General features: G+C 36.4%; 4 protein-coding genes and 1 long non-coding RNA gene across 6 annotated transcripts; 2 read left to right on the forward strand and 3 right to left on the reverse strand.

Moving 5' to 3' along the window:
- Nucleotides 1-11,435: 11,435 nt before the first annotated feature.
- Nucleotides 11,436-20,887, reverse strand: LOC145217592 (uncharacterized). 2 transcript variants are annotated; one of them, XM_080084877.1, is made up of 11 exons: nt 20,777-20,887; nt 20,278-20,341; nt 19,587-19,755; nt 18,269-18,383; nt 16,546-16,730; nt 15,890-16,045; nt 14,637-14,714; nt 14,032-14,169; nt 12,942-13,046; nt 12,260-12,427; nt 11,436-11,758 (listed from the first exon to the last, which is right to left on the reverse strand). In XM_080084877.1, the coding sequence occupies exons 1-11, from the start codon at nt 20,781-20,783 to the stop codon at nt 11,594-11,596; spliced, it is 1,350 nt and encodes a 449-aa protein (XP_079941003.1). In that variant the 5' UTR covers nt 20,784-20,887; the 3' UTR covers nt 11,436-11,593. The 2 variants fall into 2 exon arrangements, with proteins under 2 accessions (XP_079941003.1, XP_079941002.1); XM_080084876.1 differs by lacking the exon at nt 20,777-20,887 and adding an exon at nt 20,409-20,628.
- Nucleotides 20,888-21,378: 491 nt separating this feature from the next.
- Nucleotides 21,379-23,544, forward strand: LOC145217594 (large ribosomal subunit protein uL4m-like). The gene has a single exon (XM_080084878.1). It carries the CDS (start codon nt 22,234-22,236, stop codon nt 23,248-23,250), a length of 1,017 nt encoding a protein of 338 aa, XP_079941004.1. The 5' UTR covers nt 21,379-22,233; the 3' UTR covers nt 23,251-23,544.
- Nucleotides 23,545-24,642: 1,098 nt separating this feature from the next.
- LOC145217595 (ras-like GTP-binding protein RHO) lies at nt 24,643-30,015 on the reverse strand. The gene is made up of 4 exons (XM_080084879.1): nt 29,774-30,015; nt 27,982-28,131; nt 27,466-27,623; nt 24,643-25,768 (listed from the first exon to the last, which is right to left on the reverse strand). Exons 1-4 carry the CDS (start codon nt 29,927-29,929, stop codon nt 25,651-25,653), a joined length of 582 nt encoding a protein of 193 aa, XP_079941005.1. The 5' UTR covers nt 29,930-30,015; the 3' UTR covers nt 24,643-25,650.
- A 15,641-nt stretch (nt 30,016-45,656) lies between these two features.
- LOC145220144 (G-protein coupled receptor GRL101-like) lies at nt 45,657-47,328 on the forward strand. Its single transcript, XM_080087430.1, has one exon. The coding sequence runs from the start codon at nt 46,000-46,002 to the stop codon at nt 47,167-47,169; it is 1,170 nt and encodes a 389-aa protein (XP_079943556.1). The 5' UTR covers nt 45,657-45,999; the 3' UTR covers nt 47,170-47,328.
- A 512-nt stretch (nt 47,329-47,840) lies between these two features.
- Nucleotides 47,841-49,674, reverse strand: LOC145220145 (uncharacterized). Its single transcript, XR_013858007.1, has 4 exons — nt 49,383-49,674; nt 49,155-49,222; nt 48,929-48,986; nt 47,841-48,435 (listed from the first exon to the last, which is right to left on the reverse strand). It is a non-coding gene; the product is annotated as an uncharacterized LOC145220145 (long non-coding RNA).
- Nucleotides 49,675-51,756: the final 2,082 nt, after the last annotated feature.

Here is a 51,756-nt window from a genome sequence, read left to right on the forward strand (position 1 = left end):
AAGAGATAGACCGTATTGGCTAGTGTAGCCATTCAACGGCACTCCAGTTTGTTGGGAGTAACAGGGTAAAACGCCATGCTTCACCAAATCTGTATAATGCCACAAGTGGCGAATTTAAACTGACTAATTTTAGATTTACGTTGCACAAGCCCGTTTAGTCATTATCCACCAACTGTGCCCATCACTATATGCTCTTCATAACGTTTTAACATCGCACAGCTATTTCCGGCTTGGTGATTGTTTTAGTGCAAATGTGTTGCTATGTTTTTTTCACCAAGCGAAATAACTTAATTGAAACTTTATATTTTTAGGGAGTGCCATACCGATTTGCGTGTGAACGTTTCTCAGCAAATCCACTGCAAGCTTGGTGGGAAACAGAAAAGTATTTCAATCGACGCACAAAATGGCGTTTCGTCCAACTTCCGGAAGGTCACCAACACCGTTTTGAACCTGACCACGACCTCCACTTAAGGTCACTACAGGTCAACTCTGCCCGAGGTTACTCCAGTTCAAATGTCCCCCTTGAGCTGATGTGCAACATTTTTTGTTAGGTCGATATTTTGAGACCTAGATTTTTGTATGTTCTGTGAGGTAACTTCGGGTCATATTGGGCGAGGTTACTCGGGGTCAAGTTTCCTGTTTGAGCTGATGTGCAAAGCGGTGATTTTTTATTGGGTCTACATTTTTTTGATGTCCTCTGAGGTAACTTCGGGTCATATATGGCAGGGTTACTCTAGGTCAAATGTTCTCCCTATTTAGGCTGATGTGCAAAGCGGTGAATTTGTATTGGGTCGATATTTTTTGACCTGGGATTTTCCGATGTGTTCTTAGGTAACTTTGTGTCATGTTTACAGGGGTAACCTTTGGTCACATGTTCCCCATTCTAGCTCTTTTATGGCGGCCATACTGTTAAACTTGAAAAGTCATTTGGTAATGTAACTTTATGTCAAATATGTTGGGGTTACTTCAGGCCAACTCTGGTGGGGTCACTTTGTGTCAAATAATCCAAGCTTAAGATAATGTTTCATTTTACTGGGGCGAAACTGAAGGTCGCTGGGGTTACTGTGGGACATTTTTAGCAAGGTCAAAATGTCAATTGAGCCCGTTTTAACCAGTGTTCAATATTTTTAACCAGCTTTTATTTTTTATTTTTTTTAAAACACTTTCAAGTGAACCGACCAAACTGTTGACAAAAACAGACAATTCCGGTTAAATGCATACTGAATCCCAATTACAACATTCCACTTAATTGCATAAAAAGCTCGGTTACGTTCATCATAATCGTTTGTATTACTTTAATTGTTTTTTTTATTATTATTACTAAATGTAAACTAAGTGAACAACGCTTTCTTGCATACATTAGTGATTGAATTTTTTAGTACATTACTGCTAGTCTTGTGAAAAGCTTATGCAAAATGAACAACATTTTATGCATTTAGACATAAATTGTGAAAATCATTCCATTTTTGCATGTAGCCGCACTTCCTAAGTTTTACAAAAGAGGCCTTAAGTCAGAATAACAGCACTTTTGGATTTTTACATACTCACTGTATGAGTTGAATTATGCTTGTAGACATTCAATTAAATTGTTTTGGCACTGTATTTTAATTTTTTTTTTAATTGTTTACAGCAAGACCATAATGTTTCAAGTGTCATTTTTAAACTTCGTTAAACAAAACTGACGGAAAAGTGATTATGCCATTTTTGAACAAATTAAAAATGGGATTTTATTGTCCAAATTTGAAGTTAGAATTCGTTTTTATTGTGAAATATTTTTTCTGCTTGCTTAAATTGTGCTTTAAAATCATTGATGTCAGTTTCTGAAACTCACAACATTGTTTTGTATATTTTGCATCTTTATTTCAAAATGAGTAACTACGGTTGACAATATAATAGGCCTTTTCAGTTGTTTCTTTTCAAAACCTTGTTTTTTCGTTTTATATCAAAAAAACTAGTTACAGTAAAATGTTCCTTCAGTTTAATTCCAATGTATTTGTTGCTACAAACCTGTATTTTGTTCAGCCAACTTTGACCCTAAAATAACATTTTGCATGTTTTTAACAACACTCTTATTTACATATATGCCTTTGCCAAGTGATGTATTAAAAATACTTAAACCCATTTAATGTAAAACCTACTGCTCAAATTTCTGCACTTAATTTTCACAATGAGTGTATTTGATAATTTCGCAATTATGTGATATTTTTGTTCTTTTGCGTAGAAATGTCAATCAGCACTAATATAGAGTGGATTGCCCATTTTGAAATGGTAATTAATAAACAGAGAAGCGTTAGAACTTTGTGTGATGTTTGTATTTCCATTACTAAAGAGAATTGTCAGCTTGATTCAGTGCCAAGGTTGGATGACCCAGTGGTTGGTGCAACCTCCTTGCAATCGTAAGGCTGGTGGTTCTAATCCCAGCTCGGCCTCTAAGATGACCCAGTGGTTATTGTAACTGCCTTGCAATCGTAAGGCTGGTGGTTCTAATCCCAGCTCGGCCTCTAAGATGACCCAGTGGTTATTGTAACTGCCTTGCAATCGTAAGGCTGGTGGTTCTAATCCCAGCTCGGCCTCTAAGATGACCCAGTGGTTATTGTAACTGCCTTGCAATCGTAAGGGTGGTGGTTCTAATCCCAGCTCGGCCTCTAAGATGAACCAGTGGTTATTGTAACCGTCTTGCAATCGTAAGGTTGGTGGTTCTAATCCCAGCTCGGCCTCTAAGATGAACCAGTGGTTATTGTAACCGTCTTGCAATCGTAAGGGTGGTGGTTCTAATCCCAGCTCGGCCTCTAAGATGAACCAGTGGTTATTGTAACCGTCTTGCAATCGTAAGGTTGGTGGTTCTAATCCCAGCTCGGCCTCTAAGATGAACCAGTGGTTATTGTAACCGTCTTGCAATCGTAAGGTTGGTGGTTCTAATCCCAGCTCGGCCTCTAAGATGAACCAGTGGTTATTGTAACCGTCTTGCAATCGTAAGGTTGGTGGTTCTAATCCCAGCTCGGCCTCTAAGATGAACCAGTGGTTATTGTAACCGTCTTGCAATCGTAAGGTTGGTGGTTCTAATCCCAGCTCGGCCTCTAAGATGAACCAGTGGTTATTGTAACCGTCTTGCAATCGTAAGGTTGGTGGTTCTAATCCCTGCTCGGCCTCTAAGATGAAAATTTTGACCCGATTTTTTTAAAAAACCCTATGGCTATAGCCTTTCCGTTTTGTCGATATTTTGGGGTGAAAAAATCGAAGAAAAATCCGGTTTTGGGTGGGTTTTCGTGGGAATATTCCAGTTTCAAACCGGTTTTGACTGGTTTCTGCCTCCTACCGAACCTCCAAACCGGTTCCAAAAATCGACAATTTTGACTCGATTTTTGAAAAAACCCTAAGGCTATAGCCTTTCCGTTTTGTCGATATTTTGGGGTCAAAAAATCGAGGAAAAATCCGGTTTTGGGTGGGTTTTCGTGGGAATATTCCAGTTTCAAACCGGTTTTGACTTGTTTCTGCCTCCTACCGAACCTCCAAACCGGTTTGAACCGGTTTCTAAAATCGACAATTTTGACCCGATTTTTGAAAAAACCCTAAGGCTATAGCCTTTCCGTTTTGTCGATATTTTGGGGTCAAAAAATCGAAGAAAAATCCGGTTTTGGGTGGGTTTTCGTGGGAATATTCCAGTTTCAAACCGGTTTTGACTGGTTTCTGCCTCCTACCGAACCTCCAAACCGGTTTAAACCGGTTCCAAAAATCGACAATTTTGACCCGATTTTTGAAAAAAACCTAAGGCTATAGCCTTTCCGTTTTGTCGATATTTTGGGGTCAAAAAATCGAAGAAAAATCCGGTTTCGGGTGGGTTTTAATGGGAATATTCCAGTTTCAAACCGGTTTTGACTTGTTTCTGCCCCCTACCGAACCTCCAAACCGGTTTAAACCGGTTTCTGAAATCGAAAATTTTGACCCGATTTTTGAAAAAACCCTAAGGCTATAGCCTTTCCGTTTTGTCGATATTTTGGGGTGAAAAAATCGAGGAAAAATCCGGTTTCGGGTGGGTTTTCGTGGGAATATTCTAGCTGCAAACCGGTTTTGACTGGTTTCTGCCTCCTACCGAACGTCGAAACCGGTTTGAACCGGTTTCTGAAATCGAAAATTTTGGCCCGATTTTTGAAAAAAACGTAAGGCTATAGCCTTTCCGTTTTGTCGATATTTTGGGGTCAAAAAATCGAAGAAAAATCCGGTTTTGGGTGGGTTTTCGTGGGAATATTCCAGTTTCAAACCGGTTTTGACTGGTTTCTGCCTCCTACCGAACCTCCAAACCGGTTTAAACCGGTTCCAAAAATCGACAATTTTGACCCGATTTTTGAAAAAAACCTAAGGCTATAGCCTTTCCGTTTTGTCGATATTTTGGGGTGAAAAAATCGAAGAAAAATCCGGTTTCGGGTGGGTTTTCGTGGGAATATTCCAGTTTCAAACCGGTTTTGACTTGTTTCTGTCTCCTACCGAACCTCCAAACCGGTTTAAACCGGTTTCTAAAATCGAAAATTTTGACCCGATTTTTGAAAAAAACCTAAGGCTATAGCCTTTCCGTTTTGTCGATATTTTGGGGTCAAAAAATCGAAGAAAAATCCGGTTTCGGGTGGGTTTTAATGGGAATATTCCAGTTTCAAACCGGTTTTGACTTGTTTCTGTCTCCTACCGAACCTCCAAACCGGTTTAAACCGGTTTCTAAAATCGAAAATTTTGACCCGATTTTTGAAAAAACCCTAAGGCTATAGCCCAGTGGTTCTTAACCTTTTTTCCTTGCTGCACCCCTTTCAAATCACCAACCAATTTTCGCACCCCCTTTCAAACCAATAACCAATTTTCGCTCCCCCTTCTGTAAATGCTTGAATAGAATAGACCTAACCAACCTTAATGATTCAGCATCCCCGCACCCCCTAGGAACAGTTCTCGCACCCCTTGGGGGTGCGTGCACCCCAGGTTAAGAACCCCTGCTATAGCCTTTCCGTTTTGTCGATATTTTGGGGTCAAAAAATCGAAAAAAAATCCGGTTTTGGGTGGGTTTTCGTGGGAATATTCCAGTTTCAAACCGGTTTTGACTTGTTTCTGCCCCCTACCGAACCTCCAAACCGGTTTGAACCGGTTTCTAAAATCGAAAATTTTGACCCGATTTTTGAAAAAACCCTAAGGCTCTAGCCTTTCCGTTTTGTCGATATTTTGGGGTCAAAAAATCGAAGAAAAATCCGGTTTCGGGTGGGTTTTAATGGGAATATTCCAGTTTCAAACCGGTTTTGACTTGTTTCTGCCTCCTACCGAACCTCCAAACCGGTTTAAACCGGTTTCTGAAATCGAAAATTTTGACCCGATTTTTGAAAAAACCCTAAGGCTCTAGCCTTTCCGTTTTTTCGATATTTTGGGGTGAAAAAATCGAAGAAAAATCCGGTTTTGGGTGGGTTTTCGTGGGAATATTCCAGTTTCAAACCGGTTTTGACTGGTTTCTGCCTCCTACCGAACCTCCAAACCGGTTTCAACCGGTTTCTAAAATCGAAAATTTTGACCCGATTTTTGAAAAAACCCTAAGGCTATAGCCTTTCCGTTTTGTCGATATTTTGGGGTCAAAAAATCGAAGAAAAATCCGGTTTTGGGTGGGTTTTCGTGGGAATATTCCAGTTTCAAACCGGTTTTGACTTGTTTCTGCTTCCTACCGAACCTCCAAATCGGTTTAAACCGGTTTCTAAAATCGAAAATTTTGACCCGATTTTTGAAAAAACCCTAAGGCTATATCCTTTCCGTTTTGTCGATATTTTGGGGTCAAAAAATCGAAGAAAAATCCGGTTTTGGGTGGGTTTTCGTGGGAATATTCCAGTTTCAAACCGGTTTTGACTTGTTTCTGCCTCCTACCGAACCTCCAAACCGGTTTCAACCGGTTTCTAAAATCGAAAATTTTGACCCGATTTTTGAAAAAACCCTAAGGCTATAGCCTTTCCGTTTTGTCGATATTTTGGGGTCAAAAAATCGAAGAAAAATCCGGTTTTGGGTGGGTTTTCGTGGGAATATTCCAGTTTCAAACCGGTTTTGACTTGTTTCTGCCTCCTACCGAACCTCCAAACCGGTTTAAACCGGTTTCTGAAATCGAAAATTTTGACCCGATTTTTGAAAAAAACGTAAGGCCATAGCCTTTCCGTTTTTTTCGATATTTTGGGGTGAAAAAATCGAGGAATAATCCGGTTTTGGGTGGGTTTTCGTGGGAATATTCTAGTTGCAAACCGGTTTTGACTGGTTTCTGCCCCCTACCGAACCTCCAAATCGGTTTAAACCGGTTTCTGAAATCGAAAATTTTGACCCGATTTTTGAAAAAAACGTAAGGCCATAGCCTTTCCGTTTTTTCGATATTTTGGGGTGAAAAAATCGAGGAATAATCCGGTTTTGGGTGGGTTTTAATGGGAATATTCTAGCTGCAAACCGGTTTTGACTGGTTTCTGCCTCCTACCGAACGTCGAAACCGGTTTGAACCGGTTTCTGAAATCGAAAATTTTGACCCGATTTTTGAAAAAAACGTAAGGCCATAGCCTTTCCGTTTTTTTCGATATTTTGGGGTGAAAAAATCGAGGAATAATCCGGTTTTGGGTGGGTTTTCGTGGGAATATTCTAGTTGCAAACCGGTTTTGACTGGTTTCTGCCCCCTACCGAACGTCGAAACCGGTTTGAACCGGTTTCTGAAATCGACAATTTTGACCCGATTTTTGAAAAAAACGTAAGGCCATAGCCTTTCCGTTTTTTCGATATTTTGGGGTGAAAAAATCGAGGAATAATCCGGTTTTGGGTGGGTTTTAATGGGAATATTCCAGTTTCAAACCGGTTTTGACTTGTTTCTGCCTCCTACCGAACCTCCAAACCGGTTTGAACCGGTTTCTAAAATCGAAAATTTTGACCCGATTTTTGAAAAAACCCTAAAGGTGCGTTTACACTACACGCGACGCGACGCAACGCGGCACGCCGCGCAAGCGATCAACTGTTTACACTATCGGTAACAATTTCGCGTGACTTGCATATTTTTTGCTTATTAATTGTTTATTGTGGTGTCGCACAAGCGCGTTGTCATTAGAAACCAGTTATAACTCTTTTTACTGACACAAAAAGAGACAAACACAGATTTTTATCATGGTTGGTACAAAAAAAAGTAGAAACGTAGCCTTGTTATTGATAGCCAGGAGAATGGCTCTAAAGAAACGACGGGCGCGACGTTGGTGGGTCCATCCGATTTTGCAGCGAAGGTCCGAACTTGGTAAGTTAAGAAACTATTTATACAGTGAAAACAGGTTTGATTTTTAGCTAAAAATACTTTCTTTAGGTGAATTTCATCGTTTAATTTTGGAGTTGCGCCTCGAAAGACTTTCCGAGTTTCGGACTTATTTTCGAATGACGCCAGAAGCGTTTGATTTTTTAGCGCATAAAATTGGACCGAAAATAAAGAAGCAAAGAACTCATTTGAGAACAAGCATTTCCGTTGAAGAACGCCTTGCACTGACGCTTCGGTAGGCTTTAAAAAATTACATAGCCTATAGCGTACGATTATTAAGCCGTTCTGCTGTTTTGCAGGTTTTTAGCCACTGGCGATTCTTATTCGACAATTGCCGCATCCTTCCGAACATCAAAATCAACAATATGCCATGCTGTACCGGAAACATGTGCTGCTATATGGGAGACATTGCGAAATGAGGTCATGCCTATTCCATCGAGGCAAGATTGGGTAAAAATTGCAGAAGATTTTGACCAGTTTTGGCAATTTCCAAACTGTGTGGGAAGTGTTGATGGCAAACACATTGTTATGCAGGCACCAAATAATTCAGGGTCGATGTTTTATAATTACAAACATTCACACAGCATTGTTTTGCTCGCTGTAGCTGACTCGCAATGCCGATTTATATGTGTGGATGTGGGGGCTTTCGGTAAGCAGTCAGATGGCAGTGTATTTGCCAATTCCGCTTTCGGAAAAAAATTAGAAGCGAACGAATTGGACCTTCCTGGGTGTTCGACACTGCGTGGCAGCAATGAAGTTGCTCCCTATGTCTTCGTTGGTGATGAAGCATTCGGTTTAAAAACCAATTTCATGAGGCCGTTTCCAGGAAGAAACCTTGGAGAAGGAAAACGAATCTTCAACTACCGTTTGTCTAGAGCAAGACGGACTGTCGAAAATACCTTCGGCATACTATCTGCAAAATGGCGGGTTTTCCGAAGGCCCATACCACTTTCTCCGTGTAGAGCTGATGCTGTCGTAAAAGCATGCTGTGTTCTACACAATTATTTACGGTACTGCTACTGTGATGACCGTGATTTTGACCGGGAAGACCGACAGGGTCACATTACTGACGGCAGTTGGCGAGAAGAGGGACAAGGGTTTCAAAATATACAAAGACAAGGACGAAGAAATTCTGATGCTGCCATTAAAGTGAGGGAAATCTTCAAAAATTATTTTAGTACTGAGGGTCAGGTTTCATGGCAGCTGGACAGGATAAACAGGTGTTAATGAATCCAACAACAACAACAACCACAACTTTGCTAGAAGAGTTTTGTTTTGTATTTATTGCATTTTGTTTCGTTTGTTATTCGAATTCAGCTTGGTGAAATAAATTTAGAATTTTAATTTTGATTTCAGATGCCTTTTTCTTGTCCAAGTCTTTTAGTTTAGGCACCAATGATAGCATGAACATTCGGTCAGGGTCTTCTTCTTTAGCTTCAAACATAATGCAATGATAGTATAAACTTTGGCAAAAAATGGTAAAAGTTGGCTTTGATTTTTGACTTTTGGCAAAAAATTACATGTACAATTGTTAAATTATAAGTACAACAAAGTATTTAAGACATGCCTGTCAACAACAAACTTACTATCATTTTCCAGTAGCTCGAAAATCTTTTTTTCAAAGCTATCCATTTCCTTTCTTTTTTTGGTTGGTCTTTTGATGGCACTATCCGGAGATTTAGTTGTGAAAAACTCATCTTCACTGCAGCACGGTTCCAGGGTTAGTGTGACAGTGTCTTCATCTAAGTTGCTTGTGGTGCTACAAAATATCAAATTGTTAACAACAAAAAATGTAACAACAAAAAAGTGTGTTTTGACTGTTACCTCCTGGGTTTTACATAAGGATCAATGTAAGAAATTGCATCATACAGACTCCAACTATAACTGCTGGATGCTGCTGAGCCTGACCTCACATTCATTTCTTTTCTTTTGATTTTCACGTATTTATCCCTCAATGCCTTCCACTTTTCTTTTATGTCTTTAACTGAAAACATTTTTAAAATGTCTCATCTGACTTTCTGTGATGCCTTACTAACATAACAACCACTTGCTTACTGTATTCTAGCACTAAAAAATGTTTTGCAAACTGTAAAAGTAAAAATCATGCCTTATACTAACACAATGACTACTTGCTTACTATATCCAAGCTCTAAGAAAGTGTTTTGCAAACTGTAAAAGTAAAAATCATGCCTTATACTAACATAATGACTACTTGCTTACTATACTCTAGCCCTAAAAGTTGTTTTGCATACTGTAAAAGTAAAAAAAAAACACCAATACTAACCTGGTGTGTTCATCTCAGAAGCTATTTTAAGCCAGCAATTGTCTTTGATGTTGCGATTGTGGTAATCGCTGATGCTGGTATTAAACAAAGCAGGAAAATCCCGCACTTTGTTAATTAAAATTTCTTCCATTGTTTGCTAAAACTAAAACCTTAAAAAAAGTTTATTATTTTCGTGTAAATCAATAACCAAACCAGGACTAGCATCCTGTCCAAGGGTCTAAAACAAATGTCAGTGACACAAAGGCTATAATTCATAATTGAGGCAATTAGTTCTATCATCCTTGATTACGTTTTCAGTTTCAAATACCTTTAGTAGCAAAACAAACCACGCATATAGCTATCAAAATTTGAAAAAGTTAAAAAAAGCACAGGCTGCTAGTTCACAACAGTACACGCGCAAAGCGATTTTTCGCTTCAGAAGCGATTCAAAGCGACGCGACGCGACATTCGCGTCGCGTCGCGTGTAGTGTAAACGCTTCAACACAAACAAGGCAAAAAGATAACGGGTCGCTTCGCGTCGCGTGTAGTGTAAACGCACCTTAAGGCTATAGCCTTTCCGTTTTGTCGATATTTTGGGGTCAAAAAATCGAAGAAAAATCCGGTTTTGGCTGGGTTTTCGTGGGAATATTCTAGCTGCAAACCGGTTTTGACTTGTTTCTGCCTCCTACCGAACGTCGAAACCGGTTTGAACCGGTTTCTGAAATCGAAAATTTTGACCCGATTTTTAATCCGGTTTTGGGTGGGTTTTCGTGTGAATATTCCAGTTTCAAACCGGTTTTGGTTCCTACCGAACCCCTAAACTGGATTTGAAAACATAAAATGTTCAAACAGGTTTTCATGTGAAATATGTAATTTTATTTTTTCACTCAGTGCAAACAACTTACATAAAGGCACTTGGTATATGTAGGTGTTCTTGTGTGATAATTGAATGAGCAAAAAACACACAATTTTCACACAAACTGGTTACAAATACATTACAATCGTTTAGCAAACATTAAGTTCTGGCAAGATCATGAAACCAATAAACATTTTGAAATGACTAAAATTTGAGGCTTTGTTTCAAACAACTTCAAAAATTCATTCAATAAAATAAAAATGACATTAGTTGACATAAGAATGCTGACAACTATTGAAAATTTTTTTCAGTTAGATGGTACATTATCCATATTTAAAAAAGAACCCTAAACTAATTGGTTAATAATGCAACTATATGTTTATGGAAAATGACAAACAGAAAGTTAGTGTGTTGTTTCTAAAAAAAAGTATCTATGCAAATCCAGAGCTATATTTTCATTGCCAGTCAGGGTTATTAATATATCATTTCCAATTAAAAATGGTTACACAGTGAGCAAGGCATACTACAACAGTGAAAATGTGACATAAAAAATAAAAACAAGTTACTAAATGTTCTAAACAAACACTACAGTTTTAATCAAACATGATCATAAAGTTTAAAAGCTTAATGTGAGATTTCCAGAAAACTTCATTCTGTCTTGCAGAAACCAAATTATCACTTCAATAAAGAATGAAAAAAAAATCAGACGCTTTATTTGTTTTTTTTATGGACAGTTTAAAGTCTAATAACCCTTTGTATCCCACTATTGTGTAGCATAAGTGGGTTTCTACAATAAGTTTATGCAGTGGTGGGATTGAAATTTTTTGTCAGCCGGTTTGATCACAAAAATCATATTTTTCAGCCGGTTTTGTTACAAAAAGTCCATTGACAGTAACCAGTAAAGCTAACCAGTTCGCTGATCTCATAAAATTTCATGGGACGGTTCTGTAGAACCGGTGCGAACCTGCTAAATCCCACCACTGAGTTTATGCAATCTACCAACCTTTACATTTAAAAACAATTGAAATAAACGAAATAAGAGGCCAATTACCAAATTAGTACAATTATGTGATTGAGTTTCAAAATAGAATTCCCTTATGTATATCCAGCATCTGAAAGAGTATGATGTTGCCTACAAGCTAGTTATTACCACCCAAACATTTTCCCTAAAATTGTTCAGTTCCGAATGAAATTAGCTGCTAATTCGAAGACTCTCTGCAGCCCGGGATACTTTGTCCCAGTGTTGTGACTGTAGTGTCTTGGATTTGTCGATTTCTTTCCTCAAACCAGAAACATCTTGTTGCAATGTGTACATGTGAGATTCTAACCGTTGGATTTCAGCCTCTTTAAGATCCAACTAAGGAAAAGAATGTGGTGGATTTTTACACAAAACCATCTACTAAACGAATCCTATATCACCAATATTGTCGAATGTGTTCACAAGGTTGTGAGTTCTAATCCCATCTCAGTCAAGTAGTATTACCTTATGGGTTAATCTAAATTTAAGTAACCAACTAACCAAGTCAAAACATCAAATCATTTTTTTAACAGACTTAGAAACTGATTAAATTTTAAATAATTTTTAACTGAATAATAGTTAAGAAGCAATAATTCTTAGCTGATTAAATTTTTGGAAGAATTTTTTTACCTCATTAAATTAAGAGAAATTTTGATTTTTAACTAAATACATTTTAGAGAGTTAACGATTTTAAACTGATTAAATTTTGAACAGAAATGATCGATACTGATTAAATTTTGGTAAGTAATGACAAACTAAATTTTGGTAAAGTAATAAAAGTTAAAAACCATTTCCTACGTCCAATTTTAAACAAATAAAACTTGAAAAAATGTGGGCTACCTTTTTCTGTAACTGTGAGACGTGCTCCACGAGAATTTGTTTGTCTTTCCTCAACTGAGCGTTGTCGTCGTTACACCTGACAAACCTCATGTCGAGTTCCTCGTATTTGCTCTGAAGTGTCCTGTTGTGAAACTTCGAGCTCGACATGCCATCTTGGGCCTTCAACATCTACAAAGAACATTGTTTTTTGTCAAAATTTTCCCATACTTAAAGTGACTGTCATCTAGTTTGTAAAGAAAAAATTTAATAAACGTTTTAGTGCGTAAGTCTTGTAAATTTTTGAGCCTTTAACATCTATAAAGAACATTGTATCGGTCAAGTTAGCCCGATACATAAAGTGGCTACAATCTGGTTTGCAAAGCGAAAATGTAAGAAACGTATAACTTTTATAGTCTTGCAAAATTTTAAACTTTTATCATCTACAAAGAACATTGTTTATGGCTTTGATTTTTTCCATGTTTAAAAGTGGGCAGCAATCTGATTTATAGAGCCAAAATAGAGTGTAAAAATGTAATAAATAACAAATTGTAAAGTAAAAAATTGGGTTTTTAAAATTTTTTGAGTCTTAGTTGTTTCTTGAAGATAAAAAATGAATTGCAATTATAAGTAAAAAGAAACAAGACATGTTACAAATCATACTAGAATTCCTATTTTAACCAACGTTAGTGTTTTTAAAATTTACCAACGACTCAAGTTCATGAAACTTCCTTCTTTCACTTTCCAGCATTTCCCTCATCTTCTTTACTTCAAGTTGCAGAACTTGTTCCGTCCCTTTCAGTTCAGTTATCTGTTGAAAACAATAAATATTATAATTTATGTTAAGGTAATGTAAAAGCTAGAGTCAATAAGCCAATAATCTGGCCATTGTGAACCAGTTTCCTCTATGGTGTATGCCCAGTTGTGGTACAGATTAGGTGAGGCATGGGTTTTTACCCTGTTACTCCCAACAAACTGGAGTGGTGTTGGATGGCTACACTAGCCAATACGGCCTATCTCTTGTCATCAGCTGCACTGATGAGACCTTATAGGTCAAAACAGTGTGTACTGTCTGCAGCGTATGTTAAGTTGTTCATTGATTTAAGCTGTGACCGCTGTGTCCAGCTTGTAAATACTGCTTGCCTGATGTGACCAATTTTTTTAACACAGACGTTGACAGTTGGAGCTATTTGGGTTGGAGTGAGAGTTTGTTATGGAAATAACACTTCAATCGGGTCTCATTTACCTATACAGGTTGGTCACAGCAGTCATGCATTATATGCAGGTTGGATTAAAACTCTTTTGGTAAATATTTGCCTTTTAAAACAGGTATGGAAAGAGGTTTTTAGTTTTTTTCTGTTTATTTTGTTAAACATTCATCAGACCTTCATAGGCTCATTGTGTGGGAAAAACAAAGTATAATAACAACACATATCATCAGTGCAGTTGGTGACGAGAGATAGACCGTATTGGCTAGTGTAGCAATCTAACAGCACTCCAGTTTGTTGGGAGTAACAGACTAAAAAACCCATACATCACCAATTCTGTTCGATGCCACAACTGGGCATACACCACAGAGGAAACTGGCTCACAAAGGCCAAGCAACTGCTTGGGAACCAAAGAGAAGTTGGCTCACAAATCATGATGTCTCAAACAGCTATGAGTGCAAATTATACAGTTCAATCACCGGTTAGGATACATACACAGGAGAGAGAGGGCTATGTTGTTGGAACCAGTAAAGGTGGTAGCTAAACTATGTTTTAATCCTGAAATAGACTCAAATTAAACCCAAGTACCTTAGATGAGTGAGTCATGGCCCTTGAGTCTTTCTCATCACGAATCAGCCACTCTCTGTCGAGTTGTTTAGTGAGATCAAGAACACGGGTTTGAAGTGACGCGTTTTCAAGGCTCAGTTTCGAGACATCACCAGACAACTGGAATTAACAAGAATAAATATGGTTTATATATGCAGTGGTTCTTAACTGGGCCAAATGTGACATGCTTCAGGCAAAACAAAAATAAGTAAACACACATGATCAGGTATGGCTAAATGATTTTAGATCAAAGAATTGAAAAAGGATATCACAGCATTTTAAAAAATGCCTATGCCAGAGTCCTTGAAAGACTGGCGATCCCCTAATACGAAGCTGATATGTGCAGCATACGAGGCAGGCAACAGTGCTTGTGATTCGACTTTCGGCGGGTTCACCACTGAGCCTGCTTATCTCAATTTTAAAAGCACAAGCCCTGGAAGACTCCTGTTGTGGGTTCGAATCCCACCGCAGGCTAGATTTTTGACCAATGCTTGCCATGTAGGAATGCTCAGTGACTGGCTGATTCAGTTTGACATCCATAATACGCAAACCGAGAAATACAAAATGCGGTTAGGTTTTATTTGTACCTTGTCTTTCAAAATTCTTTCCTGGTTTGCAGTTAGTTCTGTAGACCGCAGTTGTTGCCGTAGCGATCGAATTTCATCCTAAAACAAAACAAACCAATTTGAAATTATGTCCATTGCAAAGCTTCAAAAATTCGTCCCAAATTTCCAAGAACTATGTTATAGAATAAAAAGATTAAACTAATGATTTGCTACACTTTTTAATTAGGTATTTAATCGAACCGAATTTGCTTTTAACCGGAATATTTCATAACTTATATATATTAAGTTGCAATTCAGGTTTTATCAAACAATTAATTGTAATAAATTTCAACATATTACAGTATATGCTACAGTTTAGGATTTAATATGCAGAAGGAAAAGAATTTGTGATTTGCCAAAAAAAAATGTTTAACAAGTAGACTGCAAAACTATCACATGCATAAAGTGAGCTAGCTTTATTGTTTAATTTTTTTTAACCGAAAACCAAACTGTCAGAGAGCTTTTATAAACTAAAAATCATATTACAGATGTTTCACTAATGGCCGTTTTTAAGTAATATTTTTCTCACTTAAACTTCTAGTAAATAATTCAAGCTGCTTTTCACTTCTGTTTGAAAAAGTTTGACAAACAATTTTTCAATCCAGGTAATAAATTGTTTTAGTTTGTTTCACTTACAAAGAAGTCTTGTGGAATTTTTGCAATACAGACGAACACAAATGCAAGGTAGAATTTTTACTGGGTTTGCAAGTACACTGGGTATTAGAATATTTGAAAAATCCAAATCCACATCAAAATCTAACTGATTGTGAACATCTGGGCAATGACCCCCCCACCCCCACCAAAAAAATGCCATAAAAACAAATTAAATTTATCACACAAAGTATAGATGGGAAATGATTAAACTTTTATGAAACTACAATGGACCAACCAACAAAGTATAAAATCACTGGCTTCTGTAATTTAGTAAATCAAGCCATTTTTAAAATTTCACATTTCTGGGGCTTGTGGGTGACTTGCAGAGTCATTTGCAATCAAACTTCAGGAGGATCCAACTTAAATAAATTCCTAACATATGTGTAAATTTTAATTGGTTTAAAGTACTGTCTCTTGACCAAATGCATGGGATGGAACAAACCAGCGTTCGACTAAAGAAATAAAAATACAGATAAAAACAACAATTTGGAACCACACAGTGTGCACCAAAATAATAGAAAAGCAAATAGGAAATAGAGTTTATATTTTGAAGCAGAAATAAAATGTTACTTTTTACTCACGGTAAGTTCGCGTGTTATTTTATCATGAATAGCCATCGTGCTAGTGTTAAATTTTTCCTCCAATAAATGCATTTCAGATTGTTTCCTTAAACATTCAGCCCGTTTTTCTTCGAGGAGAGAATGTGTTTGCTCATGTTGTCCGACTCTTTGATTGAACTGCATCAAATCAAATTGTGAATATAACAAAGATTATACACAAGTGTCGCGTACATGCTAGCTCAGTGGTCCCCAAACATTTACAGACAAATTCCTCACTTAACAATTCAAAGCAAATTTATCCCTCCCAAATACTTTTGTGTGTATTTTACAGTTTACCTTGCATACAATTTTAGCGCCGTTTGTTTTTAAATACTGATGATGCCTATTACTTAGGTGAAATATCTAAACATAAAAATTGGTGGATGACTACAGACTTAAAGTTTTCGGCCTGTTTCACCCAAATATACTACATAGTGGATGCTAAACCATACAAAGATCATTTCAGATTGGATCTTTTATCAATTTCACAGGTTATACTCCCAGAGCTAAAGTGTCGAGTTACAAACCACATGTAAAAATTAAAGCAAATTCGTCCCCTCAAGTTTAAAATTCCTCCCCTGTTGAGAACCTTTGCTCTAGCCAAGTATATTTCACCCTGTAATATAGATTTTCTTCACCTGTGCATTGAGAAGATTGTGAGCATGTTTTTCGTGTCTCAGCTCGGCTGCTGTGCGTTCCAGTTCTTGACGAAGCGAAACAATTTCCGAGTCCTTTAGAGAAATGTCACGGTCTGCTACCTCGCGCATTTTCTTCAGCTGGATCACTTCTTCAGTTAAAAGCTGTTTCTCTCTTCGATAATTGTCTTCAAAAAAAGTAAAAACTTAGTTTTTTTGATTTGTATATGAGTGTCGTAATTGCAGGTTGCATCGACACTTCAGAGCTGATACCGGTTATTTATTTATGTCTTAACTGATTACTGGTCGAAGTGGCGAACCCCTACTACGAAGCTGACATGTGCAGCATACAAGGCAGGCAACGGTGCTTGTGATTCAACTTTCAGCAGATTCTCCACTGAGCCTGTGTACTCAGTTGGTAGAGCGCGACTCCTAAAGACTCCTGCCGTGGGTTCGAATCCCACCGCAGGCTATATTTTTCAACCCTAGGCCATGCCTTGTCATATGGTGGTGAAACGCTTGGTGACTGGCTGATTCGGTATGACGCCTTTAATAGGCTTGGCATAAGTTTCTGTGATTTGTGTATTGGGTGGTTTGCAAACAAAAAAATTCTCTTGTTAAAATGCTTTTTTATCCAATTGTTAGGATTAGGCAGTTGGACCATTCATTTTATTCTTTCTTACGAAAAACATATTATGGTTTTAATTAGGGATGACCTGAAACTGCAAATGTTCTGTTTCTAAACAAAATCAACAAAACAAAAAATCTATTTAAATTTTCTTTGATTTTTGCATGGGTGTCTGTTTGTTGTATGTTATGGTTTTAAAAGTATATTAAGGAAATATTCTTTGCTTTTCTTCATTAAATTTGATAAACTTGGGAATGTTTAACGCTACATGAATGACTGAACCAATTTTAGGCTGCGCTGAAAAAATAGACGACCACTGATTTTCTATTAAACAGAACGTGTGATTAATTAGTATGCAATTAACCACATTTATCTGCACACATATTTGCTACCACACATACATGTTTGCATTATTTGAAATCGCATTTAAGATAATGCATGTTATTAAAACATTATAAAAAGAGATTTTGCAATGGACTCAGATAGCACCGACAAATGTGATGCACTGGGCCAGCCTAAAAAGCTTTTGGGCAAAACCGGCAATGTTGGTGGAACCAGTCAAGTTGGAATCTAATCTAACCACCCGTGTTAGGAAAAGAGGTTGGGGTTCAATATATTGTTTATCTAGGACAGAGATGGCGAACCACTGACCCGCCACGTGAATTTTAGTGACCCACTTGTAGTTTCAAAAATTTATACTGATTACTATAAGTAGGGTTTCCAGATTTCCAACATTAAAAACCAACGCAACAGTTAACTTTAAGTCCTTTGCCAGATTGTCTATTGTCTTAAAATACAGATTGTTGAGTCAATTGTGAGGCAACAGATATGTTTATTTAAATGTACAGCTTGAAACGATTTGTTGTAACTTTGTTGACGCTGTTCAGTTCCACATATTCAGCGAATCCTTGTTTTAAGCTGATAACTACCTAGGATTGCAAAACTTGCAGAGAAGATGCAGCAACAAGCTTCTCATTGACATGTAATAAAATCTGTGACCCACTTTGTTTTCTTTCCCAGTTATGATCTCATGTTTGACCCATTCAACTAAAAAGGTTCGCCATCCCTGATATAGCAACTAAATTCAACCACAGCCACCTTCAGTTGCGTTCAGTTCACCAGAAAGTCTCAGCTTTTCATTGCCAAGCATCGAAATATTCGCATCTTTTCGGGATATTTCTAATTTCATTCCATCCATGTCACTCTGCATGTCCTAAAGCACAAAATTTATGTTCACATAATTTAGAATTGGCAAAAAAAATCCAGGTGCTCTTATGGGAGAATGGAAAACCCACATGGTGAAATTTTATTGCAGACATACTAAGAACTTAGCATGATTTAAAATGGGGTAAAACAAAATAATCAACACCTTTAAATGACAAACTAAATGAGCTGTCAAATTTTATTCAATTCTGACATAGTTTAATGAATGTTTAGGGACCAATTGGGTAAATCTGTAGCTACAGGATGAAACACAACAATCAACGAGTTTAAAAATTCACCCACTTAAGAGAGGCTAGTGGATTAAATATTGGAGTTATTGAGTCAAACAAAACAAATGGCACATCTACATGACTATATTTGGCCAGCAGAACCTGCGGGTTCAACCACCGTCTTATGCAACCGGACGTACCCCGCCAGGTTCGTGCGGTCAGTTGCGATCCTACGGCAGAACACACCCACAATACTTCAAGCATCATTCAAATAACAGGATACTTGACTCGATAACTAATGGTTTTTTTCGGTGTCCTTGCTGTTTTTATTAAACTGTTCATCAATGACAATTGGATATAGTGACAATGCAAATATAATTTGACTTGACTTGGCTTTATCTAACATCTGTGATAGTTTCTTTAGGAAATAAATTATATTATATCTGCAATGAAATTGGTAAAACTGTTTTTGTAAACAAATAAAATCCAAATATACTGTCATGTAAGCCTATGTATCATGGCTCAGCACTAAAACATGAATGACTTTGCAAAATAAAACTTTTGCACTAGGCCGGAAACATAAATATGTTCCTAAAGTAAAATAAATGCAACTTGTATATGTTGAATAACAAAGTTTTTGGTAAAGCAACTAGCAATTCATTTATTTCATAGAAAATGAAACTTATTGTTAATCTTGAATCCACTATACATACCTTTTTTGCTGAGATAATTAATTAACGACTGCAGAATGTTGTTAAAATCACTACAACAGTTACTGGGTTTTATTGTTTACAACAGGGGTGTGCAACCTTTGTCACCGTGGGGTAGAGTACAAATACGGCAGGTCGCACACCCCTGGTTTACATGACAAATCTCTGAATTATTGGTCCTAAATCATAGCAGGCCCTTGCTTTACTTGCAAGCAGATTTCAATATTAAAAAAAAACACTACTAGCTAATTCATATAAAACACAACATCTTACTTTCAGTTTATACATCATCCTGTCGGCTTCTTTTGTAATCTTGGGCTGTATATCAGTCGCTTTTTTAGCTTGTTCTCGCAAATATTCTGCTTCCAGTTCAAGGAAGTAAATCTGCTGCTGAAGATTCTTGATATATTCTGATTCAACATCCTTAAGAGTGCTGCTTTTTCTAGAATGTTAAATTGCAAAAAAATATAAGTTTGTTATAAGATACAGACAGTGCACAGTGTTGCGACCTATAATAATCAGTGCAACTGGTTATGAGAGATAGACCGTATTGGCTGTAAACATCCAACAACACTCCAGTTTGTTGGGAGTAAAGGGCTGAAAAACACATGTCTCACCTATTTTGTTTGATGATACAACTGAGCATTAACCACAGAGGAAACTGACTCACAATGGCCAAGCAACTGCTCGGGAACCAAATTGAAGTTGGCTTAGTGTCACAGTATCAACATAAAAGCATCAAGCCAAAACTAAAATGCACCAATGAGACCTTATAGGTCCCGGCAAAGGTCATGTACTCATGAAATTCTTAAACCGACTCAATTCAGTCAGAATATTACAGGTTTGAGAAGCATTGAACTAATGCACAATTTAACTGTGGGTTTAAAATTTGGGCCGTGTAATTTTTTGAATGTATATGTATGCAATAAAATAAAGAGCAGCAATATTATAGCACTGTACTTACCCTTGTGAAAAGGCTGGAGAAAGTGTAACCGTTTTGTCTTTTTTAGTTTGGAGAATTTTCGCACCTAAAAATGAAAACTTATTTTAGTGTGTGTGTTTGTGTATATACAATATATATATATTCATATTTACTCAAATATAAGTAGCATGTTAATGTGTCAAAAAATAATGCCATCCTTGATTGTAAGCCGCATTTTGTGATGTTTGGTACTATTGTTTTGTAACTCTTTTTTCTGTTACCACATAGTACAGCTATTTGACAAGAATTGCTTGTGATGTAAATAATTTTCCTTTACACAGCGCATGTGGACGTGCAAAGCCAACATGCAAAATACTTTTGAATCCAAAATAAAACAAAAAAACACGGGTGTGGATAGTATCGGTATGATATTAAAATGCAAGCCGCCCTCGATTGAAACTACAAGGTAAAAAACTTTAAAAACCACGGTTTACAATCGAATAAAAATGGTAATACATTATTAAAACGTTGATGAGCTTACCACTCATTGTATTTCGTAGATTGCTTCTTTATAAGTATTAAAATTTAACTCGTAAAAAACACGACTAATCTTATTAAAAGCAATTAATGTCGTTGTGTTTATTTTTATCACGGTTCATTGATTTTTGTTGCCATACCAATCAAACCGTATGAGATATCTGTGAAAAATGTAAAACAAAACCTAATGAATTTATTTTTGATAATGTTAAAAAAAATACTGTTTATAATTTTCACTTAACAATTAGTTCTAGATAACAGTCCAAAATATTTTTTTTACAATATTGTCAAAATTCTTTCTCAATTTATACACTTTGCAAAAATTTAGTTTTGTAAAGATTTCATAAATCTAAGAGTTATTTCAAGAGGATTTAAAAGATTTGGTTGGCTGTCTTGATTGTACTTTTTTATTCTATTTCAGGTTTATTAATTAAAAAAATGTTCTACAAGCGATAACTAGCGAATAAAATAAAACAATTTAACATCCACTAATGGCGTTATTTTGATCCACGTTGTGAATTGTGGTGTTTAAATGTAAAAACAAATAAAAGTTCGTATTATTCAACTGAAAGTGTTTAAAACTGCTGCTTTTTGCTACAAAAATACTAAAATAAGCTTTCAGCAAAACCAGCTGTTAAAGATATGATGTGTTAGGCCATTTTTGTTATGTCTATCTGCCAAATGCATAGCAGTTCTTGGTGAACAATACAAACAAAAAAGCAATAGGGTTTGTTTTTAACAGGTGACAAAATTCATACATTTAGAAAAGAAGAAACATAAGGAAAAAATAAGATCTTATGCTCCCTGCAAATCAACAAAGTATTTTTACGACGCACTTAACAGTTGAAAAACAGATTAATGTTCCAAAAATATTAATTTTAAAGTTTAATGTGATACGGTTTACTAGCTTGGGCAACAAAAACAAAAAAGGGTTCTAGCATTTCTATCTGTACGTATATATTGTTATCAAGCCTTAAAACAAAATATACCCTTTAAAAATGAGAAATTAGGATTTAGAATTGTCATGAAACAAATGCTTTTGTCATCAAACCCATTACACTTTAGAGTTGGCAAAAAATGGATTTTTTTCACTTACTGAAACTCATGTCCCTCTAGTGTTCTAAGATAAGCAGGTTAATAATCCCTTGCAAACAGTGGTGGGATTTAGCCGGTTTGCACCGGTTCTATAGAACCGTCTCACGAAATTTTATGATCAGCGACCCGGTTAGCATTACTGGTTACTGTCAATGGACTTTTGTAACAGAACCGGCTGATAGATATGACTTCTGTGATAGAACCGGCTGGAAAATATGACTTTTGTGATAGAACCGACTGAAAAATGTGAATTTTGGAATATAACCGGCTGAAAAATATGACTTTTGTGATATAACCGGCTGACAAAAAATGTTAATCCTACCACTGCTTGTAACTTTTTTCTTTTATTGTATCCACAGGTGAACCATGTTTCAAATTAAATTGCTACCACGGTTAAAAGTTTTGCACTCATTTGTGCGACATCAACACAACTTAACTTCGGTCAAATCATCTCTCCCGAACAACCTGGTTTTACTCGGCAAAGCAAAAGATCAATTAAATGTAGACCATGACACTACAGACGAAGTATTGCCACCCGACGATAATGTACCAGTCATTCGAAAATGTGTCGGAACATACTCACTCTGCAAGCAGCCTGCAAAAGTTTGGGTGGATTCCTTTGCTAACACTGAAATGGTTTATGAAACAGCTGCTGAATTGAACCCAGATATTTTCAGCACCCATCCGAGAATCGACGTCTTGCACGACGTTGTAAAATGGCAGAAAGTATACCGTGAAGTTGACTACAGATGGGCTCGGACGAGAGCAGAGATGGGTCGGGGTCGGAAAAAACCGTGGCCACAAAAAGGGACAGGTCGTGTACGACAGGGAAGTACGGTGCCGCCGTTTTGGAAAAAAGGTGGCATCGCTCATGGTCCACGAGGTCCGAAATCACTTTATTATAACATGTCAGCTGAACAATTGATAAAAGCATTGGCGATCGCTTTAACTATTAAGCGGGTACAAAGCGATCTACTAATAGTAAAAGACATTGATGTACCGATGCCAAATGATGTGGTTGCCACCCAAGAACCATTACATGACAACGCTTTGACGCTAAAATCAAGTTTAGAAGAGATTTTAAAAGCGCGATCAATTGACCGAAACTCAATACTTTTTGTGCACGGAACTGATGCCCCAGAAAATCTCAACTTGGCAGTGATAGACAAAAGGGGTTGGAATACAATGCCTTTAGTAGGGCTTAATGTTCTAAGCATACTAAAGCATGATAAACTGGTTTTACACTTGGACATATTAGATGAACTCGAAGAGAAACTAATTTGGAATATGACACGATACCCTTGGTTGGAAATGCCGCACAATTTTTACAAAGATATGCCAATTAATCGTGATAATTTGGAGAAGTCACTAGATAACATGTAAATATTTCAAAAGCGCATCAGAGTAATGTCGAAATATGATGTTTTGTTCCATTCAATGTACAGTTTTCTGAAGACAAACTGTTTTTGGTTGTCTAAATTATATTTAAATACAACCATGTTTTAAACAGCGACCAGTGAAAACATTTGAAAGTTTAGGTTTTTTATTTTCGTATGTTTTTTGAATTTTTTAGACAAAGTGCTAAAAACATCAAATAATACTTATATTTGTGTGAAATTCTGTCCTTAAATTGGGGTCATTTTTTAATACTTGCAAAACAAAAGATCTCGGCCTAAGGTCACTACAGTTCAACACTGAAGGTTACTTGAGGTCAAATGTTTCCTGTTTAAGATGATGTACAAAGCGGTCGTTTTTGTTAAGTGAACATTTTTAGACCTGGAATTTTTAAAAGTTTTATGAGGTGACCTCAGTTCATATTTGGTGAGGTTACTTGAGGTCAAATGTTTCCTAATTGAGCAAAGTGGGGATTTTTTAGACCATGAATCTGCTGAACACAGAACAAATTTATTTACTTTTAGTGGCATTATAACAGTAGCAATTTACTGTGTGCAAACTCCCACTGAATGTTAGTGGCAGCTGCTATTTTCTCTACACTGGCTAGAGTTGTTTAGTTACTTCACCTGAAGTCTAGCTTTTTAGGCTGCTCCAATTTTTTTCAACTACCTGCAAAACGCATACTTTAAGACAGTTAAAGCAAAGATGTACTAAATGCGATAAAATGATAATGCTGGCAGTGAAATAAAAATAACTAAAATTTTGCAATCCCTTGTTCTTTACCAGGAAAACTATGTCTAACTAATTTATCTGAGCTGGTTATAACTAGCAACTGCAAGTGTGACAAGCTAATTAGTTTCATTACATAATACAACATAGAGTGGCATGAAAATTAAATTTTGAAAATCTTTGCCTGGTCCCATTTTAGTTAAGCACCCATGGTGTAAGGCAGGGAGGTGCATGGCCAAATCAGGGTGTGGTAAATACTTGGCAGCCTGTAAAATGCACTATTTGGTAAAAAGAGTTTTAAAAAACACTTAGTTTTGTAGCACCAAATTTTATGTTCTAAAATTTTATGTTTCGAAATTAAAATTAGGCTATAAAAAAACAACTTTAAGCTGCATACAGGTTTATATCTTTACAATGGCAAAAATACCCCTGCCTCTTCACAATAAACACATATTGACCAGCAATTTGATGATCATCCTATAATTTAGGGCTATACCAATTGCAATATACTCAACGATTGTATGTAGAAGTGTTTCTGCCCCGCACAAAGGCAACCGATGGCACATATGTGGCCCATGTTCCAGGGTTTTGACCACCCTGGTGTATGGTAATTTTTCAACACACACTTTTCAAAGATGAAGACACCACAAGTATGATAAGATCTTTTATTTTTAAATCATCAACTAGGGATTATGTAGGGAGAGAGAGATTCACACAAACTTACAAGATCTACCATCATACATGCATGTAACGTGCCTATGGAGTTGGTTTTGACCGAAACACCATTGTCAAAAAACTAAATAGGTATGGCCTATAAGGAATGGTTGAGGAGGTTTGATATAAAGTAGAGGTGCACAACCTGTGGCCATGAAACAATTTAGTACAGCTGCGCCAATGTGTCTTGAAATACATGGTGACTGTACCCAGTGGTGGGATTCAAATTTCTTGTCAGCCGGTTCTGTTACAAAAAGTAAATTGACAGTAACCAGTAATGCTAACCGGTTCGCTGATCACATAAAACTCCGTGAGATGGTTCTATAGAACCGACTGAATCCCACCACTGGCTGTACCACAACTAGATATTTAACTTCCAAAACTGGCAAAAAGGTACTTTTGAAAATTTTAAGTTTCTGTCACAATACACATTAGTTAAAGACTTTTTGTAGGCTTATTAGACATACTGGAAAGCGTCGGAGTCCAACTGGTAATAATAAAGATTGTGCACCCTTGTGGAAATTGTAGTCCAGTAGTTACAACAACGTTTATAAGTTCATTTTTGGTGTTTTGTTAGTACTTTCCGACAAACACAAAAGGGACACATCAGGCGCACAAAAGCTATTAAGGCAAACGGAGAAACATATGACATGATATCACGACCCCTTAGTATGAGGGGCATATTAATTTAATTACACGACAAGTAATCAATCCAAAATTTGGCTTCTAGTTTTTGGTGTGTTTAATGAACCGACGAGCTAAGATTACCTGCTGAATTGCTACTCGAAGCCAAAACATTGTTGGAAAATCAGATTATACACATAAAGTTGGTCACAAGGAAAAAAACACAGGCAAATGTCAGATTGCTTTACAAAAAGCTCCATCTGTTGCCGAAAAGATTAATGGGCTATGAATAAAGTCATCTCAATTGCTATTGTGATGTCACTATAGAAGGTCACAGCCGCTCTTTTTCTTTGCTTTTTTGGTCTGCAACGCCGCTTTGGTAGCAATTTCGAAGACATTACGCACGCCTTCCTTTGTGCGAGCTGAGCATTCCACATATCTGGAGAAATAAGAAAGACTTTATGTAACAAGCACATATTGTTGACAAAATCACAAGACTGAAATTTCTAACGTTTGTCGAAAGGTAAAACTTTGTATCCATGATGATTAAAATGTCATTAAAAACTAGAAAGGTGGCTTTCCAATATACTTCCATTTCATACATCCCATTTACTGATTTACTACACACATTATTGTATTTGCGAGCAAAACTGAATACCAAGTTTAAAGAGCTCTTCTGGCAAATGTATTTTAATTCCCACGTTGCGATAATGAGAGGCCCAATCATTCGTTATTGCATGGTGTTTTCATTGCATTGTGACATGCTTGCGTTTTATTCTTTTTCCTGCGTTTAACTGGAACTGGAATGGTAAAATTTTTGTATCCGCAGTGATTAAAATTTATTGGAAACTATTTGCCAATAACCATAAGGCAAATAAATGCACTAGACAAAATCTATGATAATGATAAAATCAACTTTTAAGATTTTAGCGCCAATTATTCAAACTGCAGGATGGTGGAAATAATATTAACATGGCATAAAATGTAAAGTGCAGTTGGTTAAATGTCGCATAAATGGTACAGCAAAAAAACTTAAATTTCTGATGTACCTCAAAATTAACATGTTTGCAATAAGGGCCTAAATTTGTAAATTTTAACTTCAAAAACCCCAAGTTTGTTTAAAATGCAAGTGATGTATACGACAAAGTAACAAAAAGTCTAAAACAGGGGTCGACAACCCCTGGCACCGGAGGTGTTTTTTCATGACACGCCAACCGATTTGCGTGTTTATATTGAAGTAACAATTTAACTTGTTACACTGCTTGTTTTCAGTTTTTATCATGTCATCATCTTAAAATTCAGCCTTACATGCACAAAACATATTACTTTCTCTTTAATTGGTATATTCCTAATCTTTACTGTGATTGTATGGTAGTGATGGGACAATACCAGGTTTTGAAGCAAGTACCGATACAGAGTACAACATGTATATGTATACCTTTGATACCGAGTTCTTAGGTATAGTGTTTTGCTTATATGTATATTACTAGCTAATTTATCTGCCATGGTCTAGGTACAGGCGCACACACATGTACATGCAGAATAATGTAATCTCAGGAACTTTTTCCCGATTTTGTGCTGTCTGAAGCAAATATTTGCGAAAAGTTGCCCATATTCTTATGGCGCAAACCGGCCTTTGGTATCAAAAGTTGAGGCAAAAATAATTTGTTACCGAGTACCAGTCTCGATAACACTTAAATCGTTCGCTACTGAGTACTCGTGCCAGCAGGGTTCTCGCACAATTTTCATTTATAATTTCCATGACTCTTCCAAAACTTTTCAAGAGAAAAAACTCAAATTTCCATAACCTTAAGCGAAAAAAATCAAGCATTTCCCATAGTAAAACTGGAAAGGAGGCTTCGGAATATGTAGGCAATTTCTCTATCAGGGTAAAATAGGCAGCAAATTCCATACTTTTTCAAGGACCTTTGCAAAAGTTGGCTTTTTTCAAAACTTTTCCAGGCCATAAATATATACAAATTTAAATTCCATAACCTTTCCAGGTTTTCCGTACCCGCTGTAACCCTGGTACAGTCACCAGATATTGGGTTCCATGTTTAGGTGTTATAAAAAATCAGAATCCGCCCTTTTTTACTGTAAAATCTTCGCTAGCATGTTTGAATTAGAACAACTCACCCATAAGCTCCAATTTTTTCTGCCATAGCTGCTCCCTCATCAGCCGAAACTGGAGACTGTTTCATTTTGCTCAGTTCCCTAATCGTTGAGTTGTCATTTCGTAAATCCTTTTTGTTGCCGACCAAGATAATAGGAACATTTGGGCAAAAGTGACGAACCTAGACAAAAATCCATCGTTAGAATGATCCTTAAATTAGTTTAATGCTATATTATTTCTTTTACTTTAACTAATTTGCCTTTCAACTGATGTAATGCTAAAGTACTATTTTTTTTAACTGTATTTTTGCTGACGTTTCGCCCACCAGAACGGTAGGGCTTCTTCAGAGCAATTAAACGCCCTTGCACATTTTCGCTTGTGTGCTTGCAATGTATTATTCATTGTTCTGATAAAGTCCTGCTGTTCTGGTGGGTGACCTGTATAGGACGTCGAAACGTCGGAATAAAATTACATTTGCCAGAAGAGCTCTACAAACTTGATGGTATTAGTAGATTTTTCAATAAAGTTTAACTTATTGCCTCAGGTGTCCACTTTTCTGGGATGTTTTCCAGCGAATCTGGGCTGTCAATGGAGAAGCACATAAGGATCACGTCAGTATCGGGATATGAGAGAGGCCGAAGTCGATCGTAGTCTTCTTGGCCTGCTGTATCCCACAATGCTAGTTCAACCTGTGAATATTTAAACAACCATAAATAACAGCAACAACAATTTGCTAAACTTTGTCTTATAGTTTACCAGATAACACACGATCCAAGCATTTGCACAACATTTTGCGATCTATCAGATATTTGGTGTCATTTTTTATAATCCCTGACATAATATTTTATGTCACAGTAGCAATGTATAGGAGTTATAAAATGCGAACATTAGGTCATTGCACAACAAGAGTCACAAAAAGGTAGTTTTAAGGTTGTGCTTTGCTACATGTATAATATATATATTCATACTGGGATCCGCCCCGAGACAGCGGTGTAGACCAGCGATCACGAATCAAGGAAAAAATGAAGTTTATTGCGATTTTTGTCCAGCCTTTAGTGAAAACTGTGTAAATTGTTTAGAATATTTTAATCATAAACATAACTGCCAGGGAACTTGTGTATGTAGAATACATTATGTACACGTTTCAACAATCTCTGTTGCCATCATCAGTGCATATTGCCAACCAAGCTATAAAACATGGTATTTTAAGCACTTAGGAAAATGCCAGGTGTGTGAAATAACACAGAACTGGCCATTAGAAGAGTGGCGTTACACAAGTAGATACACTGACAGTTATGTTTTTAATTAAACTACCCATCAAATCTGTGCATAGTGTTCTTATGTTTGGAATATGTGAAAAGATGTGCAAATCACCACTGTTTTGAGTGTGCTTAGTATGGCTAAAAAAAACTATTTGTGTAATCTGTATGCATGCCTAATCCAAGGGTACTAAACTAACACTTTAATTTAATCCCACAACAGGAGTCTTTCTAGGACTCGCGCTCTACCAACTGAGCTACACAGGCCGAATCACAAGCACTGTTGCCTGCCTCGTATGCTGCACATGTCAGCTTTGTCGTGGGGGATCAGCTAAGATGAATATATATAGTCATACCAGCAACCACTGGTCTGCATGGACTCAAGGACTGATCCCAGTACAAAGCTATTTATCTTAACTAAATGACTAAGCTTTTATTAGGCCCGTTTCTGGTACAGACCTAAGCATTGCCCTTTACACTGTCACGGAACTGAAAATACCAGGTAACAAACCAGTGTCAGTGTATATATATCACAGGCTCAGAAAACATACATGACGCTTTAGGTTCATTGCAGGCAAACAGGGCAAAAGATATTAGTGGGATATTACAACATAAAGTCAATGCATCTTTTCTGTAATTTATACATAAACAAAACAACTTTGTACAGTTGGCTGCAGTTGGTGAGTTGACCAATGGTATGGCTATCAACCATCAAATGGTTGTGCACCCCTGTTTTAATGTATAGATTGTTTTTAAATACGTTTTATCAAATAGAGTTTTTTTCATAAGTTTTTAAAACATATTATACAGATTGTTTTTAACCATGCTGTAACCCATAAAGGTTAGTTTAGGCTTCTAAGTTAGGCCAAAATATTTACCATGAGGTCTTTTAACCATTTGTAACCCTTTGTATTAAAAGCCAATCAGCAAAACAATGCTTAGGAACAAATTAAAACAAACTGACTCTATATATAATTCAACTTTACATAGACATTTTGAACCTGTCATGTTATGCAAGTGAAACAGAATTATGATAATAATCTAGTCAATCCCGTCGAGAATTTTAATTCACCTGTTTGGCGTCTACTTCAATGTCGGCGACATAGTTTTCAAAAACAGTTGGGACGTAGACCTCTGGGAATTGGTCTTTGCTGAAGACAATCAAAAGACAGGTTTTTCCACATGCACCATCACCGACGATCACTAACTTCTTACGGATTGAAGCCATTTTTGCCAAGTTTTAGTTTCAAATTTAGGCTTGATTTTAAGCAACGTCAGGTTTTGTTGAACATAAAACTATACAAACACAAAAAAAGGATAATTAGTAAATTGAGTGTTATGGTATATTATTGTTAATTGGTTTGAAGAAAAATATTTCAATTGAGGGCACATTTTATGCTGATCTATATATATTTGATAAGAAAAATTACTTTAAGTACGAACTTTTTTTTGCTTGTTTTTGTTAGAAAATCTGCATAAATAAAAATTCTGAGACTCTCGAAAAATGAACTTTTAATTTCTTGTTTCTCCAGGAAATGAAAAGTCGAGAAGCAGGAATCCTAGAAAGTAGTCCATATTCAAGTTCCTTCTCGAGAAATTCTTGTCAAGAAATCTCGAAAAAATCGAGTCTCGATTCTCGACAAATAAATAAGAATTTCTTGAGAAAAATTTTGTCGCATATCTTAAACAAAAAGTAAATGCGACACCTCTTATTACGTGTATTTTTCATTTCAACACATAACTTCCTTATTTTGCTTCCGGAACAGCGTGCGTTGCTGCTAAAATTTCACCTTTCCCAGGCCGTAATCACGCCTGGTTGCGTAAGATCTATAACAGTCGCTTCGTTTTTTGCTGATTTGCTAGCGAATCACTACTTGCTACTAGAAGCAAAAAATGTACAAATTATTTTGTTTGTTTTTGTTAGAAAATCGGCTTCAATAATAATTTCGAGATTCTCGAGAAATGGATTTTTAATTTCTTATTTCTCGAGAAACGAAAAAGTCGAGAAATAGAGGAACCCTAGTCCATATATGCTAAATAGTACATGGCCATGGTATCATGAAAACTCGACAAAGTGTTTCGTTGCATCAAAATGCAACTCGCTAAAAGAATCTGAGTTGATTTTCCAAAAATCTTGTTACTGTTATTTCTGAGATTCTGACCGCGTTAAAATTTTTAATATAAATATAGTTTTCCCCCAATAGCTTATCTACACTCTTATACTCAAACAGATCAAATTATTTTGCACTAACATTCTTTTATCACATTTACAAGTTCCCAACTTTAAGAAACATTTGCAAAAACCAAAATTAACAATATAAAAGATTCATTCAAATATATACTTAAGTTGCTTTTAAGAATCATTATACTTTGGCATAAAATATATATTTGTATTAAGTATAATAAGTTTAAAAGTAGCAGTGTAATGTAGCTTACAAAGACCCTATTAAGTTCATAATCGTTTATTATAATATATAATAAGCAAGCTTAATGCATAAAACTTAAGGTTTTTTTCTGAATAATGAATCATCATAACGCAAGAAAATTTCGGCGAAATCTAAAATGCAGAATTCCTTGTTTGAAATCTTTACTTCACACACACTGACAACAATTAAAACCAAGCTTAATGCATAAAGCAAATTTAAGGTATTTTGCCAAATATTGAAACGTTTTTTTCAGAATTTTAAACAATATTGTAAAAATTTAAACATAATTAATGACCAAAACGTAAATACAATTTCCAAATTTTAAGGAAAATCTAAAATACAGAATTCCTTTGTTTGAAATCTTTACTTCGCGCACACTGACAACAATTTAAACTGCTTTCAGCGAGTAATCTTCCAAATTAAATTACAATTCAATGCACTGCACACAAGATTACACTTATAGGCACAAAAACTAGCGAAAACCAGGTTTAAAAAGGCTTAAAAATGAGTAAAATATTCAAATTTAAACCCGTTTCTTGAAATGGAACCACACCTTGTCCGAGCCCACTCGATAAAACGGAAGTAACGACACAGCTTTTAGCGGACGTGACGTAATTTAACGCTCTACTGGTTTATTACTTGGTGATGATTTGGTTAAAAATAGAAAGTTAATGGCAATAAAAATCGGCTTAATAAATACTAAATTATTTAAGCTGGCTGTTTGAAACAAACGGTATTGGTTTACTTCGTTTAAAACTGTCCTAGTGTTTTATTTTCTCAGACAATCACTTGCAGTTTGTGAGGTCAGATAAATTTATTTTTTTAAAAGGGGAGTCAAAAAATAAAGGTGAAAGCAAAATGTGGCTTCTTATATTAAAAGTAAACCATTATTGTAATATTTTTGATTCTCCTAATTTTTTTTTGAATAATTGATTAAAAGTTGTGTTAATATTTAGCTCAACGTTTTTACAATCAATAATAATTTAAATTACGAAAAAGTTTTTTTGCGCGAACTTGCAATGGTTTATAAATATCTTTGGGGTCGGCAAATAGTACACTTGGAAATTGTAAATGTTATAAGTGTTATAAACAGTGCTTAAAAATGTAATTATTGTGTTTGAAGAAAATGAAAAGTATATTTGACTTTTTTAGTTTTTGACAAATCAAATTTGGAAAAAAAGCAATAAAAAAATTTTGTCATAGGTTTTTTATTGCCTGAAATTTTTTTATTAAATTTTCGCTCACCAAAGAGTATCAGTGAAACGTTTTTGTTTCCAAATTTGCCACAGAGTAATGTTATGTCAAGCGTGACGTTTGTTAAATCACGATGCGCCTGTCCTAAAACATAAATATCTACGCAAATTACAGGAAAAAAACATATTGGCTACCCGTTCAAAATTACACTTTATTTCCAATTTATCTCACTAAATGGAATGGTAGAGCTACTAACACAGGAATTCACAGCACAAAAGGTTTGCAAAATTACTGAGAATAGGCACTGGTGGTATTCAAATTTTTTGTCAGTCGGTTCTATAACAAAAGTCATATTTTTCAACCGGTTCTGTTACAAAAAGTCCGTTGACAGTAACCAGTGATGCTAACTGGTTCGCTGATCTCATAAATATTGTGAGGCGGTACTATAGAACCGGTGCGAACCGACTGAATCCCACCACTGGTTATAGCTAACGCAAAGGGCATTCATAAATATATAAAAAAACAATTTGTGGAAAAAATGCTGACGAGTAGGGATATTAGGGTTGACTTGAGGTTTCCTAATATTATTAACAATGAAATCAACCGAAAAAAATCCTTCTTTATTTTAAACTTGGACCCCAACACTATCCTAGCCTCACTGTTAATTTTAATAACTGCGCTCTTTACGCCATCTATCGGTATTTAGCAAACATTTCCACTGTGAATCCTTGTGTTAGTAGCTCTACCAAATAGAGTGCTCGACGCCATTTTTACCTCCTAGCAACTGTCAATGACCATAAACCAGCATATAAATACATTGTAACATATTTTCGGTTTAGAAAACTGTTGGGATCTAACTGAATAACATTTAGTCAGTGAAAATGATTTTGTATGTTGGCGATCAAACAAGATTGGGTATGACAACGTTGTGGTTCAGATTGATGACATGCTTTTCTTCCAATCTAAGGTTGCCATATTTGATGATGCACAATCCTGACAAATTTATCTCAGTTGAGGTATTCTTTTTTGCAATGCAAACACTTCTATTACGGAAAAATTGAGAATATTCAAAAGTCACACGGACGGCGACACGAGAAAATGTTAGATACGACACTCTGACCTTGTCAAATAACTTTCTGCGTAGGCTTCTGTTTAGTTAAGTTTATTAGGCTAAGCTCACTACTCTCACTATCCTTAAAACAATAAGCACATATATCAGGGGTCGCCAACCTTTACCACTCTAAGAGCCATTCGGACCAATTTTACATTGTAAAAAAAGCACTGAGCCACAAAGACCTCATTAAATTTAAAATAAAATGCCACTGTAAAACCGTTTCATGGTATAAAAGCGGTTATGTCTAACTACTACAAACTTTCTCCACTGGTACATTAATTTTATAGTATATATTTTCCTAAATTCCATGCCTTTGAGTACATATTAACATTTCTCCCTGACGCAGATTTAAACACTAAATTCCCTGACATGTCAGGGAAAATCCTGACGTATGGCAACCCTAATATAGTCCCCTGTGCAGGGTATTGGTCCATGTTTTTATAGCATGTAGTCCCTTGTGCAGAATGTTGAATCTCTAATTAATAAAATGCACTTTATTACAACATTCAAACACTAAAACACACAATGTAATCGTAACAATGTGATGCATGATTAAGTTTTAGAAAAATAGCGAGCCATACTTTATTTTTGCCAATTGAAAGAGTTTTTAAATCAGAAACCAGCACACAGCGATAACCAAAACTGTTTTGCGCAAGTTTTAAGCTGCTTGAAACGCAGAAAAACGCTCGGTAGGCGATCGCTCGCTCCTTTCTACATCAGCAAAGCGCGTAACCAGACAGACAAAAACAAACCTACGCTGGTTTGAGAACGCGCCTAATGCATGAAGCAACAAAACCCACATAAAAAAGCAAAAAAATCCCATACCAAAAAAACGACCCAAAACTTTAAAACAACATTTAGGGTTTAGTTCCATGAAAGATAATGGCGTTAAAACGTTGACACTAAAGTTAATGTATTAAGTCATGAAAGAGAATGGTTGGTTAAGTTAGGTGAAGTTAATGTAATGTGTTGTTACAACTCATGTGAATATAAAGTGAACAAGGTGATAATGACTTAACCGTGCAATGAGTAGAAAGTACGAGGTGTTATACAGCGACAAATTAGGTCGAAGACTGATATTATGACGAAATAAAATGTCCATACAATCACGAGACCCACTGAAAATCACCTGATTTCATTTGTGACGTCAATACACGAAAATTTACAGCATTTTGGATCTTTGTATTTGATACAAATGAAGTCTCTGTTTGGTTTTCTTGACGAATTTTATTAACACATGCAATCAGTGGCAAAACACACTGCATGCCTCATACGAGTTGCTTTATATACAACTGTATTAGGGTCTTCCCTATGTTTTTTAAACTAGTATTCTGGTTACAGTTATAACTTATTTTCTGCGAAAATTTGTAATGCAACTTTTTGTTAATGATTTCACTCGTAATGTCATTTTCATTAAATATAAGAAAACAAATTTATTTTATACAGAAAAAGAAAATCTAAGGACAAGAGGAAAGAAAAACACGTGACAACCATGAAAGTTGACTCTTTCATATAAAACGTATTGTACCAGCATTTCTCTCAAGGGCCCGATTTGGAAACAATGCATGTCTTAATTCTTAAGGTGGCAGTTTTGCCTTGCTTGCATGCAATGTATAACTAGCGTCGTTTTGCAAGCGAAGGAAATGCCCAATCGCTAGCTCTCATGGGAAGTCGTGTCTGTCATATTGGGATATAGTGACGTAATCACGTTAATGATGTCACAATGCCTGTTAACGTAGATTTGCCACCTTGCATTTTTGCGCCTATGATGTTCACCTCATGTAAATATTATAAGTTTGACTGTGGCTGTTAACTTATACTCATAAATGTATCACTTTATGATGGTGCTTGCCATATTTTCTTGAAAATATGGTTAAATATACCAACACTTATTTTGCAGAGAACAACTTGCTTATATTGTTTACTCAACTGTGAGTCGAAGTAACGGGTTCCACGGCATGAAAGTTTTCGTTCAATCGTAAATGACAGCGGAATACTTGGAAGGCAGAGTGGAAGGGTTAGTCCAACATATCGAGGTTGGTAAAATGTTGACTTGTCGCCATCAAACTCTTGGTAGACCGACTTGTTTTATTTTGCGCCTTTAGCGGACATACCGACCTGGGAAAAATCGCTGTTAGTAAACAATTTTACCAGCTGTTGAAATGTTCAAGGACAATTCGGTATTTTGATTGAGTGTTTTAATACTTGTTGCTTACATATGTTTCCAACCAACACATCTGATGTGTCTTTTCTCTGTGTTTTCCACCTTTCCCCCGCTTTGTACCGCTAAACATTTTGCTCTCATGCAGCTTTAAACACGGGAAGTTTAATGAGATGATTGAGTCTGGTTTTGGTTACAAATAAGATTGAAATGAGGTTATAGGTTTGCCCCGCACACCCTTCTTTCATCATCTAGTCAGTTTTCAAGCATGAGGTATGAGTTGCATTCAGCAAAATATTTTGCGGTACACTTACACTTGGTTTATGCTGAGCACCTCATACTTGGGTGTTTAGTCGTGGCTGCTAGATTTTACTCTAATATGTGAAACTTGTATTTGTTTGATAAACGGTAAAATGTACAAAGTTTCGAAACACATCAAACACTTTTTTGCAGAGAGCAAAGCCTGGAAGTTAATTTTTTTAATTATGAAAGAGAACGGTTGGTTAAGTTAGGTGAAATTAATGTAATTTGTTGTTACAACTCATGTGAATATAAAGTGAGCAAGGTGATAATGACTTAACCGTGCAATGAGCAGAAAGTACGAGGTGTTATACAGCGACAAAGTAGGTCAAAAACTGATATTGTGACGAAATAAAACGTCCATATAATCACGTGGCCAACTAAAAGTCACTCGATTTTATTTGTGACGTCAATACGCGATACTTACAGCATTTTGAATTTGTGTATTTGATACAAATGAGGGCTCTGTTTGGTTTTCTTGACCATTTTTATTAACACTTGCAATCAGTGGCAAAACACACTACTGCATGCCTTGTACGAGTTGCTTTATATACAACTGTATTAGGGTCTTCCCTATGTTTTTTAAACTAGTATTCTGGTTATACTTATAACTTATTTTCTGCGAAAATTTGTAATGCAACTTTTTGTTAATGATTTCACTCGTAATGTCATTTTCATTAAATATAAGAAAACAAATTTATTTTATACAGAAAAAGAAAATCTAAGGACAAGAGGAAAGATAAACACGTGACAACCATGAAACTAGACTCTTTCATGTAAAACGTATTGCACCAGCATTTCTCTCAAGGGCCTGGTTTGGAAACAATGCATGTCTTAATTCTTAAGGTGGCAGTTTTGCCTTGCTAGCATGCAATGTATAACTGGTGTCGTTTTGCGAGCGAAGGAAATGCCCAATGGCTAAGCTCTCATGGGAAGTCGTGTCAATCATATTGGGATGTAGTGACGTAATCACGTTAATGATGTCACAATGCCTGTTTACGTAGATTACACCTTGTATTTTTGCGCCAATGCTGTTCACCTCATGTAAATATTAGAAGTTTGACTGTGGCTGTTAACTTTTACTGATAAATGTATCACTTTATGACGGTGCTTGCCATATTTACTTGAAAATATGGTTAAATATACCAACACTTATTTGCAAAGAACAACTTGCTTATATTGTTTACTCAACTGTGAGTCGAAGTAACGGGGTCCACGGCCTGAAAGTTTTCGTTCAATCGTAAATGACAGCGGAATACTTGGAAGGCAGGGTGGGAAGGGTTAGTCCAACATATCGAGGTTGGTATAATGTTTACTTGTCGCCATCAAACTCTTGGTAGACCGACTTGTTTTATTTTGCGCCTTTAGCGGACATACCGACCTGGGAAAAATCACTGTTAGTAAACAATTTTATCAGCTGTTGAAATGTTCAAGGACAATTCGGTATTTTGATTGAGTGTTTTAATACTTGTTGCTTACATATGTTTCCAACCAATGCATCTGATGTGTCTTTTCTCTGTGTTTTCCACCTTTCCCCCGCGTTGTAGCGCTAAAAATTTTGCTGAGTGTAGCTTATATCTCATGCAGATTTAAACACGGGAAGTTTAATGAGATGATTGAGTCTGGTTTTGGTTACAAATAAGATTGAAATGATGTTATAGCTTTGCCCCGCACACCCTTATTTCATCATCAAGTCAGTTTTCAAGCATGAGGTATGAGTTACATTCAGCAAAAATTTTCGCGGTACACTTAGACTTGGTTTATGCTGTGCACCTCATACTTGGGTGTTTGGTCGTGGCTGCTAGATTTTACTCTAATATGTGAAACTTGTATTTGTTTGATAAACGGTAAAATGTACAAAGTTTCGAAACACATCGAACACTTTTTTGCAGAGAGCAAAGCCTGGAAGTTAATTTTTTTAATTATGAAAGAGAACGGTTGGTTAAGTTAGGTGAAATTAATGTAATTTGTTGTTACAACTCATGTGAATATAAAGTGAACAAGATGATAATGACTTAACCGTGCAATGAGTAGAAAGTACGAGGTGTTATACAGCGACAAATTAGGTCAAAAACTGATATTGTGACGAAATAAAACGTCCATACAATCACGTGGCCAACTAAAAGTCACTCGATTTTATTTGCGACGTCAATACGCGATACTTACAGCATTTCGGATCTGTGTATTTGATACAAATGAAGGCTCTGTTTGGTTTTCTTGACGAGTTTTATTAACACATGCAAACAGAGGCAAAACGCACTGCATGCCTCATACGAGTTGCTTTATGTACAATTGTATCAGGGTGTTCCCTGTGTTTTTTAAACTAGTATGCTGGTTATAGTGATTAGTATTCCTTGCGAAAGTAGACTCTTTCATGTAAAACATATTGCACCAGCATTTCTATCAAGGGCCCGGTTTGGAAACAATGCATGTCTTAATTCTTAAGGTGGCAGTTTTGCTTTGCTTGCATGCAATGTATAACTGGTGTCGTTTTGCAAGCGAAGGAAATGCCCAATTGCTAAGCTCTCATGGGAAGTCGTGTCAGTTATATTTGGACACAGTGACGTATTCACGTTAATGATGTCACAATGCCTGTTGACGTAGATTTGCCACCTTGCATTTTTGCGCTGATGCTGTTCACCTCATGTTAATATTAGAAGTTTGACTGTGGCTGTTAATTTTACTCATAAATGTTTCACTTTATGATGGTGCTTGCCATATTTACTTGAAAATATGGTTTAATGTTCCAACACTTATTTTGCAGAGAACAACTTGCTTCTGTAGTTACTGCAATCGCTTTGCATTTGTCAAATTGATACACCAACTTCGACCACGCGACGCCTTCACTTTTTGTCATTTGAGTTTCTGGGTCGTTTTTCACTTTTGTTTTCCACTTCGGACGGACACAGAATAATCTACAGTACTGTGGTTGTGAAGTGAAATGATTTTTAATGTTAAATTTGCAAATACATTACCACGGCAGAATTGAGTTTAATGTCTTTTTAACTCATAAGCGAGCTTCCTGCATTCAACCGTGATGATTTTTTGCTGTGGATAATAAATACGTGCATTGTGTTTAGTGTTATGAAACATACTATATGTGATTGGCTTCATAAATACACGCACAGAAACTTACAATCTTGCCTGCAAACATTTACTTGTATGCTATAACAGGGTGGTCATGCACTTATGAATATTTACTTAGTGTGTTTCCAGGGAGCATAAAAACAAAATGAAAACTATTTTTATGCGTAGACTTTGAAAACTATTTGTTCAGCTTTTGTGGAAAATCACAAATTTGCCTTTTTTTAATTTTAGGTCGGTGAATTCTAATGGCAATGTCAGTTTTTGGTCAAGGCTTTAAAACTTTTTGGGAAATGGCTGGTTACAACTTGTGAGTTAAAAAAAAAGTTATAGGTTTTTGCAATTTATACTGAACGACGAACAGTTTATGTCGCAACAAATGACCTGACCTTTACCGGGGAGTTTAATTTAGTGAACATTTGGGGATAGAACTTTATTATTTAACGTAACAGCATCATTTACATTTTCCCATTATTTTGTCCCTGTAACGTAGTTAGATTTATTTACATGCAGTAACAGTTTCGCTTCCCCACGAACCGTCGGTCGTTTTTCCAATAATCTTGCCCCCCAAGCTGTAACCGGGTCCGAAATCGGTCCCCAAACCCAACTTTCTTTGAATAAAACTGGAATAAGGCCCGAAAAATTGGTTTCCGTGGTGAAATTTTGACACAAATGTGGCAAAGTGTAAAGTCAGGTCCGAATCAAGTCTGTTTTATTTAAACTCCAGCACAAACCTGCCCCCAAAACCCGTCATGACTTATAACTCTGCTTGTTCTTTTAACGAAGATTTATTTATGCATATGCTATGACCGGTTCGCTTCTCGACGAGCCGTCGGTGAAATGGAATTTCCTTAAGCCCGCTTGTTTGTGCAAACGGGAAGTAAAATATGTGTGATTGACATTAACATTTGGGCTATTCCAGAAACGGAATTCCACAATAAATTCTGCACTGTCAGTTATTGTCTCATAATTTATGTTGTTCTGGTGGATTCCAATGTATTTATAACCGCGTATGCAGGATATGGAAATGTGTGATTGAAATTACCGTTTGCAAAACGACATAAACACAATTTTTTGATAAAAATCAATTGATATAATTTATTATTTCATGTACTTATATCAATCAAAACACAATTTCGGAGAATTCCATATTTTTTATAACTGTTTGGAAAGATATAGGAAATATGTGATTGACGTTGGTGTTTCTGATATAAGAGAGACCAGCCGAGATTCTCGCTCAAATGGAAATGCTCAGGTCTTGTGTTAAGTCATGCAGCTGTGTTTTAACAACCAAAATCTAAGTTACATTGGTTTGACCGTCAAATAATAGTAAAAAGGTGCTAGGTACATGAGTGGTGCAGTTGATTAATAAAAGTCCGGTACTGTCGGTTCGCTTGGTGCCGATTAATAACGCGTGGTTAAAATAGATTCAAGTTAATGGTTAGAGATGTTCGCGTTTATCGTCGGTTTGTGGAAAACAGTTGATTACGTCATCGCTTTTAAGCTGTTGTGACGTAATTTTGAAGTAACAACACTGAAACGAATGTCAGCACTTTATTGGCTATAAAAGGTTTTGTTATTAGCATTCTCGCTTAAAACAACATTTTTAGACAAAAGTTTTATGTCAAAAAACAAAATACATCCATGAGCAAAATATCTAATGCATTAAAAGCATCACAATAACCTTGCTTTAACTGCCGTTCCTGAAATGTGTGTTTATGCCACAATAATCTAATAAGTTATGATAACAGATTTTGCATTAATAGTTGCAACATAGAAATAGTAGACACACTGTGGTTTAGTGGTGTCAACCGCGCAAAATTTTTGGGTAATTTTGAACGTACTGACGCGGATCTAAAAAGTTTTTGTGCCGCGTCGATGCCGCACACCGCACAACTTATTAAAAACTTTTGCTTTGAAAAGAAGCACCGACAATGTGTACACAGATTTGTTACGTTTTTCTGTCATGATTTAAGAACAACGATAAAGATTTAAGCGTCGTTAACGTTATTGTTTTGCCTGTGTACAAAACTTAAAGCGATAGTTGGGTTTGGTAATTTTATCATACAAATATTATCGTACGATTTCAGTTAGAAGATCTAAGGACTCAAAGATGGACGTTTGAAGGAAAATCGCTCGTCGTTTTAAACATCTCATTACCTTTTAATATGCTTCGTCACAGCAAGCAAGCTGATGTTTCGATTTATTGTCTTTTAAGTCCAAATAAACGACAACATTTAATGTATATTTTGTGCAAAGCATTATCAAATTGCCAGCGATTCATTTTAGTTAATGTGTTTATTAGTTTTTTAGGCGTATTACGTCACCGGTTTGGCATGCGCACTTGCTCTGTGTTTAGTAACCAGCGGAAGAATGCGTTGCGCTCATGACAAATTGTGTTTTCCAATGCTTGCTTAAAAGTGTACGTTCTTATGCCTGCGGAGGAATGATGCTTAAATAAAGGCCCTGCGCTCATAACAAAATACCCAATTGGTTTCTTGTTTATTTTCCCATGCTTACCTAAGAAAGTTTTTTTCATGCCTGTGGAAGGACGAGCCTTGTGTTTTTACAAAATTTCCCAGAGAGTGGTATGCTGTGTATTTTCCATGCTTACGTAAGACCTGTGTTCTAATGTCTGGCCATTTTGCAATCATCGTCTTTTAACAAAAAATTAACTGGCGAGTTCTTTCGGCATTTTTCAAAACTTAATGATAACGACTCCTAAAAAAAACATCTAAACGTACGCATACCTTTCATTTGATCCATAAGTGATTGTTGCACGCACGACTTTGCAAGCTTAAAGCGGGTTTCCTAACGAGCATCGTGCAGTCAACCAAAGCGCTTGTTACTGGCACGACTTTGTAAGCTTAAAGCGGATTTCCTAACGAGCTTCGTGCAGTCAACCATAGCACTTGCTGCATGCACGACTTGCAAGCTTAAAGGGGTTTCCTAACGAGCATCCTGCAGTCAACCAAAGCGCTTGTTACATGCACGACTTTGCAAGCTTAAAGCGGGTTTCCTAACGAGCTTCGTGCAGTCAACCATAGCGCTTGTTACATGCACGACTTTGTAAGCTTAAAGCGGGTTTCCTAACGAGCATCCTGCAGTCAAACAAAGCGCTTGTTACATGCACGACTTTGCAAGCTTAAAGCGGGTTTCCTAACGAGCTTCGTGCAGTCAAACATAGCGCTTGTTACATGCACGACTTTGCAAGCTTAAAGGGGTTTCCTAACGAGCATCCTGCAGTCAACCAAAGCGCTTGTTACATGCACGACTTTGCAAGCTTAAAGCGGGTTTCCTAACGAGCTTCGTGCAGTCAACCATAGCGCTTGTTACATGTACGACTTTGTAAGCTTAAAGCGGGTTTCCTAACGAGCATCATGCAGTCAAACATAGCGATTGTTACACGCGCGACTTTGCAAGTTTAAAGCGGGTTTCCTAACGAGCATCGTGCAGTCAAACATAGCGCTTGTTACATGAACGACTTTGCAAGCTTAAAGTAAGTTTGTAAACGATCCTTTTCACATGTCCGAAACCTACAACAATACATGTTAAATTCAAAGCGTTAATTTACAAAACAGAAAAAAAAAACATTTAGTTGTGTTGCAATTAATACATACGTACAGTGTGTAACGCAAATTGGCGTTCGTCATTCGATTACAGAAAACAAGCCGGATGATACCGGGGTGTAAGATCGAAAGATAGAAGGCACGACTAGGGGAGTTCTTTTGTTAAATAAATATTCAATAAAAGTTTGATGCAATTTGGTTTAAGAAGTGGCCAAAAATCAGGATAAAATTCTACGGAAAGTCCGTAATCGCCCGGGGAACAGTTTTTATTCATTAGGATTTTACATATTTCTATTTCTTCTGGGGGTGAAAGGTGCAACTATTAATTAGGTGGTGTGGGTTTTTATTTGGAAGATAAAATAATTTTGCCCAGGTTTGTTTCTAGTATTTTGTGTTTGCCAAATGTTCTGCTAAAAATGATGAATTAATTAGTCCGGGTTTGATTCAATTTTATCATCCATTTTTGGAGATCTAATGCTGGTGGTTTCCTGTTTAATTTGTTCTGTGCTAAGAAAGGATTTATCTGCTTTTTCGTTTTCGCAAAAATTATTCTGGTCTTTCCATGTTCTGATTTCAGTTCCATTATAAATTTAAAGTTTGTCCGATAACTTGAAATAAAAATGAACCACCCAAGCCTTCACCTCACAAACATTAAAGCGCTAAAAAAAGAACCGGGTGTATTTTTTTCTGGGAGTTGTCAATTAATTCACTTACCTTGGTAGACAAGAATAAAACAAGAGTTTTTGCACAGAAAAAAAAAACTAAACTCTTATATTAACAGATGCTACATAGAAATCATAAACATGCTGTGGTTATTATTTCTATTGTTTTTCGTCGGATGCGCGGAAGGTGAATGTCCGGGCGAGGATTTCAGTCTCGCTCCTCGACCTTATACAAGTAAGCTTACCTCGATCAAAATCAATCCAAAAGTTAATAGCACATGTTTTGTAGCAAATTAAACTTATGTGTTTCTTTCCAACTTGTGCATCGTTTTATTTTTCTGTAAAACTCATTTTTGCAATTTTACCAACAGAACCTGAAAATCTCTCAGTGTGCGAGAAACCATACCGCGGTCCCAACTGCACCTGCCCTTCTTCAATGTTCGAATGTGCTTGTCACAAGTTTGGTCGGTGTGGGGACAAACCAGGATGTATTGAGATGTCGAGGGTAAATGACGGGTGGAACAACGACTGTGGTGATTGGAGCGACGAGTTTGGTGAGGTTTGTCCTAAAGGCAAGTTTCAGTGTGACTGCTTCAACACAACTTGCAAAGGTCGTGTTGGGTGTGCGTGGGAGGAGCAGCGATGTGATGGAAGGATAGATTGTTTAGATGGCAGTGATGAAGTTAAATGCACTTGTCCTGCTCGTAAGTTTGAATGCGATTGCTACAAAACAATAAACTGCACAACTGGATATCCATGGGGTGGTTGCATCAACAAAACCCAGCAATGTAATGGATTTAATGACTGTGGAGATTGGAGTGACGAAGTTAATTGCACTTGTCCAGCTCATAAGGTTGAATGTCCTTGCTACAAAACAAAGAACAGCACAACTAGATTTGGTTGCATGAACAAAGGCTTGCAATGTGATGGATATAATCAATGTGGAGATTGGAGTGATGAAGTTAATTGCACTTGTCCAGCTCATAAGGTTGAATGTCCTTGCTACAAAACAAAGAACTGCACAACTAGATTTGGTTGCATCAACAAAGACTGGCAATGTGATGGATATAATGGCTGTGGTGATTGGAGTGATGAAGTTAATTGCACTTGCCCAGCTCATAAGTTTGAATGCCCTTGTTACAAAACAAACAACTGCACAAAGAGATATGGTTGCATCAACAAAGACTGGCAATGTGATGGATATAATGGCTGTGGAGATTGGAGTGATGAAGTTAATTGCACTACTTGTCCAGCTCATAAGTTTCAATGTGATTGTGTTGGCACAAAACAATGCGATATCAGTACAGAGGGAAACTGTATTGACCGATTATTATTATGTGATGGAAATCGGGACTGTTTTGATGGTAGTGATGAGACACATTACACATGTAACTGCTCTGGAGTTTATGCCAGATGTCCATGTGATCCAGGTAACAAACACTGCCCATCTACTGGCAGATGTATACCTTTTGACTGGATTGGTGATGGAATTAAGGATTGCTATGATGGGAGTGACGAACTTTGTTCAGTTTCCAACTTCACATGTCAATCTTGCACAATGTTTGCCACAACTTGTAAGAAGGAACAACTTGACAGGTATCTTGTACATTCCACAGTTCCAGCAGAGTGCAACACAGTAATCCAACCATCATGTGCTGATGACATCAACAGTTGTGAAAGCAAGAATGTGATTTGCATCTCTTCAAACTGCAAAAAAACAGAAAAATTTTGTCAGAATTATTTCATTTGTGAAAACAAAAATTTCATAGCTGGAAGTGATTTTTGTGACTCAGTTAGTAGTTGTAGTGACAATAGTGATGAAATTAAGTCAGGATTTGGGTTTAAATGCTCTGGATCATCGAGACAAGGTGTTTGTGTTTTGCCACAAACCAATATTTACGATTCAGTGGCCCAATGTTCTGATAAATCTGATCTTTGTTTTGTCAACGGACAGTTCAAATGTTTTCAGTGCTTGGATAAAAAGTTGATCATATCATCCAAGCAAGTTTGTGATGGTAGAGTGGATTGCTTTGATATGTCAGATGAGTGTTTGTGTTTGAATCAAAGTTTGTGTAATGATATAAGGGGTGTTTGTCCTTCAAATCAGATGCATTGCCATAATAAATCTGTCTGTTCAGTTCAAAGTGGAAAGTTGTGCAACTCAAGCGTACAATGTGTTGATCAAATAAACACAAAATACTGTTCGTCTGCAAATAATTTGGAACAAACCCAGTGTTTACCAGAAAACTATAAAGACCTTGGACTTGACCAAATATTTAAGTGTGCGATAAATGACAACAAATGGTTAAGGAGTGCGTTTCAGTATCAGCTACGTGAGGGAATGGAAACCAGAGTTTTGTTGAACTCAATATGTGATGGAAAAGTTGACGACGGTTCGTGGTTATTTGGTGAAGTGAATTGCCCAAATACGTTTTATTGTTTCTCAAAAGGAGAGATCAACATAAAAAGTATTCAGGTGTGTGACGGAAATGTCGATTGTGATGACGGCTCAGATGAATTTGTGGCACTTTGTAACAAAACCCAATTTTTTTGCAAATCAAAAGATACGGTTTCCATTGACAGAAAAACTGTTTGTGATGGAATTATCGATTGCGACAATGAATCTGATGAAAGTAGATGCCGTTGTGAAAAAAAAAGGTTTTATTGCACAAACAAACAGCCTTTGTCGGTTGAAAAGAAACTGGTGCAGAATGGAATTCGCGATTGTTCGGACGGAAGTGATGAATGTGTAAACTTAGCTGGGGACGCGTTTGCAGATGTCAACGAAATGATTGCTAATCCAATATACCGAGCAATTTTCTGGATAACAGCTGTGTTAGCTTTGGGAGGAAACTCGTTTGTGTTTATTGCAACTGCTCACAGCTTACGGAACGTAGACAGAAACAAAAATGTTTTCATTATTACTAGTGCTTTCATTCTAAACCTCTGTTGCTCAGATTTCCTCATGGGAATTTATCTGCTTGTAGTTATAGTGCAAGCCACACAATATTCTGGCTCGTATTGTTTGTTTGATAAGGAATGGAGGTCAAGTAGTTTGTGTTCAGGCCTTGGAGTACTTTCGATTATTTCTTCAGAGGCATCAGCTTTTACAATGACAGCCATGACAACCTTTCGTCTAACATCAGCTTTTAAACCATTCACAATTCGGAGTGTTGGTGTTTGTAAAGTTTTATTTGCTGAGTTGGTTTGCTGGATTTCAGCTGTTGTTTGGGCAATTGTTCCTTTGCTCAAAGTGACTTCGGAATATTTTACAACTGATGTTTGGTTTCCAAATAACATTTTTGGAAATGATTTTGTTTCCAGGGAAAACATGTCACTTCTTGCAGAACGAATTGATAATGTTAAACGGGAGAGGTGGGACGATGTGAAAGAAACTATCAAGCAAACGTTTCCTCGCAACCCAATCAAAGGGGTGTTTGGATATTACGGAGAAACAAGTGTCTGTATGCCACGTTTGTTTGCCACAACCAGTGAATTTGCTTGGGAATATTCAACTTTTCTCATCACAATCAACTTCCTTATGTTCATCTACATGGTGGTTGCATATGTTCTCATCTACAAACAAAGCAACCGCATGAAAGGCTCCAGAAGCAATGATGTCAGCTCCAAGATGCAAAAGAGAATCTCAAGGTTAATTTTGACCGACTTCTGTTGCTGGATTCCAATTTGTGTCATGGGATATTTGAGTATTGGAGGAATCAAGATGCCACCAGATGCTTATGTGTTGAGTGCTTGTCTGTTGCTGCCAATTAACAGCGCTCTTAATCCCTTGCTTTACTCTAAAGCAATAGAAGATCAACTTGTCAGGGCAAAGAAATGGCTGATGGAGAAATTGTCCATTCTATGTGCATCTACAAATCGCTCATCTGATTTAGCTGTGAGATACAATGCTGGTGCAGATGAAGAAGGCGACAGAGTGATTGAGATCAGAGAATGAAACAACCATAAACTTAAACAATAGTAAATATCCCACAAATAATTGTTGCTGTTTTCGCATTGTTAAATCTTGTTATACTCGATCTCGTTTTCGTCATGTACATAAGGTTATGTAAATATGTCAATTTATTATGTGAAAATTAGACTTATAATGTCTGAGTATTTTTGTATGCATTATTATTTTGGCAAGAGCTAAGTTAAGAAAGTTACAAACATAGTAAAAGGGCACTTCACGCGTTTAGCATGATTTTTAAATGTAGAAAGAATGATTGTTACATTTAAAACAGCATAGGAACTAATTTTGCCTTTTGTCGAACAAATAACAACTTTGTAATTAAGAACAAGTTTTACAACAATACGCACACAAATATTTAGGTTTAGTAACAGTTAAGAGTCTGTATAAATCGTCACGAGTACAATAGGACACAAGCATCAGTGAAGAATAGCAAGCAAAGCTGCATAATAGCACTTAAACAATCACCGGATTGAAATCAGCTGCACAACTTTTGGGTTTGATTAAGATCATCTATCGAAAATCAAGGCTGTTACATTGATCACTGAGAAGTTGCCTGGAATTTGAACCACTAACCTCACTATGAATAGGGATAGCAATAAACCAGGGGCGTGTAACTGCTTATCGCAATGGGCTACAATTTACAAGTGTAATGATGCTGAGGGCCAATTTGATACATTTTGATAAAATTCATTTGTTGTAGTGGTTTCCAACCTGCGGTTTGCCCCTCTCAAGGGTCCCTGTTTTGTTTTCAAGGGTCCACGAGGGCAAAATTTTAAACCAGAGAACTTTGCCTAAATTTTACCTTGTAATGCAATGTCAAAAATGCTAAACGACAACTTCCTATGGTTTAACAGTGAAAAGTATAAAACAATGGACTACTTGACGCAGTAAGCGTGGGCTACACAAATAGCTCTCGCGGAACGTATGTTGCACGACTCTGCACTTAACTAACCAAAAATACAGAAAAACATCTATTGCAAAATACTAAGTTGTGACCGTCTTGGTTTACAGTGCTTGTGTAAAAGCAATATAGGGTAAAAGCTCCTGTTGTGAAGCTTTAGTCTCTTTACTGTTGGAAATAAGATTCATAAACACATAAATGGTTTAAATTTTAAATGCACCTGTGTTTAATTCAGACAATGCGCTGTAGATATTTCCACTAATGAGATCTTTATACTTGTTGTAATAAAATTTTCCGGTCCTGTTTGTTATTATGTTGTAAAAATATTCCGTTTGTTCAAATGCTGATTTCTACAAACGAGAAAATTCATTTCATTAGATTGCTGTGAAACAAACAGCAAGAGAATTTCAAATTTTAGTAAAAACAAGCTGCCAGTCCTAAACATTATTTAACAAAACAGCTTTTTCAATTGATGCAATAAGTTCAATTAAAGCTTAGTTGAATTGCTTCACTACAAAAGTCAAAACTTGTTTCTAAGAAATCCAATCCATTAAACAATATGGGGACTAAATGCAATTATGTATTTTGTTTTACTACACAACAAAACAAGTGGTAACAAAACAGCTCTAAGGCTTCCTTCTTGATGACTGACTGGTTATGATGTCATTCTGTTTTGTTGCATAGCGCATACAGATGCATAAACAGTATTAGTACTATTTGTACGTCCCAGTTATTTGTAGTGAAAACATGAAAAAGTGAATTTGCCAATGACCAGAATTTTCTCCCCAACAAAAGAGCAGTAGATTATCGACAGCAGCCAATGTTTGTATATTTTAAACTCACCTGATTGTGGTCATGTTGTGCTGAACATTTTGAAGTAGAGTGACAGCCAGTCTTCTACCTGTGTACATTTCATAGCTAACTGGTCATTCAATACAGGCAATAAAACATTTTATTTTGTGGGACTAACAAGGTAAGTCCTGAGGAGGGATCTAAGGGCTAAACTATAAACCAATGACATGCCGACACATAATAAATATGGATGAAATAAAGTATATAATAAACAAACCTTGTGTGAAAATTATCTACTATGTTTTTATGCAAATCCATCAACATTTCATGTTAAAAATCAACAAGCTGCAGGAAGAAAACAAAATAAATTGAAATATTTTAAAACCAGTTTAGATAATTACAAGAGTTTAGATAGAACTTAATAAAATGTTCAGTTTTAGGGATACACACCACTTAAGTTAAGTGTAATATATTTAACCAAAAAAGTATATGTTTAATTCACTACCATCGGCATAAACCCATAATTCCGGAATGTCATTCGTTTTCCTTAAACATTTTCTTCACTTTCATAAATTCTTCTATAAATCAAATCTTGTGTGCAAAGCAGATTTCCCTTAGTTCCAGTAAAATAAGCATTGTTCACACAAAAATGTGAGTTATTAAGTTGGAATGAAAATTATCATTTTATCACATTTTCTAAGACTAAGTTAATTTTCGTTTAATAAGTAGTCTTGCTATAACCAAAATAAAGTATGACATTAATGCTCAAAGTTTGTGTCATAGTGCATCAATGTGTTTATTATTTTGTAGTGTATTTCAATGTGCATATTTTATGTATCGAAATTTTACCGACGTATTCTAACCATTGGTAATTATCTCCGTCTTATGTTAGCCGACTGCCTTCTAAAAAAAGTAACGCCTAATCTCGTCAACACCATAAAACCTTTTTCTTGCACCCTTTTTATCACAGTAATTATTTCTTTGCTTCAAAGGCGACATACATTCGCCCCAGGTCAAAACAACACGTTAACTGCTCACTATAAATATTCATGCAAAAAGTATCAGCTCCCTCTCTCCCACTGTTAAAATAGCAAATTCAGCCCGAAAACCTCCAAAGTATCACAAATGCTTAGAAATTAGTTGTGATAAAGCCGTAAAAGATTAACTGTGTTTCGAAATATGTAAGTTCAACGTTGACCTTTAGTAACCTCTTGGGTGTTATAACCACCTAGGCCTAACAACGACCAGTTAATGACCTTTTTCACGAAGCTTAGGCGAAAAACAGTTCATCGTTTGACGAGTTTATACCGGACTTGCTAAATTATGGGTCCCCTTCCCTGAAGGGGACACATATTGTTTTTGTCCATATTTTTTTTTCTTTCTAACGCAGATTTGTTCCCACGTTTTGGTCAAGAAAGAATGGTTCAAACTTTTTCAAATTTACACACATTATAGATATTGGTCTAAAGATGGTCCATGTGAAAATTTGACCCCGTTGGATCCCTCGGTTCACCCACAGCCCCCCAAAACGTAATTTTTTTAAAGCGGCTATACTTGCTAAAGTATTTCATTGAGGAGTTATATTCTTTGGTTTTTGGTGCAATATAAGGTATTTCAAAGAATTTTGTACCCTAAAAAAAGATTTACCCATTTTCACCCCTTAAACCCCCAAAATATTCGTTTCTATCTAACACTGGTTTGTTAATTGCGTTTGGTCAAGAAAGAGTGCTTTAAATTTATTCAAATTTGCACAGATGTTAGTTATTGTTTCGAATTTGATCCTCCTGAAGTTTGACCCCAAACGAACCAGCGGTTCACCCACAGGCCCCCAAAACGAAAAAAAATTAAAACGGCTGTACTGACCCAAGTACATAATCTGAGGGTTTTATGCTTTGTTGGTTGGTGCAATGTAAGCTATTCTAAATAAATATAAAATTAATTTTGTAACTTTTTATTGGATTCACCCATTTTTACCCCTTAAACCCCAAAATAATAAGTTTTTGGCCAGAAATACAAGCCCTAATGTGCTAAAATGATAAACAATTGTTTGCAGTAGGTTATTCGTTTAGTATTTAAAAATTTGCCTTGATCGGCCAAATAGTTACCTTTGCAGCCCATAATATGTGTACACTGTCAGTCAGATAGAAGTCTCAACTCTCAAGGGAGTAATTCACTTGTTTACGATTAAGGCGGGTGAATGCAGCGGGAGTGCTCAGCTTGACGTCCGCCGGACGTTTTACGAGCTGGACGTTTTACGAGACAGTACTGTTGGTGATTAGAAATCAGCTGTTTTTGCGCAGCTATGCTATGTCGTTTTATTAAGTTATCAAACACATTTTCACTTTTGGAAAATTGTGTTTAAAAACTGACCTTGAACGACAATATCAAGGTCAAAGCATGAGAATAAATGGAAAGTTTTTATCCTGTTCTTATTTACTGTTGGTTAAGTTTTTCCTTAAGAATCTAAAAATAACCTGGACATTTGTTTACCATAAATCCGCACAAACAAGCGCGTGTGGGGACCCATTCGTTTTTGCTTGCAAAAACAATCATATGTGTAGATCAAATGATGTGTATAGTAAATTGGTAAATATCTGACAATGATCGTGCCCTATTTTTACTGTTACCAATTCTCATATGCATATGTGTGGGGACCCATTAGATTATGCTTGCAGAAACAATTATGTTATAAAGTGCCAGGAAAAAGATAGGGACCCAATGAAATGTAGGTGTCAAATATATATCCATTATAAATATAATAAATGCTGTATGTGATCCACCGTTAAATATGATATAGTATATATAAACTGGCAATATATAGAAAAACCACTATTCTAGTTTTACTTGAATTACTGTTTTTACAATTTGAATTTCGCGCT

Source organism: Phallusia mammillata, chromosome 3 (assembly GCF_965637545.1).
Source record: "Phallusia mammillata chromosome 3, kaPhaMamm4.hap1.1, whole genome shotgun sequence".
NCBI classification, from domain to species: domain Eukaryota; kingdom Metazoa; phylum Chordata; class Ascidiacea; order Phlebobranchia; family Ascidiidae; genus Phallusia; species Phallusia mammillata.

Coding starts and splice junctions, on each gene's coding strand:
- LOC145217592 (XM_080084876.1), bottom strand. CDS start 20,451: ATGGCATTATTTTTTGACACATTAACATGCTACTTATATTTGA. Junction 18,384..19,586: donor GGATGATGTATAAACTGAAA/GTAAGATGTTGT, acceptor TTTGTGCTTTAG/GACATGCAGAGTGACATGGA. Junction 16,731..18,268: donor TGAACTGAACGCAACTGAAG/GTGGCTGTGGTT, acceptor CTTTTTTTGAAG/ACAATTATCGAAGAGAGAAA.
- LOC145217594 (XM_080084878.1), top strand. CDS start 22,234: ATGTTTCAAATTAAATTGCTACCACGGTTAAAAGTTTTGCACTCATTT.
- LOC145217595 (XM_080084879.1), bottom strand. CDS start 29,929: ATGGCTTCAATCCGTAAGAAGTTAGTGATCGTCGGTGATGGTGCATGT. Junction 27,624..27,981: donor CAGAAAAGTGGACACCTGAG/GCAATAAGTTAA, acceptor ATTTTTGTCTAG/GTTCGTCACTTTTGCCCAAA. Junction 25,769..27,465: donor GAAAAAATTGGAGCTTATGG/GTGAGTTGTTCT, acceptor TTATTTCTCCAG/ATATGTGGAATGCTCAGCTC.
- LOC145220144 (XM_080087430.1), top strand. CDS start 46,000: ATGATTGCTAATCCAATATACCGAGCAATTTTCTGGATAACAGCTGTG.